The sequence below is a fragment of the Antechinus flavipes genome, chromosome 3 (genome assembly GCF_016432865.1).
Source record: "Antechinus flavipes isolate AdamAnt ecotype Samford, QLD, Australia chromosome 3, AdamAnt_v2, whole genome shotgun sequence".
Taxonomy (NCBI): Eukaryota; Metazoa; Chordata; class Mammalia; order Dasyuromorphia; family Dasyuridae; genus Antechinus; species Antechinus flavipes.
This window is the reverse complement of record NC_067400.1, coordinates 150792217-150864305: the sequence shown is the minus strand read 5'-3', so window position 1 is coordinate 150864305 and position 72089 is coordinate 150792217. Positions and strand designations below refer to the sequence as shown.

Here is a 72089-nt window from a genome sequence, read left to right as displayed (position 1 = left end):
TAGTAATCTAGTACAAATATTTGTTGCAGATAAAGAAACTGAGATTGAGAAGTTAAGTGACTTTCCAGGGTCAGACAATTATTAAGAATCAAATTTTTTATGTTATTTAATAGAGGAATTTGAATACATCTCTTCCTGGCTCCAAATCAACATCCTACATACTATAACACACTACCTCCTTTAAGTTATTGTTGTTGTTATTACTATTATCTCCTTACTATATATGGTATTTTCCCTAAACATAGGGGTAATGAATAATTTTTTCTCAATGTTTGGCATAGAGCTTTATGTATTAAGTATTTGATAAATCACAGAATATTAGAGTGCAAAAAAATCTTAGTGACAATGTAGTTCAATCTGTTCCTGACCTAGAAGCCCTTCTGTGATACTTCCCAAACAACCAGTTGTTTTTTCAAAAGTCTACCTGAGGATCATTAAGGAGAACAGATTCATCTACCACTCCCTTGAGTACCTTATACCATTTTTAGACAGTTCTAATGGTTAGGCACTTTTTCCTTCTTTAAGGACTAATTATGCCTACTTTTTATTTCTACCCATTTCTCTTAGTTCTATCCTCTGAGAACAAGCAGAGGACAACTTCTGAGTTCATAGAATCATATATCTAGAACTTGAAGAGATCTCAGAGGAACACAACTTTTCAAATGTAGTCCTTGGTTTGCTAGCTTCCCTTGTCTTTTCTATTTTTGGTAAAATACTTACTGTTCCTTCTACTTATCTATATTTTCTTATCTCAGCATCATGGTTACCTTCTCTTCTCTTACCTTTTCTATATATGATACACACACACATGTAGATATACACAGATACATAGATAGCACATTGTAATGAAATGCATATATGTATGTGTATATATTTATACACATATACATGTATAATATATGCACACATGTATATAGATAAATAGATTATAGTATAGATATATTTGTCAAATGTATGGTAACTTTTAGTTGATTTATAAGAACATCCGATTAATCAAAAGATACAATTTACCACCTATCCTGAATAAGTGGGAATTTATATTATTTGCGTGTGTATGTTCAAAGAACAGGAACAATACAATTTCAGTTAACCTGTTCCATAAAGGAAACCTCAAGAATATCAGTGTTCCACACTCTAGTTGTTTTTATTGTGTTATTATTAAGTGTTTTTAAATCTCATTTAAATGAATGTTTGCATTTATTATATTTTTAGAAGAAAGAGATAGATAATAAAATAACAAATATATAGTAGGATTTAATGACCAGCAATCAAGATATGCTTTTGGATCATTACATAATTTGTCTTGTCTGTTATCCTTCTATATTGGGGTGGAGAATATCTGGCGCACAGGCCTTATATAGTCCACAAAATGATTTGGTCTGACCCTGCCAAGGTCACTATCAATGATGAACCAAAAAGCTCCCATTGCTTGAGTTTTTAAATTGATAATTTTGTATGGCCCCTGAATGATGTTATAAATACCCAAATAGCCCTTGGCAGAAAAAAGGTTCCTTACCCCTCTTCTATATCTACACTCTTTTAGAATACTGTCTGGTTGCTATTCAAAATGATGAAATTGAAGCAAAACCCTGAAACAGAAAATAAAGTTTGTCATACTTGATTTGTCCATGAGGTAGAGTCATGTAGTTTGAAAGATTAGGTTGAGATAAATTAAAGCAGCACCAGCTAGATCTGAAATCATTCCAGTTAGTTAGGGTCTTGTTTCCATAGTGCTGCATTCATCATTTTTTTTTTTTTTGCAATAGTCTATCACTTACCAATATCCCTCCAAGGAACATTTTTGAACTTGGGAACGACAATTTTTTAAATTCATGGTTATCAATACTCAGCTTTTGTCTTGCTACCCACCAGATATTAAATAGATGTGTTGTTGCTAATCTTATCATTTTGGCTTCTAAGGGAACTGTTCATTAGAGAAGAAGAATGTTCTTGCATTTCATTTTTTAAAATTTCATTTAGTTTTGTCATTCACACATTCGTAAAGTTTTAATAATACTATTATTTGAAAGCAGAGGAGCTTTTACTTTGTGGAAACTGGGCTGGATTTGGCCTAAGGAATTAAGTAGAGTTGGACAGTTGGCAAGGTACTTAAAAGGCCCATTTCTGGATCTCATTTCAAAACACATCTAATTGACAAGATATCTCAGCTTTTGAGACCCTGAGGTCATTAGGACCAGTTTTCCTGATGGATAGTGTTCACTCAATAAATGCTTGTTAAATTATTGATTGATTAATCAATTGATTAATCTACTCTTTAGAAATGCATGCATATGTGTGTGTGTGTTTAGAAAATAGTAGATTTAGATGACCTAGATTTATAACATTAGAGAGATATAATTCCTATCTTCTAGAGCTTTAAAATAATTTAAAATCAGTGAAAAAAATCTTTCTCAGAGTATACTTCCTTCTTCTTCTTCATAACACATATTCATGCTTCATACATCTCTCAAATTCACTCTCTGTTGACATGTCTGTAATACCATATCCTTCTTTGTAGTTATAGGTTAGAACAGTTCAAAATCATGTAACCTATAAACCCTGAAAACTGCTTTAGATTTTGTTTTCTTTTCTTTTTTAAGGAACTCCTGTTGAAGAAAATCCCTTCCTCTGAAAACTAACTGCTCTGCAGCTTTTAGCCTTAAAATGTCTCTTACGAGCAATAATGAATTGAACCAGCTACACCAGTGAAAGAACTCTAGGAGATGACTATGAACCATTACATAGAATTCCCAATCCCTATTATTTGTCCACCTTCATTTTTGATTTCCTTCACAGGCTAATAGTATACTATTTCAGAGTCCAATTCTTTTTGTACAGCAAAATAACTGTTAGGACATGTATGCTTATATTGTATTTAATTTATACTTTAACATACTTAACATGTATTGGTCAATCTGCCAATACATGGTAGGAGGGGATGGGGGAAAGAGGGGAAAATTTGGAACAAAAGGTTTGGCAATTGTCAGTGCTGTAAAATTACCCATGCATATAAACTTGTAAATAAAAAGCTATAATAAAAATATATCTCCTAAGGAATTGAGATATTAATGACTTGCTCAAAATCACATACTCTATGTCAGAAGCAGGATTTGAATCTATATCTCCTTGATACCAAGGCTGGTTCTCTGTTCACTATGTTAACCTAGATCTTTTACATATCATCTGGGGATATCCTCCCAACACAATTTGAGGATAATTTCTCCAATGAATAATGAACCCCAAATTCAAGATACTCTATTAGATATTCCCCTTTCCCTATCCTAAAATATTCCTTAAGACTAGTTCAAAGTCCTTACGGTATACTACCATCCCCTCCCTCCCCCAAATCTCAGCTCTTCTATTAATTTTAAATTAAATTAAAATTTTTCTGGCAATCAAAAAACTAGTTTCACTTCTCTTATGCTTCCTCTGCCATTGAGGACAAATAGGGAAAAAAACCCTTAATATGAATATCCACAGTCAAGCCAAACAAATTCTCTCATATACCTCTATCAGATGATGGGCAATATTGCTTCATCAATGATCTTCTGTAATCATGGTTGATCATTGCATTGATCAGTTACTCTTCAATCTTTCAAAGATGTTTAATGTCTTTACAATGTAATTGTTACTTTATAACAGAACTTATAATAGTTCTTTTCATTTTACTCTACAACAATTCATACAAGTCTTTCATATTTCTTTGAAACTGTCCCTTTCACCTTTTTTACAATAAAAATTCTTTCATATTTTATGCCACAGTTCAACCATTCTACAGTTGATTGTTATGCCCTTAGTCTTCAAAATGACTGACTATATCTTTGTATATATTGGTTCTTTTCTTCTTTAGTTGAGTTCTTGTAGTATAGGTTAGTAGCTCCATCAATATATTTAATTTTAATAGTCAGAAGACATTATTAACTCAAACTAAAATCATTTTATAAAATAAGATAGAAAAATAGCAACAAAATATTCTTCCATTAAACATGGGGCAAACCCTCCCACAAATACAGTGCATCAGTGAGAAGTGTGGACATACTGGAAATATGCACACCTAAGGAACACATGTAGCCAAATTATATTTAAGGAAAGGCAGCTTATGCTGTCAATACTACAGATTACTGATTCTTTGTATTCTGGTGATGTCATTGAGTTACTCCACTATGTTTCTTTGCTGCATATGTAAAGACAATTTAGGCTATATCTACTGTCTTCCCCTTATTCTTCAAGAAAGAATTGATGCCATTCTCTCTTAGCTTAAAGTATATATAAAGTTGTTTTTTTTTTTTCCCAAACGTTTTTAGGAATAAAAAAAGCAAACAATTTACAAAGGGTGGTCATATCACACAAAAATATAGGTCCAACACTATATAACTAATTGCCAAATATTTATTGAATACTTACTGTGTGGCAGATAATGCAACAGGCAATGGAAATACAAAGATAAAAGGGATCCATCTCTGACCTCATTAACCTTTCAGGTAAATGGTATGTGTATATATAGACATACATTAAGCCCATACAATGTAGATATAAGGGAATGTTGGGTAGGAAAGCATTAGATTTAGAGGAGGGCAGAAAGGTTCTTATATAATAGGAAGTACCTGACGTCAGTCTTGAAGGAACTTTAGGATTCCGAGAAAAATACATTCCAAAAGGATAGAATTCATTCCAGGAATAAGTTATAAAATCAATATAGACAAGGGATAGAATTGTCATGTAAGGAACTTAGAGAAAGCCAGTTTAATGGAAGTATGTGAGGGATAGAACTATGTAATAAGTCTGAAAAGATAATTGGGATCATGTTGCGAAGACCTTTAAATGCCAGAATAGATCTCAGAAGTGAAAGGTAAACACTGGAATTCAATGAATAGAAGGGTGACAAGGACAGGCCTATATGTTAGATCCCTTTGGTGCATTTTTATGCACAAAGTGTTGCTGATTTTTAATCTAGCTTGTTGCCTTCATTTAATCTAAGGGCATCTAATCTAATCTCTGTTCCCATTATCCAAATACCAAATACTCATAGAATATAAAACAAATGCTGATAGTTTAAGGCAACTATCAGGAATCTAGGACCACTGGAAAAAAATATGATGAATTTTTATGAAAACAGAAATGATTGAACTGATGTTGAGTGGGAACCAGGAAATGAGCAGGACCAGGAGATCATTATATATTTTAACAACAATACCATATGATGATCAATTCTGATGGACCTGACAATCTTCAGAAATGAGATGAACCAAATCAGTTCCAATGGAGCAGTAATGAACCGAACCAGCTACACTCCGTGAAAGAACTCTGGGAGATGACTAAGAACCATTACATAGAATTCCCAATCCCTCTATTTTTGTCTGCCTGCATTTTTGATTTCCTTCACAGGCTAATTGCACACTATTTCAGAGTCCAATTCTTTTTGTACAGCAAAATAACTGTTTGGACATGTATACTTATTTTTTATTTAATTTATACTTTAACATATTTAACATGTATTGGTCAACTTGCCATCTGGGGGAAGGGGTGGGAGAAAGGAGGGGAAAAATTGGAACAAAAGCTTTGGCAATTGTCAGTGCTGTAAAACTACATGTGCATATAACTTGTAAATAAAAAGCTATAATAAAAAAAAAAAGTAAACCACATTAAAAAAAAATAGAAATGATTGTTGGACTATTTACACCACTGCCTGTTTCTCCCTTTTCTTTTTCTACTTCAGCCTCTTCTTTCTTTCTTTCTCCCTTCCCCTCTCTCTTACACATACACACACACATAGATAAATATATACCCAGTTTTGTTTTTTTGTTTATTTTTAATATTTTTTCCAATTTCATATAAATTTTTAATGCCTGGTTGTTTTTTAAATTTTGAGTTCCAAATTCTTTGCTTCTATCCTTCTATTTCTCCCTCCCTATGAAACCACAAACAATTTTATATAGGTTATACATGTACAGTCATGCAAACATTTCATTATTAGTCATACATACATTGTTTCATAATAATTTTTTGCTCACAAAAGGGTTTTAGATATGAGTGGTCAGCACAAGTAAACATATAACTTTAGTTTGCTTTGGTTGAAATACATCCCTCTCCCCGAGGAAATTACAAATTAAAATCGATGTTGGTATAGTTCCTGAAGGGGGTAATGACTAATAAACATGGCCAGTCAAGTGCTAGAAAATCCTTTATATTACTAAGAACTTTATCTGGTTTTGCCTCCTTTCCTCTGTTCTTTTTTATTGTAGCATTCTGCTCGATTAACATGAAGACTGTAATGGTACATACTGCCAGATGGCAAAAAATAGAAAAACTCAGCTTGGGCTCTAAAAGAGGCTTTAGTGTTTGGAGAGCCAGAATTCTGTGAGGGTTCACTTATTGTCTGTGGAAGAAAATATACACTAATAATAATAATACACCCCCAACCCTGCCCTAACAGGTAGAACTCCCAGCCCCCAGCTCTGAACTTTCATTGTCTTTAGGAGCAGTTGATTTTTGGAGCCAAACTCACTGTGAGATGCTCTGACAAGACAGCCTGAAGACTTCCAGGTCCTGAAAGCTGCTTTGTGATTCAAATAGCCTTCCTTCCTTAGCAAACTGAGCTCCCCTTAGGATTACAGGAAAGGAGGCTGAAAAGGAACTTGTTACTAGGGAAGAATCTTTGACAGCCAAGATCCAACTCACAACTGTTCATTGTTCCCCATTGTTGCCAAACAATGAAGCTCTAGTCTTTCTAGAGCCTGCAGCTTTTATATTTAATGTATCAAACAAACCTCAGAGGATGGAGAAAATTGTTCCATGTAGGCTAACCATGTAAACAATAAAGAGCCTAAAGGTCTTTCATTTTCATTGTTCAGAGAAAACCGCATCATCTTCAGAGGATCGTTTAACTATAAAGCCAAGGCAAAGTTAGGGCACAGTATCTCTGAAGCACTTTCATAAGACTAAGGAAAATCTTTTTTTCCCTTATAGAATAGCAAAACTTAAGAGATGCCTTTCTGGAGAATTTGCTGAGGATATGGGGTTTCTATGGATGTAGCGAGTTCATCCAAACATAATTAAAAATGGGGGATTAGAAAGCTTTACTACACACTTTACTCACTTCTATTATATTTGACTTTTAATTATATTTTTTTCTAAGTGAATTTCTAATTAGCTAATACATCAAATAATGGTCCAGGATTAACTTGGGCCTTGATGGACCATTGAATTTCAACAAGCTAAGGTGGGTAGGGGAGAGCAATTCCAAGTACAAAAATGTTTATAGTTCAGAGGTAGAAAACTGTGGAATATGTTTGAGGTAATGATAAACAATTTGGTTTGGCTCATTTGGTAAGTAATGAGCAGTAATGTGAAACAATGTAAGGTAGTTCAGAGACAGATTATGAAGAAATTTGAGTGTCAGGCTAAAGAATGTAAACTTTAGTCAGGAGGAAATGGGAAGCCACTGAAGTTTTTAGAGCAATAACAATGTGATAAGAGTTATAGATGATGAATTAGGAAATTTAATGTAGAAGTGTTATATAAAATAGATTGGAAGAAAGGAGGAATAGGGATTGAGAAATTGGGTTAGGATGTTAGTAAGTCAATTCATTCAACAAAGATTTATTAAGGGACAGCTAGGCAGTACAGTGGATAGAGCACTAGCTCCAGAATCAAGAGGACCTAAATTTAAATTTGACTTTAGTCACTTGACACTAATCCTGATTGCCTCAATCAACCAACCCTTCCCCCTACTCCAAAACAAACAAAACAGGGATTTATTAAGGACTTACCAGATATGAAGCATTGTTTTAGGCACTAAGGAAGTAAAAACAAAAGTGAAAATGGCCTGATTCTCATGGAACTTACTTCCTATCCAAGGAAACAATATGTACAAAAATACAGTAGTATTTTGTAATAAATACAAAGTATGAACAAAATAAATATAAAATAATCAGGGGTGTGGGAGAGAGGCACAAATAATTGATGGGCTCAGAAAGGGTCCTTTTAGGAGATTGTATTTGAGCTGATCTTTGGAAGAAATTAATGGTTCCAAGAAGCAGAGGTGAGAATAATTCGTGAATGGGAAGTAGTCTTTGCAAAAGCTTAGAGATGGAAAATCATGTGTGTTCAATTAGTAAGTGAATATGGCTAAAAATTAGAGTATATGGAGACAGGAATTTGCAACTTGGGAATAGAATGATGATGCCAATTATATATATATATATGTAAAATGTCATATAATAATGTGTGATAATTTTACAAATATTATCTCATTTGATCTTCACAACAACCAGGTTCAGTCCTGAAGGAGCCTTAACCGTTAAAAGTATTTTTAAAATTTTCTGTTTCATTCCTCATTCCTGTTCTGTACTGAAAGAAAAAATTTCTTAAATTCCATATAATCCGCTTCCCCTAAAATGAATGAAAAGGCACTAGCAAAGGTAATGGATGTATGATTTAGATATAAAATATGGAATAGCTATTTCCTACACACACACACACACACACACACACACACACACACACACACAGTTTAAAACACAACACAAAAGACTAATGCATTGACAACTACTTAAGTGATGAAGCAATAACTCATCATTTGTATTATGCTCTTCCAAGAGGTAAAGACAATTTTGTCAAACTGTTCAGCAGATATTTCATTTGTATGCTAAATCCATATTGACTGAACAGCACACAGATCCAAATTTTCTGACCAGCCAGACTTGGTCTTTTAGCCTTTTAACTGAAGAATTCTCTTAGTAATAGGGCCCTTTTTTATTTGAGAATTGTTGTGGAAATAGCTTCTATTTGAGCAACCCAGATCCTTATCTCCTACTCTTAGGAAGTTACCAATAGTATCATTTTTCAGGATAATTTTTTTGGTGACACGGACACAGAAAAAGAAGCAGAAAACAAAATGACCAGCCAGAATTCTGAAGTCCAATCTTGGGCCACATATTCTTGCTACCATATGTATTACCCTTTGCTTAAAGTTCAAAATAGAATTGGTATTGGTATAATTGGTATAAACTCCTCTCTTGAACAAAAAAGCCACTTCAAAAGAGGACCATCATTTCTCATATGTCTTTATACCCTGTAGAGTGTGACCAGCTCATCCTATCTTAATTATTAGTCATCTTTGGTAAAGTTTCCTGTCATTCAAACAGATAGATAGGGACTAGGACTTTCTGGTCATGAATGCCTCTTAGTAAAGTGTCAGAGTCTCTGACCACTAAAAGGCAAGCCACATATTTAGTCTCATCAATTCTGTTAAGAGTTATAATAAATGTAAGGTTTTTGAGGGTAAGGACTGTCTAATTTTGTTCTCTGTATCCTCAGCACCTACTAAAGTTTGTAAAGTTTAGTATTATAGATAACAATGATTCCTGTGGTAAGATGGCAAAGAAAGGGATGGAGGCAAGAGATTTTTTTGGGGGGAGGGAGGGGTTATACATATGATATCATGTAAAAAATTACATATTAATCATTTTGTACAAGGAAACATACGCACAAAAGTGTAAATAAAAAAGGAAGTGAAAATAGTATACTTTAGTACATATTCAGTCATGTGGAATTGCCTTGGACCATTATATAGGTAAGAATAGCTAAATCATTCAAATTTCTTCATTGTACACTATTGCTATTACTGTGTAAACAGTTCCTTGTTCTGCTCACTTGACTTTGCTTCCTCAGTTCATATGTCTTTCCAGGTTTTTCTAAAATCATCCTGCTTGCTATATCTTAAAGTATTACAAGCATATACTACAGCTTGTTTAGTCATTGCCTAATTGATAGGCACCCTCTAGATGTCCAGTTCTTAGCTATCCATATAAAAAGAGCCGCTATGAATATTTTTTTGTATAAATAGGTCTTTTTCCCACTTTTTTATGTCTTTAGAATATAGCCCTAATAGTGACATCTATGTTTAAAAAGTATATGCAGTTTAGTAACTTTTTAGATGGTGATACAAATTGCTTTTCAGAAGGGCTGGACCAGTTTGCAACTCCACCAACAGATTCCAGATCCTACCAGTGTCCCAATTTTCCCATATCCCCTCTAACTTTTATCATTTTCCTGTTTTCTCATATTATTCAATATAGTAAGTATGAAGTAGTACCCAGAGTTGTTTTAATGGCAAAATCTATTTTTGAGATGGAATCTATAGGACTTGGCAACTGATTAAATTCTTGACAGCTTGGCAACATTTAATTATGGATGACCACCTTCTGGACATTCTCTCTTCCATTGGCTTCTGTGATATTTTATTCTTATCTTTGCTTACTTATAAGAGATCATCCTATCATCTCTACATACAGATATCCAAACCTCTCCTTGGGCCTTTTTCTTCTCTATCTACATTCTTAGTGAACTCACCCATTCTTATGATTTCAATTATTACCTCTATGCAGATGACTTCAGTTTCTTAGAAGTCCAGTTCCATTCCTCTGTCTACTGGTAGCATTTCAAAACTAATATATCTCCTCTTTCTATCAAAACATATTCATCTAACTTGTCTATTTTTGTTGCTGATGCTACAATATTTTTATCATTCAATATTAGCATCTCAGAGCTATCTAACTATTTCATCTCCCTTACTTTCCACATATTAGTTACTTAAGTACTGTTGTCCTTTTCCTTCACAGTACTTCTTGGATTCATTTGCTATTTTCCTCTTTCATGAAACTGTGTTAATTCAGGCCTACTAATAACCTCTTGTCTGGTGATTCTGGTCCAATCTCACAATTGCCTGAGTTAATTCTCCTATTATATCATAAAATCATAGATCTAGAAATGTAGTGGATCATTCAGGACAATCCTGTCATTTATACGTAAAAAAATTGAGGTCCCATTGACTTTCTCAGATTATACTTAAATCAAAACTTTTTTTAACTAAAATAATTCAATAATTTTATGTTGAATAAAGGACAAACTCTTTTTCTTAGCATTTCCAGCCTAATACAATTTCCAATTTTAAATTGTATTCCAGTGCAGCTGTATTAGTATTTGTTCTTTTTGTTCTGTTCTTTCTTTTCTTTATAATTGTTTCTGTTGCCCTATATGCCTCTAGTGAGGTCCCCATGCATTTCTATCTATAGAAATTCCTCCAAAACTCAATTTAGGTGGAGTCTTCCTTCCTTTGTGAAGTTTTCCTTGACTTCCGTATATAGTAATCTCTTCCAACATTTCCACAACATTTTGCATCTCCTTTTGATTTTATCTATATTAAAACTCTTTTGCCCATTTTGCAAATGTCCCCTTCGATGCAGATCCACAATTGACCTCTTATTATAGTCTTATATAGTTCTTCCCCCACATTCTCTGCCATACTGGCCTTCTCATATTGGCAATATCATCACCTTATGGGTTTTTCCTCTGATAAGTAAGTTATTTACATCAGCTATGTTTTCTTTAAAGTTGGATCAATGCATTACTTCCCAAGTTATTTCCCCTTGCTTTTGAAAATACTATTTTTTTTCTTCTTCCCTCTCACTCTTCTCTCTTTTCATCTCCCTTTTATGTGTGGTTTTCCTCAATTAGAATGTAAGTTCCTTGAGGTCAGGATCCGTCCTTTTTGCTCACAATGCTTACTGTACCAGAATCTATCCATACATCCATCATCTATCTATCTATCTATCAACATCATCTATCTGTCTTGACTTTGCCATTGATGAATCAATCAAAAATTATTTATGTGTGCCTATGCCTGGGCAGTGGGGTAGATACTGGGCATATGAAGATGAAACTGAAGCAATTCCTGCCCTCAAGAAACTTATATTCAGTCAGTGAGAATTCACACACAGGGATGTATATATATGCACATACATGTGTACATGTGTACATATATGTATATGCATGTCTATATTCATAAATAAATAGATAAAATATTTTAAAAAGTAAATATGAGATAATTAAAAGGTGATGAAGAAACTAATAGCTGGTGGTATCATAAAAGACTTCTTGTAGAAGGTGACTCAATTTAGCACTTCCATGGGGTATTTACACTTTTTACATGGACATGTGAAAATCTATTTGTACTCACAAGTAGGTTCGCTCACTCTAACTTTCTCTCACTCTAACAAGTCCAGATTACCAGAGAAGAATACTTACCACATTGTTATACTGGAATTCTCTCAGAATCCTAAAGGTAACCCTATTTGGGAGTAGAAGGGGGGGGAGGATATACTTTTTCTTGAGCAACTAGTGTAATGGTATAATGAGAAAAGTACCAGGTCTGGAGTCAGGAAGATTTATCTTCCTAAATTCAAATTTGGCCTCAGATACTTACTAACTATATGACCCTAAGCAAGTCATTTAATCCCTATTTGCCTGTTTCATATCTATAAAAAATGAGCTGGATAAAAAAAAAAGGCAAACCACTCCAGTCTTTTTGCCAAGAAAACCTTAAATGGAGTCATAGAAGAGTTTGATATTACTGAAAAGGAATGAACAACAATACTTCCTCTACTCACCACTTTGGCTTTGCCCATTTTCTAATATACTTCCATTTACATAAACCAGCTACTGACAATAATGATAGTTTTAAATTTCAATATGACTGTTTCCTTGGCAGCAAGATAAAATAAATAGTAAATGTTCACATATTAAAGGAAATGGAGGAATAAGAAATATATCACAATATAATATAATATAATATAAACCAGGTCATAGTCTCCTATCAATATGTTTGGTGTCTATGGAAATGAGTGGGCACCCACTTACAAACTCCTAGAAGGGAAACCCACAAGGGAAGATATTGGACTGAAGATGTTGATATCACTATTTCACTCAACCATACCTGCACAGAGCCTTTTCTCTTCTGATTGTCCACTGCTCCTCCCCACTCTCCAATTGGCAAATCCTCTCTTTTATTTTGGAGCAGAGAAAACATTTATAAACTCTTTTAAGTTATCAACTTATCTTTTAAAAAGGTATTGAAAAACCATTATATAAAATTGAGCTAGCTCTGGCTTTAAGCTAGCAAACTACAAATCTCAACCCTAGCAGGATGTTATGTCATCCAATCAAATTAAAGGTTATAGCAACACAACTCAGGTTGACTCCTTGGACAAAACAAATTAACCTTGCCAACTCTTTATTCGCCAGGACTCTATATCTCCTAGTTAGATCTCTGCAATTCTTACTATATTTGTTGTTCAGTCGTTTTCAATTATGACACCATTTAGAATTTTCTTAGCAAAGATACTGGAGCAATTTTGCCTTTTTTTTCTTCAGCTCATTTTATAAATGGGGAAACTGAGTTGAACAGGGTTAAATGACCTAATTAGAGTCACAAAAATGGTAAGTTCTGAGGCCAGATTTGAAATTAGGTTTTTCCAGCTCCAGATCTGGTGATCTGTCCACTGTGCCACCTAGCTGCCCCTTCTTCCTATACAACAACAGCTAAATCTGTCTTTACTCTTACTTCTTTTCATTCTAAAACAAATAAAGGATAGGAGGGAAGACAGCAAAAAATAACATTCACTTCTGAGAGGCTTTACCTTTCTTTAGTTCTAGGGCCTGAAAAATGATAGCTAAAACTCCATTCTTTATTTAACCAGTCATGAACTAGCAACCAAAGTTGTTGTGTCAGCTGACTATTCCTGCTGCTTTTTGACAGAGTTCCTAAATTGGTGGATGGGGAAATGCTGGATATACATAGATTTTAGCAAAAATTTTGCTAAAGCATTCTATACTACTTTTTTTGTAGAGAAAATGAAGAAATATGCCATGAGTAATAAAACAATTACATAGATTCAGAATTGACTTAATGGCCATACTTAGAAGAGTAGTCATTCATACTTTGATGTCATCATGGCAGAAGATATTAAATAGAGTGCCCCAGAGAGCCACATTTGGCCCTATGCTGTTTAATGTTTTTATCAGTGACTTGAAGAAAGGCATAGATAGTATGCTTATCAAATTTACAGATGCACAAAGCTGAATAGGATATCTCCATAATGGATGATACTCAGTATTCAAAAAAGATCTAGACTATTTAGGATAGTGGAATGAATCTAGTAATAATATGTTTTTCAGTTATAACTTTTCAATTCTAAATGGGATAAATATAAATTCTTACATTTGAGTATTTAAAAAATAGATTAAAAAGCCAAGTTGGAAGAAGAACATGGTTAAACAGCAGTTCATGTAAAAATATCTAGGACAGGGATCCTCATTTAATTGTTCACAAACCCCTAGAGGGTTCACAATGATGTTCCAAGGGTTTGTGCTAAAAATTCTTTAATTGTGCCTTAAACCATAAGTAATTGCCCAAATATATTACAAATATCTACTTTCTCTTTGTCAGAAAACATACACATAGTTGAAGCAGTACAGATATGTTTCTTCAACTATATATGAAAACATCATAATCACTTGCACCATAATTTGAATCTTATGTAACTATTACATCAAACTCAGATTCACTTCTGACTCAATCTGTTCTTAAAGTTTCTCAATTTGTCATCAAATTGTTTCCAAATCATGATTAGGGTATGACATTTGAGTACAGTGATTCCCAGTCGATAGCCAGATGCAGGTGCAAACCCTCATTTGCATTTTGTATACTATACCAGAGTAGCTCCCTTATTCCCCTCTGTTACTATGTAATCATATCTCATAATTGCTATAATCACATGATCAAGATGTTATAAACATATGATTTCTTACAGTACAAATATCAAACTCTATGAAAACCATGATCTCTGAGCATGCACATTACAAACCATCTTTCAAATCTCATATAATCATGTTCTGTAAATACAAGCTTATATTGCCCCTCACTGTAATGTTAACATTTTTTTCCATTTAAATTCATCTTTCACATATATTACTATTCTTCTATGTTAAATTTTCAAATGAACTGATTGGCAACACTGGTCAATTGTCTACATACCAGTGTAACTAGTGTGTTAGTAGAAGAGACAAGTCATATTTGAAAAGATTCTTTTCTTAATGTACTGGTGAATGAATCATGTATAATTAGTATGCACATCAACATTTTTTTTTAGAAAAGAAACCAATATAAAAATTGAGCTTTAAGTACATTTATCATTTAATATTTAGAAGTTGTCATGTCTTTGAATTCAATTTATCAATTTGTTCAATTCTATATTTTCCCTTTGTTTATCTTTTTATTAGACATCCAAAATGGAAAGGAAAGCATTAAAAAAACTTACCACTATTGTGCTACTGTTTATATATTCTTATTGTTTAGTTAATGCTACCTTTATGAATCTGGATACTAAGGCATTTGGAACATATGAATTATTTGTGATATTGATTTGTTGTCTATAGTTCCTTTGATCATAATACAGTTTCCTTGTTTAATCCATTTTAATTTTTTTGAATGTTTGTTTTTGCTTTGATAGAATGATTGCAACTTTTGTTTTATTCTTTTTATTCATTTGATACATAGTACATTTGTCCTCTTCTCAGTTTTATGTCTGTTTTTTAAATGTAATTTTGTGAGCAACAGCTTGTAGAATTTTGTTTTCTTATGCAATCTGTCACTTTGTGGTTGTTGTTTTATTGGATTAATTAATTCACTCACACTTAAAAGTTACAAGAGTTAGGTTTATGTTTACCTTCATTTATCTCTAATATTTTTGTTTTTGAGTTGTGATTTCCCTTCCCACCCCTCCTTCTACTGTAAACAGAATATTTTGCTTCTTTAGTTACTTTAATTAAATCTTTTTAAAAAAAGATGATCCTAATCCTAACTGGACTGCTAGGTGGTGCTGGGACAAGAATCAGGAAAACTGCTCTTTCTAAGTTCAAAATCTGGTTTTAGACACTTAGTAGTTTTGTGGTCCTGGGCAAGTCATTTTACCCCCATTTCCCCCTTACTCCACAGTTCTTGCAGAGTTCTATTCTTAAAGCACTGATAAAGATTGCTGTATTGCTTGGCTACTGAGCAAATTTTTGTCATTTTGAATTTAAATTAGCCCAACATTGAAAAGGGCTGAGGAGGAAGGAAGTTTGCTATGTTGCTATCCTTGGGTCAGGCTGGTTTGTATGTCCTTGACAATTGGAGTGTGATGATCAGTGGGAAATGGAGTGCTGAGTGAATGTATTAGTTCATGGAATTTTTTTTTTTTTTTTTTTTTTACCATTTGAAGGTTCTTCTTGTCCTTGACCAGCTGAAATTGTTTTATCCCTGGCACATAATTTCTTTTTTTTTTTTTTTTTTTTTGGAGAAGTGGTTATAAGGATCAGAGAAATTGTCTGGTCTTATATTTTCTTGGTCATATGACCCAGAAATTTATTTCTAATTTTAAAATTTGAGTATCTCACTTTTATTTTCCAGTTTTTTAAAATTGCATGTGCAGTTTGTTAAGTCTTCTTTAAAAAATATTGTTAATAAGGGTACAGAGATATAAATTTTATTCTACATAATGTTTTTGCATCCCACAAATTTTGGTATGTTGTCTCATTATGAAAATTCTCTCCAATATAACTTTTTAAAAATCATTTCTATAATTTTGCTGTTGACCTACCCATTAGTTTTTTTTTTTTTTTTTGAACATGGTGGGAGAGCTGGAGGCTCTGTTAAGCCTCATTTTTGTTAATATTTGCCTTATTATTTACAATCTTTTGTAACTTAAAAAGTCTAAATAAATTTAATCCAGTTCCACCTTTAATTATAAAGAACTATGTCAAAAGGGATCTGAGATCTTTAATCCTATTTGTACATTATCCAAGAATCTCCTTTATATATCATCCCTAACAAATGATTGTCCAGTTTGCACTTGGGTCACTTGGCCACTTACCATTTATATAACCCTTTGCCAGACATATTTGAGTCTCTGTTTCTTTACCTGGAAAATGAGGGAGCTGGACAAGGTAAGTCCTATGATCTCTTCTGGCTCTAAACCGATGGTCCTATTAATGAGGACATCATCACTTCCTGTGGCATTAGAATCCCCTCTTGGATGCCTCCAATTGTTAGGAAGCTTTTATATTAATTTTGTCTTCTATCTACTGCTGTTAGATCTGATCTCCAATAGTCAAATGGACCAAATCTAACCCTATGATAGTCCCTCTAATATGGTGAACAGGTTGTTTTGTTCAGGTAAATACCCCAGTTCCTTGCTTGGCACAGTATACTGTGCTCTCAATGCTTCCTCAGAGAATTTCAGTGAAGCCCAATTTCCCCTCACAGAAATGATGTTGCCGCTTCAATACGTTCTGCTTACTTAGGTATTCAGCAACCTGTTACAAATTCTACAAGCTTGCTTGGTTTTAAAGTGAGTCTCGGTAGTCTGTAGCTCCCAAGTCTTTCTTATGGATGGAAGCAGGTTGGCAACCCACCAGTCTTCTGGCATAGTGGTTATTTGTAACAGCAATTTATTGCACATGTGAACTTTAAGAACAGGTCAGTATGTACTCTGACACTTTATCTTATGGATAATTCCTAACATGACTATATCAACAGTATGAATTACAGAAAGTACTAGTTTTTTGCCCATATTGCTTTGGCACCAGGCTCAGGGGATTGTTATAATTTTCCCTAGAATAAGAAAAGTCAGAGAAAAAAGAGCTGTATCTAACACATTGACTGTTTTTATGTTTGGAGTTAGAAAAATTAGGCAGTAACTATAATTTTAGACTCTTGTAGGTGTGTATTCAGTTTTTACCAGATTAACTTTTGTCATTAAATCTATGTGGATTGCAAGCAGGAACTTCTATAAAGCTGTATAGATGTTAAGATGACTAATCTGAACAAGAAGAAAACATGAAGGGTTGTATTTGGGTATGAATGTGGGAAGAAACAATGGTGGCCTTTTGGCCAGTGCCAGGTTAAATGGAGATGGGAAATTACTAGCATGGGGCAGTATGAAGTCTATTGAAGAGCATCAATTGTCTATTAAACAAACAATAGGTGCTCTGTGTATGCAAAATGGGGTAATAGGCCCTGGGGAGAATTAAAAATTTACCCAAGACATGATCTTCTGACAGGATGCAACTTAGTCCTACAAATGCAAACATGACTAAATATAAGATATTAATACATGTAAAAAATGTTGAGTTTGAAGCCACAGGATTTGGGTTCAAATCTTTTGCTGTAAATTTAAGTTGAATTGCTCTACAAATTTCTTTTGCTGTAAAATGACGAGATTTGACTGGAAAGATTAGGGAGCTGTCACAGTATATTTAGATTTTACAAAGGCATTTGCCAGATTCTATCATGATATGCCCAAAGGGAGAATAACATGTGAGGTGGATAACAGAAGTTAAATGGATTCTTAGAATGCTGAAAGCCACAAACTGCTGATTAATGGACCATGTCAGCTTGAGGGAGGCTCTCTGATGATATGCCACATGACTATATTTGGCTTGAATGTCATTACTGATGTTAACATGATATAACTAGGTGGCAATCAATAGAAAATTGCATTTGGAGTCATTAGGACCTGTGTTCAAATCCTGTTTCACTAGCCATGTAACCCTGGGCAAGGCCCTTAACCTACTCAATTTTAGTTTCTTTATCTGTAAAATGGGCCAATGAGAACAATCACCTCATAGGTTGCTCTGAGGATCAAATGGGATAGCATATGTAAATTGCTTTGCAAATCTTAAAGTACTTTATAATAAATGTTAACCATTATTATCATAGGTTATATACTGTATTACTGTTGTAAAATTTGAAGATGACATGAGGGGAAATAAGATACATTATTGGGTAAAAGAATGAAGATTCAAAAGGATTCAACTGAAACAGTAGGTCAAAGTGAGCAAGATAAAAAAAAACCATGGATTTCATTTGAAGATATGGTTCAAGATGAGCCAGCTTTTTCAAACTATTTAAAAATCCAAAGCCATTTTAGGCTATACTAAAAGAAATTATTCTGTTCAAAGGAGCTTTACTAATACCATGTGTCCAGAACAAATCTGGAACTGTGTTCTGTTCTGAGAACAGAATGGAGATGGACACTGGCCATCAATAATAAGCATTTATGAACAGGAAATAAAAAGCAGTGTATACATAACAAATCGAAGCATATATAAAAAAGCAACCTTGAAGATGAAGATGTAGAAACCATTACTTTAGCATTTTAAGGAACTGGATATGAACAACTTCAAAAGAGGGAGGTGGAATAGTAGCTAATTCTCTTCAAATTCCTTAAGGATCCTCATGTGCAAACAGGAGTTACTCATTTTGTAGAGTTCCAAGAAAGAGGGCTGGCTAGAGCCAAAGGTAGAAGTTATAGAAGCATATTTTCATTTTGAATATGGAAATACATTCATAATTATAGCTGCTGAAAAATAAAATTTGGTGTTTTGTTGGGTGGTGAGTTCCTCACAAATGCAAATGTTCAAATTAGGAGAATATAAACTTCTGAAGACAAAAAATTTTATCTTCGAATCCTCATAATCCAGCACAGCACTTGAGACCTAATAGACAACTTGACTAAGTTGAAGCTATGACCGAATTTCCAGTTTTCTGAAAGATTAAATGGAGATTCCTATATTGGGTGTAAGGTGAGATTAGATGGTGTCCATCTCTTGTAACTCTCTTTTATTTTCTATTTTGACCAATAATTTTTTCCTAATGTCCCTTTCCAATCATAAGGGAAGCCTAAAACTATCTTGATAACAGGACAGCATCAAAGAAATATAGGTCCACCTGTGTTTTTGCAAAGAACCTGGATATTTTAATCTACTATATCAGAAACCAAGGCAGACACTACTGATTACAGCATGAGAGGAGTAGCATTAAATTAAGTCAGTTTTTCAACCCATTTACCCCTCATTTCCTAAAACAGCAGTATCAATAAGTAGGAATAATTTTCAAAATTTCTTTTTATATTAAATTATCGTGGTGAACATTTATTATCCTTTCTTTTAAGTATAACAAGATTCAGCTTTATGTTATGGGAACTGAACAAATAGGGCAAGATTCAGGCAGGAAAAAAAAAACTGAAGGGGAAAATCTAAGAAGATTTTCCTTTATTAAGTAAATATTTGTAATATGAATAAATCTGAGTCAAGTAAAATAGAAATTAATTCAATGTAAAATAAACAATAGCAATCATTAACTGATAGTAAATCTTTGGTCATACAATTAGATGTTATCATTGTATGATCTCATTAGTCTTTACTGAACTTCATTTTTCATTGGGACTTGGGGTGATCTTGGACCATAACATTTGTCATTATGACTTGAGATGATCCTGTACTATGGTAGTGGAGTAAACACTGGAAGCTTTTGGAGATGCTTCAAATACATTCTTAGTGATAGAGAGGGTGTGTGTTTATATGTGTGTTAGAGGGGAGAGAAAGAGAGGAGGAAGGGAGGAAGAAAGGGAGAGTAAAAAGGGGAAGAGAGAGAGAACTTTGTAGAGATTTGACCTGAGTGTTTTTGCTCATATCATCTCTTGAAGAACCATCTACTAAAGTGGAGAGATGATACCATTTATTCTAGTGGAGAAAATATCTTACATAGATCCTTTAAAGGATTTTACTATGAGATTGCTTTAGGAAAAATGAGAAAAACACACTGTTTTATGATAAGAGGATAAAGAAAATATCATGCTATTGAAAATTCTCAGAGTTTCACACATGGGTATGAAATATCAACTTTCATAAGTTATGTTATAGATTTTTATGATGGGTTTCACATTAAATGAAAAAATCCTTATTAAATACTTTTGTGTGCCAAAAACTACTAAGATCTGGAGATACAAACAGAAGATTTAAAACTGCATTGAAATTATTTATCTAATCAATGAGTCTAATAGGAGCAAGGTATTTTTTGTTAGGCTTTATATTTATAGTCCTTATGACACTTTTTCATTTAAACAAGCAAAGTAAGTAATATCATTAATTTGCTCCCTTCCCAACCAGTTACATTCCCTTAGTGTACTTTGCTTCAGAAACCTTGGGTTGTCAGTTGGTGTTTATTCTGATCCAGACCTAAATCTTCCTATTCTTTCAGCTTACTGATATTTCCCACTGAACCTGCTTATATGTGCTTCCATAATTTACCAAAATTTATTGAGTACTACGTCTTATAAGTTATTTGTATGTTGGGTGACTTCCAAAGCAACATTTTTTAGTCTCAAAACCTTCTGTTCAGCACAATATGAAGCTAAACAATTTTATTTTAAAAATGTGTGTGTGTGTGTGTGTGTATACACACGCCTTTTTGCTTTAAACATCCTAAAGTTTTTCTATAGTGCTTCTGTTACATCCTTGTAATTATTCTCTTATACACTAAAACAAAGAAACTACTAAACTAGTGGAATTTTGCCAAAGGCTTTCAACATTGTCCAATGGCAACATAACTAAAAGGCACAGTTTAAATTGGTTTATAGAATGAATGAGCTAGTTATCAGTGTCTAGAGCAGCTGAAGGCTGGGTACAATTAATAGCATTTGTCAACAGTCATAGAATTCTCTATAGAACAAGCGGTCCCTACAGAGGACCAGCCTCCAGCTTCTGGCACCTTAAGATCCACATGACCTGGAGACAAAAAGCCAGCCTGAAGCCCGTCACCAGGGAGCACAATGGTGCATTTTAGTGATACTGGCATCTCTATAATACAACCTCTAATCATGTCAATTATTTAGAACAATCCTGTTAACAGTGAGCATCATGACTGTTCAAACTATCATTGCTAGGAAGTATAATCAGGCTTCTTTGGGAAAATGAAATTTTCCAATTCAAAACCTTAAAAACACCACAACTTTAGGATGTAGATATGAAAGCCTGGTTTATTGTATTTTGGAATCTAAAACTATGTTGGATTCTGTTTTTTTTGCTATATGAACATATAACCAGTACTAACCACAAGCACTTTTACTTAGGCAGGTTATTGTTCAGAAACTTAATTTCTTCATGGAAAGAAAATTTATTATACATGAAATAACTGTACAGCCCTTGCAAGTTCATTTTTAGATGCAGATAGTACAAAGAAATCCAAAGAAAGTTTCATTAAATAAATTTATTTGTTAAAATAATTTAACTCCAAATACAACTGTTGAATTTGCATTGAGTTCTATGTACAATTCTTATTTTATCCCAAACAGCGAGGTTTAACAACTGACATTGTTACAAAACAATAAATTGTTGTTCAATTTTAAATGGTCAGTTGTATTAGAGCTCAACAATTAACTGTGAACTATCTTTAATTAATCTCTGGGAAACCCCAAATCAATAATGTTAAGTCTGTTTCCAAAACCCACTGCAGTCACTCTTGAAACCCTGATCGAGATTTAACATATGCACAATGACACAGAAAAACAGAAAAAACAAAAACAAAAACCTCCCATCATCTTGTAACATTTGATTGGTTGGGGAGCTTCACAATTAAAGCCTAATCAGTGGTAACATAGGACACTGATCAGAACAAAATAATAACAATAATAAAAATCCACATACATACACACATGCATACATAGTCTCACATACATACAATCCTCTGAAAACAAATGGCAGACATCTTTAGGCAACATTCTTTACACAGGAGAGCAGATACCAGTAGTTTTCCCATAAATAAGTGATGGCAACTGTGGTTCTACTAGTCAGAAAAACTAATTCTAATTGTATAAACCAAAGAAAAATGTGATCAAAGCACCTTTCAAATGTTTAAGAAAGACTTTTGTGTAATACTTTTGATCAGATGCTGGCTTGTTCTGCACAGGCTGAACAAAATGAAAGGCAACAGTTACCATCACTATTACAGCTTACAAGAATTAAACTTGCAACATTAAAGGAAAAATCAGTAAAACTTAAAAAAAAAGCTGTTTTTGTAAGAAAGTATAAAACCTTACAAGAACAGCTAAAGTAAAAGTGGGTCTTTGGATCAAACCATAATATTTTTAAGGCATGTTAGAAAAATTTCCATTGACAATAATTGCTAGTCTGATCAGGGTACAAAAGAGAGTGAGCCAAGGTTACTAACCTTTGCTGGAAAAGATGGCCACGAATTCTTTCACGTGGCCCTTTAAGGTTAGTCTTCCTGTTCTCAAACTTTTTGCCAACATCTCATTCAATCAAGCCAAAATATGTTCTCATCAGATGAAATACCAAGAAAGCATCAGAATTTGAGAACCACAAGACAGAGAGCACAACAGCATTCACATTTTTTTGTGTGACAATGATGTTGTTTTGTCACTAAACACGTAGGACTGTGATGAAACACACGACCAGGTGGCCAATTCACTGATTACTAAAGATGTGCACATCAAAAGGCCCATCTGACTTTTTATGTAACAAATTCTTAACTACATGATTGAAATTTTAGATAATCCTTTGCTCTTTAGATTTTGCAAGATCCCTCCTGCTATTTTTGCCCAGTTCTATTGTCTGCATAGCAATCTATGGCATGACTGTAGGATCTTTACAGAGTACACCTAAATGCATTCTGAACTATCAATGCTATTCAATTATCTGAATCTGGAAATATGTAAAATAGGAAAATTTTAAAAAGTTATAGGATGTGAAATTTAATCCACTGGCACATACTTCTAACACAGGAGATAAGTGGTATTCTTAATATCTTCAATTCTCCTGGATACTTAGGTCTTAAAATTGGGTTCAGTATAAAGGACTGAAATTTTATATGAACAAGGTGCTTCAAAATTGAGGGTAATGAAGGCTACATAAAAGAAAGCAACTTGAGACTAAAAATACAGAAAAATTGAGGACTAAATATTGAATTTTACACGTATATTCCTTCCATTTTCTCAGAAGAGAGGAAGTTTGATTGAGAATAATCTGACCTGTCTTGTCTATCTGCTGAATTTTTGTCAGTCACTAAATACTCTAATATAAATTAATTACATAAAACATGGGAATTTGTTCAATTAAAAAATGTTCTAAAATCATTTAAGAAATAAAGCTAATATAATCTTTCAGACAAATCTAAGTACAGATTTTTACAAGAGGCTAGTGTCTCTCAAGTTTATGCCAAGTTTTAGAAGGCAAATAACATACATATGCACACATATAGCACACATCCTCTCAATTATCTAACAAAAGACTAGAGTTACTGCATGAGATTGTGACACCGATTAAATGCAAGGTGGCATGTAGACCACAGGCTTGATGATTTTGTACTTTTGAAAGCCAAATTTATCTACAGAGGGCCAACTCAAGGTAAACTCTTCAGTATTTAAAACTCTGAAGCTTAAAATTGAAAAAAATCATTTACACTTGATTGTAAAACTCTGAATAGGTATTTCTGTGCCATTAGTCATGCAAATGATAAATACTTCACGGCTATGAAAACTAAAAATGTCAGAGCTTGAGCACCTTTTCAAAACAAAATATTCACTCCCACTCTATTTGCCACTTCAGTAATCAGGGCAAAACTGTTGCAGGAGAACCTTTGTAGAGTACATCAGGAAAATTAGAGATAAAAGGTTTTTCATCCCTTACTCATTATCCTATAACTTATATCCTATCTTTAAGCCAGAATTGTTTCACATGGTTATTCAATTTTTTAAAATGTCAACATTAAAGCTCTGAAACAGCAAACTTGATTTTGAAAGAAAGTTAGCTTGGGATCACACAAAAAACCATAGCCCTTAAAGGCAAAAAGGAATTTGTTGTCTTAACAAACTTAAAAATGCAGAATGTTTGTACTGTCCCATGAGATTTCAGCAAATGGGAACATCTGGATGCAACATGGCTTCATTTTCCTTACAAGATGGTACTAGTTAATCTACTAAAATGCTCCTTGTTAGTAAGGCTAAGCACTTTCTTTTCATCATAGTTGCTTCCTCCATGTTCAGTAAAGTGATAAAGACATTTCCTGCTTTGTAAACAGAGGTTTGTTTGCTTATTTTTTTTGTCTCAACAAAATCTGAAGAGATCTTCCATTTTCAGTAGCAAAAGCAGATGATTAACACATAAAACCAGACTGCATTTTCCACCCAACCTGTTCAGATCTCTCCATCAAGGACTGGTGCAATGAATTCCATGTCACAGATTAGGAAAAAATATACAACTAACAGCATCGATTTTGCAAACAGGAAATAATATGCCAGCCTTGTAGAGAATGTCCCCTGTAACGCTGTCAAGCAGTATTGGTTGATGCTGCTTTATTTGACTGAGTTAACTTGGCCAGAAGCACTATAATTACAAGTCCTAAAATTCTGTATTTATGAATGATTCTTTCTTAAGAAAAACAAAAAACAAAAAACTAACAACAACAACAAAAAAACAAAACAAAACAAAAAAAAAAAAAAACAGAACAAATATTTTAATTGTGAATGATCATTGCAGGTCTTCTCATTGCTCCCTCAAGAATATTTCCAATTTATGCAATAGTTGCTTCTGTCTGAGACAATGCCAACATATCTTTCAAATGAGATCACCCTGTAGATTGAATGGCTATGCCATTGAGTTGCAGATGCATAAGGGAGACTGAGGACGGTAGTAAAAAATGTAGTTACTGAACCCAAATGTATTCAGAGACACTGATTGACAATCTGCTTAGCTCTGAATAAGTACTGTAACTTTACTGTAGATTCCACACATTCTTGCAAATTGGGCAGTAAAGCAGACAGGATTTACCACCTACAAAAGTTGAGTAAACTGAGTCCAGGATATGTCCATTTTTAAATGCTATTGTATGTTACACGCAGAACAGCATGGATCATCTTTGTCTGGCTGAGCGGCATAGTTCATTTGTCTAACAATTTCTGCAAAAAGCTCATCCACCATTGTTTTACTTTTAGCAGATGTCTCCATAAAGGGACAGCCCCATTCTTCAGCCAAGGCTCTTCCCTCATTTGAAGATACTTCTCTCTCACTTTCCAGGTCCACTTTGTTCCCAACCAAGATCACTGGTACTTTCTCATACCTATAAAAAACAAACACAAATACCATAAATTAACAAAGTTACACAGAAAAAGTAAGTTTTATTTTTTTTTTCCTTCAAATGAATTCCCTTAATTACACATGAATGCCTTTAAAAACATGTGTGGAATCAGGTACTTCCAACACTTTGATCTAATGAATATCTGCAAACCGCTTTATAGTAGATCAATAGTAGAATTAACAAAACCTATAACTATTTAAATTAATACTGAACAACTAAAATCAACTGTCATATTTCTAAAATACAAAACTTCTTAAAGTATAGAAATAAATCCAATTACATAAACTAAATTCTCCTCTAATCTCTAAGTAGGCAACTCAAAAGATGAGAATTAAACATCTATGTACATCATGAAATGTGATATAAAAAAGTATCTACCCTCAGAAACATCTAAATCAATTTTGCACAACTACCTCTTTAATGATACACAAATATCTGCTAGCAATTATTAGTTGATTCTCAACTCTCACCTCTAAATAAACATGGACAGCAATAATAATAACAACTTACTTTACAATGTTATTCTTGTTAACTACATTTTAGTCATTTATAATTTAATAATGTTAGCTATTATACTAGCTATAGTATAATATAGCTGGTTATACTTTTTTTTTTCACAGAAGTATACTGATTATTACTATTAATATTGCTCCACAATAACCTTAATACAATTTTTTTTTTCACGACGAGGAAAGTGACCTTTGGTTTCCCAAGAATACACTAGTAGAATTCAAATCCTGACATGTTTTATCAAACTGAATAACAGTGCTATCAAGATGAGTTTGGCCACTGTAACAGACTGCTATTCAAGGACAAGCCTAGTTTAAATGGCAGGAGGTTCATTAAAAGCAGGTTAGCTACTGGGTGATAAATTCTTTGACCATAATATAGACTAGCAACATTACTACAATATAATAAATTTGATGAATCTTATCCATTCTATTCAGTACAGTGGATAGATAAAAAATTATGTTTTACTGCAATTCAACAAACACTAAGTATCTAGTACCATTACATAATTATCTATGTACCATTATTTGTACAGCTGAGGAGTAACAGTGGAGAAAAGGGGGTGAAGAGAGGGAGATCTCAATCTATGCTCCTATTTTAAGGAAGTAGAAAGAGACTCACTAAAAACTGTGTGATCAGAAATGAAATCAAGGTTACGAATGAATGATAAACAGGAAAATTTAGAAGACGATGTTAATAATTTCATTTTGCTAGATTCACTTTGAGCAGCTGATTGGATACAATGAGATGTAGGTACCATGCATATAGTTGGTGACAAGAACTCAAGCTGGACATAAATATTTAGGAGTCAGCTAGACAGATTGTTGAGTCTTTGGGAGTTAATAAAACCAAGAGAAAATGTGAAGAGGTTTAAGGGCATCCCTGATAGGAAGGCCAGGGGGCAGCTGGTGATACACCAAACAAGACATAAGGAGGGGATAGAAGCAACATTAACAGTCTGTAGCATCATGAAATAACCCAGACTGCAAGGGATTTAGGAAAGAATGAGAAATGAAGTAGCAGTGGTAGCAAGAATAGATGGCTCTTTATACAAGACTACAGAAAATTAGCCTAAGGGGATGGCAGGATCAAATACAGGGGTTTTTAAAGATGAGAGAGGCCTAGGTATGTTTTTAAGAAGCAGACAACGAGAAGAGAATAAAGATGGGGCTATGATAAAACACTTTAATATCTAAACTAAGCCAGACACTCTAAGAAAGAAAGAAACTTGCTTTTGAGAATATTATAATCTAATCAAACTAAGATATACAAATACAAAAGAAGGATGAGACATCAGCAATGAATGAATCTAGGATGCATGGTCATATGGAGATTTAGTAACGACATTCTGAATAGTAACAGGTCATAGAAACAATTACTGTATGAAACTGAATATTGTGTCATAAGAAAAGATAATTAGGAGGATTGCTACTCACGTAGGAAAAGAAAGGCAAAACCAGAAAAATAATATATATGATAAGAAGAATGTAAATGTAAAAAAAAAAAAAAACAAACAAAAAAGAAACCCAAATTGAGACTTAAGGCTGTGTGCATATTATCAAACTTAGGTATGGAGAAGATATCAGAAAATGTACCAGCCTCTACTTTCTTTGTTAAAGGCAGAGATTTAAGGAATGGAACATTTCATGTATAGATGGATTAGTTACTTTTGCTGGACTGCTTTTTTCCTCTTAATTTTTTTTTTCTTTGTTACAGGGAATGGTCTGCTGGATGGTGGCTGAAGAAGGGTCTATATTTACAGATGAAGGGTGATATAAAAACAAGATAGCTTTTCATTGAAACGAATGAATGAATGAATAAAATGAAATGGGGGGAGGGGAAGGCAAACAACTTGAAATCAAGTAGGTACTTTTTGACCGGGCATAGCTAAACACATTAAGGTATGTGAATATAATGAAATATGACTGGTATAAGAAAGAAAATGTGAAGAATTCAGAGAAGATGGCAAGACCTTGTATAAGGACTGATAGAATAAAGTAAGCAGAACAAGAGAAACATATACGACAACATAAATGAAAAGAATAAAAGAAATCTCAACAGCTATGTTAGAATTACCAAATTTTGCAGCAGAGAAAGATTGAGAACATTAACTCTCCCATCCTTTTATAACAGGTAAAAGACTATGGTTATGGAATATTACATATACTTTCTGACATGGTCATTGTGTTAGCTAGTTTTACTAACCTGCCTTTTCTCTCTCTCTCTCTCGCTCTCTTTTTTTAATGGGGAGATAGGGAAAATGAGGTAGGAGCAAGAAATTATATTCTTAAAAAGGAATATGATATAAAAATAAGTGATCATTTTAAAAAAAAGCAATTTTTTTTCCTAAAAAGGCTACTAAAATTTTTACAAATTGGCAAACAGTAGATATCTTAATCAAGTAATAGAAGAGAAAGCCAGTTTTAATAAGTGCAGCATAACTTTGAAAAAACAACTAGTAGCCATTGGTTGATGATAGTGATCCTTCCATTGTGGTCAAATTGGTCTATCCTCGATTTCCTGACTCATATGCTTTAATGTATATCTGACTCTCTAAAGTTAAAGGTTGGGATCCTGGACCAAATGACTTTTTGAAGTTGCTCTACCTTTTCAGTCAAATTGAATGGATGTCACAATCATGATTATAATGGGTATTAGCAAAAACTGCATACGGCTTTATCTCCAAAAACCCAGAATGATCCCTGCTAAATTAGAAGTAATCTTTTGTCTGTCTCTCTCTGTATGTATGTATATATATATGTGTGTGTGTGTATGTGTATGTTGTATATATATATATACAAACATATATACACACACATACACATGACACCATTTTCTTGAAAAATCTAAGTGTTTACTTTATTCAACAATAATGATGAAAAATAGTTTTTGTTATTTAACATTCTAGCATATTTCCTTTTTTTTGCTGTCACTACTATTTTCAAATATATATTAATATTTTTGTGCTAACCTTTTTTATAATTCCACTTTAAATTTGTTTAAAATTTTTGTTTTTGTTTTGTTTAAAATGCTACACACTAAGATTTAAGTTATATGAAAGAAAAATTCTATTTATTTATTTATTCATTTATTTATTTTATGAAGCTTTTTATTTTCAAAATATATGCACGGATAATTTGATATTGACCTTGCATAGACTTGTATTTCAGATTTTCTCCTCCTTCCCCCATCCCATCCCCTAGATGGTAAGCAATCCAATATATGTTAAACATGTTAAAATATATGATAAATCCAATATGTATAAACACATTTATACAATTCTCTTGCTGCACAGGAAAAATCAGATCAAAAAAAGAAAAGTAAATGAGTAAGAAAACAAAATGCAAGCGGAAAAGTTCTCATTATTTAAAGACTGAGGAATATATGTTGATTCCATTTAGCATCTTGGTATATTTCTTCTATTTATAAAACATTATACTTTAAAGGGTTCAAAATATTTTACCCACATTTTATCTTCACAAAACAGATAAAAGGCAGGCTTGGAAATGAAATGTCAGCCAATCAACCAACCAGCCAACATTCGTTAAGCGAACTTACATTCTAGCAAATTAATAAAAAGGACTGCTTAATATCAGACTGAGTTAAGAGAGAAACTTACGATTATGTAGCACAAATCCACTTAAGAATGCTAACAAGCCAGAAGTAGATCAACTTTGAAAATGAATTTATTAATGTTCTGAAAAACATATGGCTCTGCTAATGGCAGTAGTTGTCTGATATAACAGCTCAGATTTCTCTTCTCACTTCTATCCTTAAACTATTGCCATGGAACAGATGAGTTCAATCTACCCGGTTGCTATTTCCTCTCATTGCTAGTTTATATAAGATCAACAAGGAAAAAACCTATATTGGGCAATGTCACTTTCTTGCAGACAAAATTTTTTTTACTCTTTGTTTACACTAAACAGATGAATAATAGGTAGTAGCTGATGCTCAGACTGAAGTTATCTTAACTCCACTCTAATGTTGGACTTCTTACTATAACACATTATGCTCTTGCACACAATATACATTGAGGAAAAGGGGGGAAAAAAGGTATAAATGATCCTTTGCAAAGGAAAGGGACCCATATGTGCAAAAATGTTTGTGGCAGCCCTGTTCATGGTGGCAAGAAACTGGAGACTGAGTGGATGCCCATTAGTTGGAGAATGTCTGAATAAGTTATGGTATGTGACTGTTATGGAATATTATTGTTCTATTAGAACATGTTCTAAATGTTCTATAAGAAATGACCAACAGATGATTTTAGAGAGACCTGGAGAGGCTTAGATGAACTGATGCTAAGTGAAGTGAACTGAGTGGAGTAAACAGAACCAGGAGATCACTGTACACAGTAACATCAATATTATAGGACAATCAATTCTAATGAACATGACTCTTTGCAATGAGATGACTGATGCCAGTTACAATGATCTTGTGAAGAAAAGAGCCATCTATACCCAGAGAGAAGACTGTGGGAACTGAATGTGGATCACAACATAACATTTTCACTCTTTTTGTTGTTGTTTACTTGCATTTTGTTTTTTTTTACTCATTCACTTTCCTTTTTGATCTGATTTTTCTTGTGCAGCAAGAGAATTGTATAAATGTGTTTACACATATTGGATTTAACATGTACAGCATATATTGGATTGCTTGCCATCTGGAAAAGGCGGGGTGGGGGGAAGGAGGGAAAATCTGAAACACAAGGCTATGCAAGGATCAATGTTAAAAAATTATCCATGCATATGTTTTAATAATGAAAAGCTTTTAAAAAATAAATGATCCTTTGCAGTTTAAGGAACAAAACTTGAGGCAGGGGAAAGGGAAGGAGAAAGGTGAAGAATTATATTGGGCAAAACTTCAAGAACATGCATCATTTAGGTGTCTGAAATGCATTTACAATTACACAATGGAATTCCACTTCCAGAGCTTATGTAACAATGCTCTGTCTGATGCCAGCCCATGGAAAAGAGGTTAGGTTGTCTTCTTATCTAAAACGGAATGGAAGGGCCTTGCTTAATGATTACAAGGCTCAACATTCTGTCAGCTAAACACATGGTGAATAGATGGACCATCATTTGGCTCTGAGCTGGAAATGGATGCTTTCAAAAAGCACTAACTGGCAAAAATGGGTCTCTTTCTCTCTTTCCTGGTTTGTGGTAATCAAGAGAAGAGCAAAGAACTACTGTTTATCTCTGTTGTGTTTCTTCCTACTTTCAGGTGGAGTCCTGGAGATAGCTTACAAGCTTACAAACTTTAAAAAATCTGTAGCAAGTGCCTGAAATCCAGTGACTGGACTCCAAGCCAGAATTTGTGGATGGCTGAGCACACAAATGAAGAAGCAGCCTCACCCCAAACAAAAACCTATTCAATCTATCCCAGCAATTGTAGAAACATCAGCTTAAGAAAATCACACATGGAAGTAAACTTGATAAAATAAATACTTTGAAGCAAATGACTTAAGTGTGAATCCACTCTTCTAAGGGATTTATTTGGAAGGAAGTGTGACCTCTCCCACACCATTTCAGTCAATGCATTGGACCTTCTAGTTTACCTTCACAGTAAATCTCTTTGTAAAAGTTAATGTTCAGTAGTGCTAATTTTCATTTTATTCTCGATATTTAACACAATATTTGAGAAAGGGATTATCAATTTCAAATTAAACCAAGTTTTTTAATAGAAATTTTAAGGTTCTAAAATGATGTAAATTTTAGAAGTACCTGGTTTCAAAGTCCTAAATCAACTTGTGTCAAATTTTTATTACTGCATAATGAAACCTTTGAAGATAAATTTTTTAATCTTGTGACTTTAAAAGATAATAATTACTGATGTCTAGTGAATAACAGTTTTGAAAACACTGCATACATAATCTCATTTGATCCCCATGACAAAGCCCATGAGGAGAAGCAGAAGCAGGCCAGGGAATGCTCCCCTTGGACAGATAAGGAAACAGAATTAGAGAGAATAAATAACTGGCACACAGTGACAATAAATGACAAAGCCAGGACTTCTGATTCTAAGGTCAATACTATTTTTTCTACACCAAGGTGCTATTTTTATTGGTGGTTTATTTTTCATACCTCATCTAACATCTTTAAGACAGCCATTTCCCCTGTATTTTTGTAGTGGTTATGTAAATGCACACCTATTTTTGATGGGTTTATGAAAATAATATAAAGTGGCTGGCTTGATAGAAAGTTACAGCACAAATAAGCCTCTAAAAATGGATGTCGTTTCATAAATAAATGTAAAAAATTAAAATGAATTGTGAAATGGATACTTAAAATGTGATTGTTTAAATAATTCAACAACATGTTGGAATCCTTACAAAGTGTTAACTCATTAGAGTTGATAGAGACAATAATTATCTAATTTAGCATGGTTCAGTATGATTGATCTGATCCTATGAGGAGATGTTATGGGCCAGAACTTGAAACAAGGTACTAAGTGGAACTGATAGAAACAATGTTTGTGTTCATACCTTTAGAGAGCTCATATAAGCAAGAAGCTCTTAGGGACACAGAGGCACTCTGGGACAGACACAGAGCACTCTGGGAGATACAGAAGCCCACACACAAGCCCACTCTCGGAGGCAAGACAGATTCATTCCAACTTTCACCTTGGTGCTGGCTGGAGACATTTGGAAGAAGAGAAGCCAAAGCTGGCAGAGGCAAAAGATTAGCGGCAAGAGCTCTTAGAACCAAGGAGAGATAGGCTTCTAAGAAAGCTAACCAGGCCCCAGGAAGAAGATTCAAAAACCGAAGATAATAAAGCATTTGAACTTTTAGCATCTGGCTGTATTTGGAGTGATTATTACTTTGAACTGAAACTAAGGCTGCCTCAAGAAAACCTCCCCAAGAAACCTCTCAGAGAGAACGATCATATATGATATAAAAGAAGAGACCACTACAACACATCTCAGATGTTGAGTATTCATAGTAGAATCATCTAAAAGATACATTATATTCTGGGCTACTTTCTTACAAATGTAAAATAAGATTGAGAGAATTAGAAACACTTGGCTTCACTGGTGTTGGTTATTTGATAACATTCATATACCATAACTTATTCAGCCATTCTCCAACTGATGAGCATCCACTCAGTTTCCAGTTTCTTGCTACTGACCATTGTCAAAGGTCAGAAAAGAGAGCAATCAATAACATGCCTAAAGAACTGGATCAGAGATGCCAAGAGAACCAAAGTCTCTTAACTCCTTTCCTGGTGTCTCTTATGCCACAGTGCTTCCTCACATGTAGAATGAGGTGAGTCTAGAAACATGAGTATGATCTATAGAAAGGAGTTTCATCAAACAAAAGTAGAAAGTTAGGGGACACTGAGAATAATTTGATAGCAGTGTACTGGGTTTGCCATTACTAAAGGTCTTAAGCACGGGAGAAATGAACTCTTCTCAGAGACATTCTAGACAGATTTCACAATTTGGGTAACACTTAGAATAGGCAAGTGACAGGTAAGGTCCCTTTCAGTGCTGAGTCTATAATTAGAACATTAGGTATTTTAAAATATTATTTATATTAACTTATGTTTAATAATTTCTGTATCAGTAAAATTCTAGGTTCAGTCAAAAAAATTGTCTTAATCCTACTAGAGAAGGAAACAGTTCTCATCTGCATGTTGTTATTAAGGACAAATTTTATTAAAGCACTTTTTTTGAAGGGTGCTAGGAGTGGGGGCAGTACTGGACCTATAATTTATTTAATGTAAGAAATTCCCTCTGCCAACAGAGACTGGCATCCCTCTATTCAGCAATTCCTCTTGAATACAAAGCCATTTCTTTAGTATTAACACCATTAACAAACACTATAAAGTCTGTTTTAAAGATTTTCAAGGACTAGCCAATGAACCCACTGTTAAATCTTAAAACATTTGATTCAACAAAGAATTTCAACAGTTCCTCTTGAGTTTATCCCTAATGAAATGAGTGGTAACAATCCTTCTTTTTGGAACATTCATTCTCCATTAATGACAAGTAATACAGGTAGTCAATTCATTATGTAAGCAATTTAGCCTCAGGAGGGCAAGTCTCAGCACGAATGGCACTCCATCACAAAGTATCACATATGAGCTATTTCACTAACAAGACCTACTGAAAAAACTGAGCACATGCGAAATATAACATGGTGAAATAACACTGTCAATATGTCAAACCAGACAACTACAGCTACTGATTTATGTTCCACTATCAAGGATATAATTGCATTTTGTTTCTCTAATGAGAGTAATATACTTCACAATGTACTTAAAATATCCTATTGTACAGGTGAAATGAATACAAATCTAAATAAAATAAAGTTGATTTTTTTAAGTTGAATTCTGGGACCCAAGACAACTAATTTCAATTCATTTAAATGATAAAAAATATCTTTTAGCATGTAAGAAAAACTTGTAAATTATAATTTCAGAATTTAAGATCAGAAAGAATCTTATGGATTCTTTTTCAGACCAATCTCTTATTTCACACCTTGGGAAATAGTCCCAGAGATGATTTATGCAAGGTTTAGTGTCAGTTAAGACTTGATATATCAGGTCTCATAAAAGCCAGTTTATTCCTCAATTCTATTAAATCATTTTGTCAACCTACCTTCACCAAAATGCCTTCCAATAAAAAGCTGTTTCTAGCAGGGAGATGGGGAATAACATACAAACTAGAGAATACTTCCCAACAATCACTCCCACCTTCTTCAAATTCTTTTATCAATAGACATGGCTCTTTTCAACAGTGAGATGATTCAGGCCAATTCCAATAGACTTGTAATGGAAAGAGTCATCTGCATCAAGAGATAGGACTGTGGGGATTATATATGGATTACATATGGACTATTTTCACCTTTTTTTTGTTATTCACTTGTTTTTTTTTTTTCCTCATTTTCCCCCTGATTTTTCTTATGCAATATGATAATTGTGGAAATATGTATAAAAGAACTGTTTATGTTTAACCTATACTGGATTACTTGCTATCTAGGGGAGGATATGGGGGAAGGGCGGGAAAAAATTTGGAACACAAGGTTCTACAAGAATGAATGTTAAAAATTATCTTTGTATATATTTTGAAAATAAAAACTATTATTTAATTTTAAAAATCTTATACATTTTATTTATTCTTTTGTTATCCTCTGATTTATCACTTAGGGGACACACATATTCTTTAAGGGTTTTATATTGACCTCCTTCATTTCCCTGTGTTGTTTTTCTTCTTGGTATGCTGTATAATTTTTTGAAATTTGTTTTTTGAGCTTAAGGATGATACATCACATATTATAAAACCATACAAAAAGGTATGAATTACTAATTAAATGAATTATTATAAGACAAAATATTAGTTATTGATTTTCAATATTAGCATAATTCAAATTTCAAATTCATTAAGATGACATGATTTACATGATACATTATTAGAATGGATGATTTGGCATACATATAAATCTTAATAGCATCCTATTTCTAGAAAAGGCAACCAAACAACAGCAAATTTAGGGCCAACCATGATGGGTTTTAACAACTCATTCTAAAATCTCTGGTTTATACGCAACAACCCTATGGTTTAATCCATTAAGTTTTAGGAAACTTGGCCAGACTACTGGCTCTGCTCAACTGCAGTCTTTTCTGATTAAGAGTGCTTTCTTCTTCTTCTTCTTCTTCTTCTTCTTCTTCTTCTTCTTAAAGTGAGTTGCCCAGGATCACACAGCTAGTGTCACAAGTCTGTATTTGAAGTCAGGTCCTCTTTAGGCTGTTGCCTAAGGCTAGTGCTCTAGTCAGGGTAACACCTAGTTTGTCCCTGCTATACTTTATTTTTTGTAGATTTTTTTTTTTAATTGTCAAAACATAAGCAAGGATAATTTTTCAACAGTGACTCTTGCAAAACCTTGTGTTCAAATTTTATCCCTCTTCCCCCATCTCCTCCCCGGATGGCATGTAATCCAATATATATTAAGCATTAAATCCAATAAGCATACATATTTATACAATTATCTTGCTGCACAAGAAAGATCAGATCAAAAAGTAAAAAAAGGAGAGAGAGAGAGAGAGAAAATTCAAGCGAATCACAACAAAAAGAGTGAAAATGTTATATTGTGATCCACCCTTAGTTCCCACAGTCCTCTGGGTATAGATGGCTCTCATCACAAGATGCAACTGGTTTGAACCATCTCATTGTTGAAAAGAGCACATCCATCAGAACTGATCACTACATAATCTTGCTGTTGCTGTGTAAAATGATCTCCTGGTTCTGCTCACTTCACTTAGCATCTGTTCATGTACGTCTCTCTAGGCTTCTCTGAAATCATTCTGCTGAGCTTTTCTTACAGAATAATAACATTCCATAACATTCATATACCATAACTTTTTCAGCCATTCTCCAACTGATGGGCATCCACTCAGTTTCCTGACACTATAAAAAGGGTTGCCACAAACATTTTTTGCACATGTGAGTACTTTTCCCCGTCATACTTTAAATGGACAAAAACCAAAAAACAATTCCTCTAATTTAAAAAAAGTAAAATCTTTTTTATTTTATAATAAAAATTTAAGATTTTGAAATTGTTAGTTGTTTTTAGAATGCTATAATCTATTTTGTTATTAATTTTCAATATTATATAACAGAAGAGACTTAGACTAGAAGCAAAAGACATTCATTTCCCTAACAGTACAACCAACTTCTCACCATAGTTAGAAGAGATCTAATCACCACACTATTGATGGTGTGGCAGTATTATCATTATTTCCTGCTGTTACCAAAGACTTTTAGATTCTCAGTTTTTACATATGTAAATAGTTTTTGTGAGAGTTAATAAATAGTGACTAATATTTACTTTAATATTTGCAAAAAGATTTACAAATATTATCTAACTTATCCTCCTAACAAATCTGGGAGATAGGTGTTGTTACTATCTATCACTCCCACTTTACAAATGAGCAAAGAACCAGAAAATGTTACCTAGATGTTAATTGACTTGCCTAGGTTCATATAAGCGCAAGGTGTCAGTTACTGTTTAGTTGTTTCAGTCCTAACCAACTCTTTGTGATACATTTGGATTTTCTTAACAAAGATAACCAAAGTGCTTGTCTGTTCCTTCTCTAACTCATTTTACAGGGGAAGGAAAGGAAATAAACAAGGCTAAGTGATCTTCCCAGGTGAGATGGGATTTGATCTAGAAAGATGTCTTCCAGTCAGGGCCAACACTATCCATTGCCACCTAGTTGCCCTTAAGTGTCTGAGATGAGATTAAATGAAACAGATATAGGTAAAAAATTTGAAAAGTATAGGCAGTTAAGAGGCAGCTAGATAGATGGCGCAGTTAATAGAGCACCAGCCCTGAAGTCAGGAGGACCTGAGTTCAAATGTGACCTCAGATTTCCTAGCTGAGTGACCCTGGATAAGTCACTTAACCCCAATTGCCTCGGGGGGTGGGGGTGGGGGTGGAAGTATAGGCAATTAGATCATAGTGTCTAATATGCTGGACCAGGACCTGGTCAAAAAGACCTCACTTCAAATCTCCATCTCTCTGCTCTGAGCATTTTCACTGACTGGTGCTAGAATGTTCTCTCTGTACATCTCTGCCTTCCAGAATCTCTGGTTTCTTTCAAGTATCAGCTGAAGTCCCACTTCTTCAAGAAGTCTTTCCCACTCCTCCTTAACCTTAGAGCCTTCCCTCAATTAATTCTATTTGTTATTGTACATATTTTTACTATAGTACATTTTACTATAGCCCCATTAGACTGTGAGAGTTCCTGGAGAATAGGAATTGTCTTCTGCTCTTTTTTTTTGTATCCGAGTGCTTAACACAGTGCTTGGCACGGAGTAGATGCTTAGTAACTGCTATACATATATAGTATGTAACATACTATATGGTGGTATTATCCTTACAAGGGTAAAATTCATACTTCAAATGCATACATTATCTAAATATAAAAGAAAACCTATACAAACAAATCAGAAAGGAAAGATTTTTTACAATTATTCATGAGGTGAATTCTTAAAACAAGGATTGATCATAATAATTAAAGACAATTTTACCCACATAAAAATCATATAAAAATCTAATATCCAAGATACATAGAGAGTCCCAAAAGTCTTTACTGAATTTGCCTCAGGGTCACATAACTAGTAAGTGTCTGATATGAGATTAAACTATTAAAACTTAAAACTGTACTAAGATTTTTTTTGGAAAATACATAACTAGTAAGTGTCTGATATGAGATTAAACTATTAAAACTTAAAACGGTACTAAGATTTTTTGGGAAAATACAAAGACTTGATATAAATACAAGAACAAGAGTCATTTCTCAGTAATAATTTCTCAAAGGACATATTCAAACTGTTTTCAAAAGAAAGAATGCAACTATCATCAAGTACATGAAAAAATTCTCTTGGTCACTAATATTGAAAGAAATACAAATAAAAACAAATCTGAGGTTTTACCTCATACCATAAATTTGACAAAGATGACAAAAGATGTTAATAGTTGGTACTGATTGTAGAAAGCCAGACACATTAATGGAACTATGGATTGGTTCAACCACTCTGGAAAGCAGTTTTCAATTATGCCAAGAAAGTAATTAAACTGCTTATATCCCTTTTAGACAGATTTTCTAAACTTGGGCATGTCTCCCAAAGAGGTCAGTAAAAAAAAAAAAAAAAAGAAAGGTCCTATATAAACCAAAACCAGATGCTCTTATGCTTATTAATTGGGTAAGGGCTAAACAAGTTATGGTACTTCAATGTAATGGAATATTTCTATGCAATAAGAAATAATGTATAAAATGAATACAAAGAAATATGTGAAGTAAAATAAAGTACACAGAGGTAAAAATAAAAAACAAATGAGAAAAATGTAAATGGAAAGAACATCAAGAAAAGAATGGAAAATGAATGTTATGAAATAACAACAACAGCTTGGTTCCAAAAAGAACTATGAGAAGATATCTCTTCTTTTCCTTACTTCTCTGCAGAAATGAAAAGACTATGAGAATGAAACGATGAACATAATTTTGGCTTTTATGATATTTGGGTTTTATAATGTTTGAAGTAGGTCTCTGGAGGGCCTCAAGATCAGTCAGAGTCAGGATCATTTAAAGTCCTTGGTCTTTAGGAGGAGAAGTGAAGGAGGCACACAAGCTGCCATGCGGCTTGCCAAAGATGAATCCTGGACTCTGGAGTTCAGAGTCTGAAGTTTCTCTATTCCTCCTGTGGCAGAGAAACTCTGACTTTTATCCCCCCACCTTCCAATCCTTGCCTGTGATTACCTCACCACTGTACATTCAGCAAGCACCACTGGTAAGGAGAGCCATTATATCACTCTCTCATCTAAATATATGTATATAGAACAATTATCTCACATCGAACAGATAATTAGCCGTAAGTGCTCTGATGTCTCAGATTCAAGTACACCTTTCAGAGTTTCAGCCCCCTACATCGCTTGATATATTTTATGATATGATATAACAGGGGTAATGTATGTGATATTTAAATGAACATCAATATATCATGTTGATAGGATAAAATAAATTTGATATCAACATATCAATATAAATTTATTTTAAAAGAGTAAACAGTAAAATTTTAAAATATAATCCTGTGTGAAAAAAAAAAAAACAACCCTAAAATTAAAAAACCTTGAAGTTCCAACAAGTTATGAGAGGAAAATGGAAATTGTTGGAGGGGTTGCTATATATCACATAAAGTGAACTAGGAGAGCTGTGAATTGGTACAACCGTTTTAGAAAGTATTTTGGATTTCAAATCCTCAAGCCAGTAACGAGGACCTACCCTTTTATCCAACATTACTATTGTTGGATAAATATACCCCCCAAAGAGGACAAAGACAAAGAAAGGACGCAAAATACACAAAAATACTTATGACAGCACTTTTTGTTGTACAAAATAACTTAAAACAAAGTGAGTACGTATCCACTATGGTACGTGAATATAATGGAATAATATTTCACTGTAAGAAATTGTAAACATGACAGATTCAGAGAAACATGAGAAGATGCATTAGATGTAATGAAGTGAAAACAATTAAAAAATAATAACCATGATAATATGAAAAACAGTTTTCCGAAAGACTTCAGAATGTGCAGGGCAGTAACTATCAAGACTTTAGAAATTGTTGTTAAGGTATGTTACATGTGGATTGAGAATTAACAGATCAGAGAAGCAAAAAGAGACCTAAATTTTTAGACTTGGCCAACATATTGATTTGTTTTGCTTGACTATAATTTTTTGTTAAGGGAAAGGTGTTTCTATTTTCAGAGATGGGAAGTTGGTGAATAATGACTATGAGGATAAAAAAGAATCGCTGACACATGAATAAGCATTTAAATGCCTGCCAAATACTAAGACCTGTGCTTTTACAAAAATCATTTTTGAACCTTACAATAACCCTGGGAGGTAGGTGCTATTACTAACCCATTTTATAGATGAGAAAATTGAGGAAGACAGATTAAGGGACACATCCAAGGATGTGTGGGAGATCAAATCCAAACTCATGATTTCTGGACTCTTAAGGCCCAAGGCTCTATCTCCTGTAGTCTCCTGGCCTGGAAAGACAAATACAAAAATGGAGCTTATCATCTACCAATACTTTTTTCTGACCTTTTGTGAACTGGGTTCATGTATGTTGATGGTTAAGTTCATGTACAGTGATAAAGACTGGACTGATTTCAAGGGCATAATTAATTCCATATGAGGAAGCCCTTCCATTTTCAGCCCCTTCATTTTCCCCCTGAAACCTGGAACCTGAGGCAGTTGCCTGCTTAAAATTGTTGGTAATAGAATTAAGAGATCATTGATCCTCTGTTACCATTCCAATCTCTTATTCCTGCTGATTTACTTCTCTGATTCTGTACCTTTTATGGAATTTTATGTGTTTTTACAAATCACCATTGTGAATTGTAAACTATCAAACACATATTTCAATATACAAAAAATAAGAAAAAAGATTAAGTGTGAACTGCTATGAATTTTTTTTTAAAGATACATAGATTAAACAAAATGGTAACAAAATTTTTCCCTTTAATCTTCTGCTACATGGCCTTTTGTTTTTCTGCATGCATTTTAAAATGTTTTATTGATAAATCTTTTTTTGGGATATATCTCCACCCACAAAGCTATTCCTTTTCCTCCCCATTCTCAAATACAAGCCATTCCTTATTTAACATGTTTAGTTCAGCAAACCAAATCACCAGTCATATCTGAGAATGCAACATATTTCTTTTTACCATCCATCACTATGTTCATCACTTGTATTAACCAAACAAAAGTAAAATGGGCTCACTTTTTTCACCTGTAAAATTACAGAAAAGTAACTGAAATCATTATAACCCCAAACATGCAGTCATACCTTCCATTTTCAAAGCAAAAGTAAAAATAGTCACCATGTGATTATGTACAAGCTTTGCTATATATTAAGTGTTTAGGAATACAAAAAGAAATGAAGGACATAATAAAGACATAATCTTTAACTAAAAGGAACTTTTAGTCTAGATGGATAAGTGTTTATGAAATGGAGAGATCCTAACAAAACACGATTCAGATTTTATTTCAATTTCTGAAGAAGTCAAAATTCTATACATAATCACTTAAGGATTTTTAAAATCTGACTATGCATATTTCTTGGGGAAAAAAATCTTAATTTTGTTTTTGTTCCTCACTCTTCCTACCTTGCAGGGAGATAGGAATGAAAGAAAGAAAATGCTGTGGTTTTGGTTTTTTTTTTAATGGAGAGGGGTATGTGTGGGTGTGTTACAAAAGACCATTTGTGAACTAGGAGAACTCTGTAAATATAAGGTAAAAACAAAATACATCCATAAAACTTTTCTTTTTAAAATAAAAATACTCAACAACAAAGCTTCTAGGTCTGACAGCATACATTTTAAATTTCTTAAGATTATATTTATTGAGTATTTGCTGGTTTATTTACTTATGTCTATGAACTTTTTAAAAATGTATAGATAACTTATGTTTTAGCATTAATTTTAAGGCTCAATGATTTCATCAGAATAGGTATTCTCTCCATTTTTGAAGATTATGCTTCCACAACATCATCAATGGACAGTGTTTGTGAGTTGATATGGGTGAAAAAAATTACCATTTCAACCAGCCAGTATTTTATTAAGTTTCTCCAGAATTATGCTAGGCTGGTCCTCAGATGATAGGAAACTACAGTAAAATCATCATGGAATCTATGCTCAAAGTTACAGGACTCCTCTGAACTTGTGCTCCACAAACACAGCTATTGAGAAATCAAGATCAGCTCAACATCAATAAGATGTATTCAAAGTAAGGTCATGGTGGACATTAATGCACAGAATACTGAAAAAATACCACAGGTTTTGATAAAAAGCATTATTGCCATACACAAAACAAAGGGAAAATAACGTGGCAATTTGTTTGGGAAGTACTTCTGAACTAACCATGTATTGGAAGAATCAACAAATAGCTTCAGGGAGAGCAGACAACACACATTTGCAGTAAGATACATTTTGTATGGCTGGAACTCAACTACCATATAAAGTTATCTAGTAAGTAAACACTCTAAATTCTCAGGATTATCCTAAAAGGCCAGTCAATACCATAAAGTAAGGGTTCTTAACAGGAAGCATATGAACTCTTTTAAAAATCATATTTTCATAACAAAATTTCTATATAATGTTTCCTTTGTAATCTTATATTTTATTTTACAAGTCTGTAGGCCTCACCAGATTGTCAATCTCAGAAAAGTTAAGAACTTTTGGGCTAAAGCTATTTGATAATATGACTACTTTAACTCATTTCAGTTAACCAAGGTTGGTTAATAGATCTAAATTTATTCAGATTATAGTATGAAATAATTGGTACTCATTTTATTCTAGTGTTATTTCTCCTTCTCATTCCCCTTAGTAACTAAAAATTTTTCCTGCCCTTAACTGTTAACCCTTACACTTACAGTATAGTATATTGATGACTGGCTTCTTGCTTCATGAAAAATATCGGGTATTTCTTTAACTTCCTCTATCTATTCCTCAAAATATCTCAGTAGCATCATCTATTTTTCCTCCTTCTTTTATCTCAGAGGAAGAGGTCTCTCTACTCCTTAGGAAGACTAACATCTGATATCTTACCTCAAGTCACCCTAATCTTACTGACTTCCAAACCAAAATAAACCCAAAACAGTTTTCCCTGGATTTCTCCAACTTCCAACATTCCAAGATCCTTTCTATATCTAACACCTCCATTTCATCATCAATTACTTTCTCCTTACTCCTGGCTTTTTCTGTTTCTCCAGACTCCCATCACTTCACTTAAAATGTTCTCTCAAAAGTCACCTTCTTATTGGCAAAATCTTCAGTCTTTTCTCAGTCCTCTCTGCAGCACTGACACTGGTAACCATCTTTTCTCTGGATTTCTGAGACATCATTTCCTGGTTGTCATTACTATTCGCATCATTGGTCTTAATAACCTCATGTTCATACAGCATTGTGAAGATCAGTGTGATTAAGCGATTTGTTCAAAGTCACAAGATCAGGGAGTGCACAAATCTAAGAGTCCTACCGGGTGCTGCTTCTCTGTTTCTCCGCTTCTCCAGACTCTCTAAATAATCTTGCTCTGGTACTAATTCCTTTCTCTCTTAGCAATTCTCTTAAATGCTGGTGCTTCTCAAGCCTTGGTGCTTGCCTCTCTTTTCTCCCCTCTCTTAATGAAAATCTCATTCAGTTATTATCTCTTGGTAGATGACTATCAGTTCTCCCTATATTTCTAACCTAATTTTTCTCTCTCCAGCTCCAGTTCCATGATTCCAACTACTGAGTGTTTCGTGTAAATTCCAATTTAACACAGAGTAGAATTTGTTAACCTTAGTAAAAAATGTACTTTCTGATTGCACAATTTCTGTCAGTGGCACCATCAGTTTTAGCCAATCACCCATATTTAAAGCCTTAATGTTTTCTCTTTCCTTTGCCTTCTAATTAATAAAATCCTGTTAATATTGCTTCCAAAGTCTCTTGCAACTTTCTTCTTTATGCTACATTATTTACAAAAATACTCATTTTTGGTGTTTCTTAAATTCAGAATAAAAAATAAAATGAAAATATAATTAACTTTTGAGCAAATTAGTCTCTAACTGCATCCCACTGAGCTTCCAATTGTCCTTCAAGCCATATTTCACATACTGAGTCATTAAACTTATTACAGAGATCATGTCATTGTCACTTTTCTGTTCAAAAATTTTAAATGTTACAGAATATGAATCAAAAAGCAAACAGCCACAAACCAAAGGGTGGACACTTTGTGTTTGACGCAACTGAAATAACTGAATGACAATCTGATTTCATATAAATTTAAGAGTAGAATGTATTTGATCATATCATACCTAGTCCAACCTACTTCATTTTAAAGATCAAAAACTTATTTCAATGGGTATTTTTGAAAGTTCAGTCAAAACTGACAGTGGGTACAGAAATTTGAAAAACATCTTGAAATATCCCATGTGGCACAAGGAGAGAACAATACTACAGCTTTAACTAGCATTTCAAATGTTAAAGAAAAGGAATGTATCCAAAAATTTATAGCATGGTGAAAATATGTTACTCTAAGATTTCTTAAATTTGCAGTAAAGCTAAAACTAAAATTCAAATCCTCAACTTTGAGCCTGATGTTTCATTGTAATATTTCCCACCAAATATTCATTTTTTGTACTGTACCTTACTATAACTTATCATAATAGAAGCTGGCTTTTTGTCAGTTGTTTTTCTTTGTAGTAAGATTACCCCAGCTATTTATAGCCAGATTTAGATTAATTAATGGATCACTGTAAGACTATAGTCTTGATGCATAGTTTGATACTATCACTATTTCTGAAATGATCCTGTATGTGCCAAGATACATGGCATAAAGGAAAACAACACATGAGATACACAAAACATTAAATATATGATATACACTTAATATTCCTTTAAAAGGTCTGTGATGTCATTCATGTGGATACTGAATAATCATCTCTATCAGATCATTCTGAGAGATGTCACTAGAATCATGGACCTAAATACAGAAACCTCAGAGATCACTATCTAGTCCAAACCCCTAATTTTAGAGTTAAAGGGAGGCCCAAATAAGTTAAGGGACTAAGTCAAGGTCAGCCAAAAAAATGTCCAAAGTGGGATTTGAAGCCCCTTTCTGTAACTTCAGAACAGTCTTATTTCCATTATACCTTGCTGCAAAAGTCTTCCAACACTTCACTTATTGTTGGAAAAAAACCTCAGAACAGATTATCTTTTCTTTTTTCAGAAGTGATTGACTGGCAGGATTTTTATATAATGGTTTCATAGAAATAATTTTTTGAGCAATTAGACCAAAAATCATTATCATCACCACCACTAACATTTATATGTGCCTATTTAAGTGCCAGGTACTAAATACTTTACAAATATCTCATTTGGTCCTCACAAGAACCTTGCTGTTCTTATCCCCATTTTATAGTTGAGAAGATCGAAGTCAAGAGGTTAAATGACTTGGCCAAAGTCACACAGCTGGTGACTTAAGGTGGGATCTGAAACCCAGGTCTTTAAAATTCCAGACTCGATATTTTATCAACCTCATCACCTAGCCCACCTTGACATGTTTAAGAGAATGAATACAGAAACAAAATTGTATTCAAATCTTTGTTATAAGATAATCAAATAATCATAATAATCAAAAACAATAGCTAGCATTTGAATAGAGCTTTACAGTTTGCAAAGCACCTTACTTACTGTTACTGAATCTTCACAGCAAACCTGTGAAGTAGGTGATTATTACTCCTATTTTGAAAACAGAGATCAAGGCTAAGTGACTAGATCAGGGTTACACAGCTAATGAGGTGTGCATGTATGCGTATGTGCTTGTGTGCGTGTGTGTGTGTGTGTGTGTGTGTGTGTGTATGTGAAAAGTTAAAACTCCTACATAGAAGACATTTCCATGGAAAAGAATCCAATATCACACCAGAACTAAATTTCACAAATGAAAGAAAAGCACAGACAATTAAAAAAAAAAAAACATATAATCAAATAAACACTCAATCAAGAAGACTAAAGCACTGAACTACATTTGGTACCCATCTGCTGAACTCCCTTATCTTAAAGCAACAAAGGGTCAAACTTTGGTTGGCTTGGAAAATTACCAATTTGGTTTAAATATTTTTTCACCCAATCAGGATATTAATTTACTTTTAACCAGCAAACCTTAAGAAAAGAGGGCTGTTTAAGACACAATGATTGACTCTTGCACAGAACAACTGGTAAGATTATAGGCTAATGTGTCAAATATTTTCTCCATATATTTGGAAGAGGTGGAAAATAGTGGAGGAACCGAAAAAGTCCTAAGAAAACGTGGGGTGCTTTCCAAATTGTCTTTGACTATTTAAATGCCTAAGAGAAGTTTAGTGAAAAGTTTTGCAAACTCTAGGAGCAGAGGTTTCTGGGAAGTATCATCTAAGCCGGGTTTTTAAAAGATATATAGATATGTAGTACCAGTTTAGAAAGGATAGGAATGATGAGAGAAGCCATTTCATAAAGATTATGGGACAACTTCGGAGTTAGAACCATGGGTTGTATGTAAATATTATTTACATACTAAGATTTCAGGGAAAGTGTATGTCCAGTTTGTTTCAAGGAAACATCTAATCTAGACAAAAGCCTAGAAAGAGACATCCCTTTAAGACAAAATTTCCAGCCCATCACTGTGGTCTTTTCTATCAACACTCAGAAGTTTTCCTAAATTTAATCAAATAAATATGTATTAAGTGCCAATTATGGGAAGAATAATGTGCCAGTATTAAAGTGAATTAAGATATGGTCCTCTCCTCCGCATTTGTGTTAGTAATCTAATCAGGGGGGAGGGGGAAGAAAAAACATTTGTCAATTCAGTTCTCCTGGAAGCTCTCTCCTCAACCTGGCATAAATCAATGTGACTCCTAATATTTTTAGGGCTTCATACCTCTTGTTTACATTTATGCCTCACTCCTTCTGCAAATATTCAAATTAAAAATACATATTTAAAAATTAATGTGAATTAAGTTTAATAATTTTTTGAAAATTATATCATAACTCTAAAGAAGTAGAAACAAAAGCAGAGTTAGGAATCATTGTTCCAAAAATCTCTTTGTTCTCTTTCACATCACTCATAGGCATAGTGGAAAGAGCACCAGATTTGATGTCAGAGGATTTCCCTTGGAAAAGTCACAACCTTTTAGAGACTCAATTTCTTCAAGTGGAAAATAAGTACACAGATCCTAGATGATCCTAAATCCTATGGCTGTAGGTAGTAAGTAAACACAATTAATAGGGTATTTCTATCATCACTTTTCTTTATAGTTATTATATGACACTATTCTAAATTTGGGCATGCACATGGAAAAACATAGCTTTCATCTTTCAAAGACTGTAGACTATCTGTATGTGCAAAAATCCTGGCCATGTGGATCCTGGTCCAAATAAAAGACCAAAGCTGAACATCAGAAAACTCAACAAATACATTAAAAGACTTTTTTTGAGCAAGATGGTCAGAAATAGGCACATGAATTAAACCATCCAACTTTCAACTGGAAATATAATAACACTATCTTTTCAGTATACTGTATCATAGAAATTCTTAGCAAAAACTATTGAAAAATTAGCATAATGCACTTAATATACTTTATAAAATAAATTAGTAAACGTATTACTAAGTAAAATATTTTTCTGCTAATCACTGTTTAATAATGTTTTAAAGTCAGAGAAAATTCATTCACCAAGAACTTATTTATAATTAAAGCACTTTTAAATGTGGTAAATTTTATCTTTCTTTAGTTAAGAAATCTGATATCTTCACATTCCTGATTGTCCACAGTGAAAAGGTAAGATGAAATCCCAACTCTAAACTCTGCCTTCACCAAAGAGGATTCAAATATTAGATGTATAATGATATGCCATGCTTTTAAAATTTTCCATTATAATCTATATTCCCTAGATTTGAGGACATAGCTGATCTCTAAGAGAGATTTGCCTAGTCAGGCAAAATAAATATCATAGTATTAATTTGATCCCACTCCTACCTAAACCCTGATTCTAAGAATGAAGTCCTTACCTTATTTCTTATGAGCAATCCTACTTAGTAGGATTTTTCAGTAAGTAACTAATTCCCTATCTTGTATCCCTCACATTGGAGTATATAATGAATATTCCATAACCTCTGGGAAGTGGGTCCTACCCAGCTATCCTTGATTCTTTCAGAGAGTAGAATCTTGTCCCTGAACTCTAGTTCTTTTTACTAGGTTGTCAATATTCTCCTCAAGTTCACTCCTGGCTACATCAATCTCAATCAGATTACTATGCAACAATACAATAATACAATAAACATTTATTAAGCACCTTCTATGGCTGAGGCATAGTGCTAAATGCCAGACATACAGATTAAAAAAAGAGCACTTGCCTTCGGTAAGCTTACAATCCAATAGAGAATATTATACAAAAGGAAGACAAAAATGGTAAAGATTAGGGCACAATAATAGCAGAATGAAATCCAAAATGTAGCCGATGAAAGATGAAGAGTTCCCTACAGTTCTGAGCCCTCTTTATGTATGAAGTTTCTAGAAAGCATTTTTTGCTCTGGTCTCTAATCAGAAGGCAGTCCCTACGTACTACTATCTATCCTTTAGAGCCAAAAACTCACTTAATATGGAGTTCTACTACTACTAGCTGCTGAAATGTTCTCTTTTGTGGTGAATTTGACTAGACTTAGGCATCTGCCAACTCTTGTCTGGCTTGACAATAAAGTCAAGCTCTATGATGCTCTATGAATGGTCTATTTTCTACAAAAAAAGAAAAAAACAGGTCCAAACAGACCTGTTTTATTTATACCTTGGGTTAACCTTTTTCTGCAGAAAAGCCAAAAAGGGGTAGGAGAAAAAATGCCCAAGAAAGAGGAGAACCAGAAAAAGTGAAAGAAAGAACAGACAGAACAAGTGACTACAAGGGCAATAATTAGGGACAATCAGGAGATGCAATATAAATAGGTGACCATAGATATTCCCTCAGTTTGATGAAAGCATAAGAATAATTATGTATTGTGCAAAAATGTTTGTGGAGCCCTTTTCATGGTGGCAAAAAACTGGAAACTGAGTGGATGCCCATCAGTTGGAGAATGGCTGAATAAATAATAAATTATGGTATAAAAATGTTATGGAATATTATTGTTCTATTAAAAAAAAATCCGCAGAATGATTTTAGAGAGGCCTGGAGAGACTTACATGAACTGATGCTAAGTGAAATGAAAAGAACCAGAAGATCATTGTATATGGCAATAACAAGATTATATGATGATCAATTCTGATGGATGTGGATGTGGCTCTTTCCAACAATGAAATGATTCAGACCAGTTCCAATAATCTTATGAGTCAGAGAGCCATCTACACCCAGAGAGAGGACTATGGGAACTGAGTGTGGACAACAACATAGTATTTTCACTCTTTCTGTTGTTGTTTGCTTTGCCTTTTGTTTTCTTTCTCAGTTTTTTTTTTTCCTTCTTGATCTAATTTTTCTTGTGCAGCAAGATAACTTATAACTATGTATACATATATTGGGTTTAATATATATTTTTAACATATTTAACATCTATTGAATTGCCTGCCACCTAAGGGTGGGGTTGAGAGGAAGGAGAGAAAAATTTGGAACATGAGGTTTTGCAAGGGTCAATGTAGAAAAATTATCTTATGTTTTATAAATTTAAAAAAATGTAAAAAAAAAAATTAAAGAAAAGAAAAAGGAAAATGACTGCAATGATTTTGTAAATAAAAAAAGCTTTAATTTAAAAAAAAATTATGTATTTTGGCAAAGTGCCACATGAACTGCAACAGCACCATAAGCCTGCTGGTCTCAATGTGATATGCTGAAGACAGGAATACTGAGACCCTGGTGTGCATGTTTGTGGCACCATCTTGCATGTTCAGAGCGAGGGTTCCCTCTGACTCTTCTCAGTCCTAACAGACCCAATCAATTTCACCTCCAAAAGATCCTCCTGAATCCATTCTTTTCTATTTCTGTAAACCACTCTATTTGGCCACATCACTATTTTCCTAGACTATTTTTTCTCAATAGCCTCTTATGGAACATCCCAGTCTACCTTTCTTCCTACTCCAATTCATATTTCATAATACTATCAAAATAAACTTTCTTTTTCTTTTTGTGTGGCAAGTGAGGTTAAGTGGCTTGCCCAGGATCATACAACTAAGCATTAAGTGAGGCTGCATTTGAACTCAGGTCCTCTGAGGGCCATGTCTATCCACTTCCATGTTAGCCATTTACAGCTTTCCCCCACACCCTTTTTAAAGTATATCATACTATTCCTTCCTGTATACTGGTGTTGTTTAGTCATGTCTGATTCTTCATAACACTGTGGACCACCCTTTCCATGGAGTTTCCTCAGCAAAGATAATGGAGTAGTTTGCCATTTTCTTCTTCAGTGAGTTAAGATAAACAGGGTTAAATAATTTGTCCAGGGTTACAAAGCTAATTAAGTTTTTGAGGCTGGATTTAAATTGAGATCTTCCTGATACCTGGCCTAGCGCTCAGTTCACTATGCCACCTAACTGCCTCCTACACTCTACAGATCAGCAAAAGTGAATTATTCTCAACAATATTAAATACATGTTAAATTTACTGCTCTATGCTTTTGCTTTAACAGCAGATTATAGAATATTTGGAATATAAAGAATAGATGGAAAAGTCTCATCTAATTCAAACTCTATCCCCAAAGGTAATACCCACTGCAACATCCCTGACAAATAGTTGATCAACCTCTTTTAAAAGTCCTCCAACAAGAAACCGTGGCCTCCCAAGTCTTTTATACTTTAGAGTTTTTTATGTAATATTTTTTGTCAATAAACAAAACTATTTTTCTTCCTTCTACATCTTTTAGCCACCTTGGGGAGGAGGATCTTTAAAACAAATATAAAGTCAAGCAAAATAAATTCAACAAATCACATTATGGGTTATCAATTTTTGTTAGGTCTAATTTAAACAAGAATTTATTCAGCTCCTTGTTCTAATAGGCAATCTCTGATCAACAATTTAGAACTGGAAATGACTTTGTGGTTTTACAGGTGAGAAACCTGATAAGAACAGAGTTCGTAACTTTGCCAACATGTACATCTATGATGAATCTGAGGGCAGAACTGAACTCCAATTATCTTTATTCCAAGCCCTATATTCTTTCAACTGTCACTTAGCCTCCTGACATAAAGCTTAAAATTTGCCCCTGAAAATTCCAACCAATGTTGTCAATTCTATCATCTTTCACATGATAGCTCTTTTCTCAAGATTTTTTTTTTTTTTTTGGGGGGGGGAGTGGATAAAGAGGGGATTTGTTTTTTCAACTAGTCTTCACATAAAGACTCATTCTACTTCTACAAGGGGCCTTTCCTGGACTTTCTTGCTGCTCATGTCTCCCTGTTCTGAGATCACTTTCTATTTTGTATAATTATTTATACTTTGTGTTCTCCATTTGGATGTTTTGAGCACTTTAAGGGAAGAGACAATATTTCTGCCTTCTTTATATCCTCAGCACCTAGCACAGTGCCTGTCTGACACATATTTAGTGTTAAACAAACCCTTGTTGAATGCATAACCAAATATCAAAAATGACTATTACTCTTGTTAGATGGTGAGCTACCTCATTTTTAAACCTCCTGAAGAAATGTTACTTCAAGCTCCAGTGACAAAACATTTTAGTCCTGAAGACCTTTAAGGTCAAGGTTATTCTTTCATTTATCTAAGTTGAATATCTCTTACAGCACATCCTTTTCCTCTATTTTTATTCATGGTGGGTAAGAGATATTCTGCTTATTTGCACAAAGAATAATGTTATAAAAAGAAGTATGCATCCATCTTTCTAATATTCAAAACAATAAAGGATATGTTACTAAATTACATTTAAAAATAAATACTCTCAAGATATGCCATCATTTTGCCCAATAACCACATCTCTAATAGGCATAGCCTTTACTAACTGTATGTTCTAACGATTTACTGCAGTAGTCGTTGCAGTTCTGAATCAGTTTTGAAAGGTCTTGGAGATTAGAGAGAAAGAAAAGAGGAAGGAATCAACACATTGTGCAAATAAATAATTCTGCCTGAATCTTTTAAATAGGAGAGTCATTCTTTTTCTTTTAGTAACATGTACGGAGTCATAAACTGTAAAACAGGAAGTAAACTATAATTTGAGAGCTATTTAGCACAAATATAATTGACAGCACTAGATTCTTGGAAGATTTCAAATCAACATATTTACCACCAAAAAAACCAAAAAGTTAATTTTTGATAAATTAAAACTTTAAAATTTACTACAGAAAGCACAATATATAATTGTATATATTCAATTTTACCATTCAACTCAGCTAAGCATTTTGAATGAACAAGGATGCCTAATTTAAAAGTATACTTAATTTACATGTTGTAATCTATTTAAAACAGCTTATTCAGACAGAGTTTTCAGCCATCCTGATTAGAGTTATATTTTTAACAGGCTTAATTATCATTAAGTAACTAACTACATCAAATTTTCAAAGACTTAAGATGCTGATTTCACAATTACTATACTTCTCCAGCTATGACCAGTATAACATGGAGTTAATATCTGGTACAGTTAACTAGATTATCTTAAATTCTAGAAGCTCATTTTAAAATCTTTATTTAATGATAATTAAAATTGAGGACAATAATAGCCTTCAATAAAGGCTATCCTCAAAAAATTATCAAGTAATTCAGGATTTTTAAAAATTATTTTTCCCCTACAAGACAAGTCGTTGTAAATAATAATGTCACAAACAAATATTTTAGTCTAAATAGTTATAGAGTGGTAGATACAGTTTTTCAAAAGAATTTTTGATTAAGTAAACATAAAGCTACAACATACGAGGTAACCAATACTTGAAATAGTAAATTCTCAAATCCACACTCTAGTCCCACTCTTAGTCTCATTATATTCTGAAGGTGACCCTGGCTTCTCAAAGAATGTACAAATGGCAAAAAAGCTGGTAGGTAGTACACCAAACTGGAAAAGCTTTAACTACGAGATTGGTAATGAACTTTATCTCTGTTATTTATATGAGATAAATTTGGTGAGAGCTCTATTACCAGGTCGGCATCAGAGTAATGAAATTTTTTTTTAGCCAAAACAATTCTTGTAAGACTGTCCTCTATGTAGAAGAGGAATTATAATTGATTTTCTGTAGAGTGTGCATCTACACCAACCGATTTTTTACATACTGAAAGAAGAGTTCTCAACACATTTACTCATACACATACACACACACATACACACACACACACAATATGCTAGTCACTCTTACTGAAATATTTTTTCATTATATCATTACTACTGTCAGTATTAGTAGACTTTGGTTTGACTATTATAAAAGCATCTTAAAGAAATTTGATATTCCCCCCATTATATCAGAAAAATACTCTGAGCAGAATATAATTTAATAAGCACATCTATCAAAAGAAATAGAAAAGTAAAGCAGTAACATTCCAATGATTTTTCTGCACCAGTATAATTTCATCATACAGCTAAATTTTTTCTTAAAGAGGCAATATTTCTTAATCTTTATTTATAAATCTAATTAGTTTCCATCAGTCTCACTGGTGTCTATGTTTATCTTAGGTTGGTATATTCAGATCTTGAATATAATTACAAATTCAATTACAATTGCACCTATGTAGAATATATATTCTTTCTATGTATCTTTGATTTAAAAGGTAAGGTTGCGGGAATATGAGAATTGAATTTTTGATTCAGGAAGATGTTCAAATCCTATGTTAGACACTTTGGGCAACTCACTTAATCTCAGTTTCCTCATCTGTAAAATGGAGATGATAAAAGAGGAGCACCTACTTCCTAGGGCAACTGTTAGGATGAAATGAGAAAATAATTGTAATATTTACCACTATACTGCCTGACACACAATAAGCACTATATAAATGTCAACTATTATCAGCTATGATCATTAAATCCCATTTGTTGACTAGTGGGATTTAAAGACCCTTAGAATTAAAATAAAATGAAACAATATCTAAGTTATTTTTAGGAGCAAGGAGGCTACAATGTAAAGGGTTTAGTAGTGTTATGAAAAGCTACAAAGGAGTTTAAAAAATGGCAGTTGTGGCCTTTTCTAGATCCTTAATTCTGTGCATTCAATATTGTTGACCTGCTCTCAGGCCACTTTCAGAAACTCTTATCTATTCCTTTAATTTTCTTTGGGTAACATAATAAGTAGAAAGGATAGTGATCTTTTGTAATCCTTTCATTTCTTACTTTCAGGCTTAATCCAATATTGCTCATAGATAATTTCCAAATCTGTTTGTTGAGCTAGGCCTGCTCTCTCAATTTCTAGTCCCACATTTACAATTGCCTGCACAACAATGTCTAATGTTTTCTTTTAAGAGTCAGTCTCCTCATCTGTGAAATAAAGTGGAGGGAACAAGGAGAAAAGCAGTAGAATATATTACCTCTGAAGTAGAATGCATTCCAATTCTAGTATACATTTTATAATTTTCACAGAGCACTTTGCAATTCTCTAATATTTTTGTCAGACAACATCAAATATTATAGTTATACCTTTGTATTTTAGTCCTGTAACTATGCTTCATGAAAATAGGTACTCTCTCTTAAATCTGGTGTATAACCACACAATAAATTAAATAAAAGATACCTATTGGGGGGTAGGAGGGAAATAAAAGAACCAACATTGAACTTGGATATTTGTCAAATTCAACATGTGTAAAATTTTACTCCTCCCTTTTCCCATAAACATCAGTTTCTCTCTAAGCTTCCTTATTTTTATTAATGGTACTTATTAATTGTATTTATTAATGGTAATCCCAGACACCGAGGCAAAAAGATCAATCATCTAAAACTTTACTCTTCAATCTCTATTAGGCTTTTATTGATTTTTCTTCCACAATATTCATGATTCTTTCCTTTTTTTTTTTTTGTACTTTTACTGATATTATCATAGTCCTTAACTTATCTCACACCAGCCCCACCCCCACAGACCTCTGCCCATAACTGATCTTATGAGCTATAACAGATTAATATTCTTTAAATAAAACAAACTCACAAAGAACTGGGCAATACTTCAAAAATTCTCTAGTTCAATCCTCTCTCTACAACATTCCCAACTATTATTTATATGGTCTTTGCTTGAAGACCTCCAATAATAGGAAATTCATTATCTTTCAAAGCAGCATTGGACAGGCCTAATTGTTTGCAAGTTTCCCCCCCTTAAAACAAGTTTAAATCGCCCTTTCTGCAATTACAACCCATACTCAGGCTTTTGCTTTCTTGAATAAAGCAGAGCAAATCTAATCCAATTTCTACATTACAGCGTTACAAACATTTGAAGACCATTACTCTATTTCTCCAAGGTCTTTTATTCTCCACACTAAACATCTCTGATTCCTTTAACTGATCCTTTTTATCAGGACGTCCAATCTTTTTTTTTTTAACCACTGTGGTACCTTTCCAGCATGTCAATAATTTGCCTAAAACAAAGCAGCTACCCAAGACCATGATCCTATTTCTCCAAGGTCTTCTATTCTCCAGACTTTGGTGACCTGTACACTACAATAGGCCTTATCAGATCTCTCCATTAGGACACTGTTACTTTTAAGATCATTACCTTTTGTACCATCAATCTACAATCTACAATGTTGAATCTACAATCACACAATCCCTAGATGTGCGTGACATCAACATTGCCAGCCTTAGCTCTCCTACTTGTATAAGCTTACTTGAAATTTTTATTTTAAAATGTAGGGTGTTAATAATCCTCTCCAATAAATGTCATTCTATCACTTTAACTAGTTGATTTTTATTTGGATGTTGATTCTGTAATCCAAGTATTAAATGGCCCTCCTAGTTTGGGATCATTTGCAAACTTATTAAGTCTGAAAAACATGCCTTCATCCAAATCATTGGTTAAAAAAAATGCTACTCAGCCACAGATGGATCCCTGGGGTGACACACTAGAAATCTTCTTTCAAATAACTATTTCACTAAGGATACTCTTTAGGAAAGCAACCAATTCCAAATGCACTTAAAACACTTATTAACATCAAGCTTTGATCAAAACTATCAACAAGTATTGATATCCCATGTGCCAGGATCAAGTGACAGAAATACAAAAAATGAAACAATGCCTATTCACGATGAACTTACGCAAATTCAAGGTAAGGGACACTTGCCTACTTAAACATCTTCAATTGCTCCCCACTACTATAAGATGAATCCAAAATATGCCCTCAAAATAGCTTTTTGGTCCTATCTTACTTGTTTCTTCTGTCCCACAAGCTTAGGCCAGTTAGACTAGAGTTGATTTTAGTCATTTTTTCAATCGTGTCTGATTATGTGTGATCTCATTGGGAGTTTTCTTGGCAAAGATACCAGAGTGATTTGCCGTTTCCTTTTTCAGCTCATCTTACAGATAAGAAAAAGGAGGCAAACAGGAGAAAGTGACTTGCCCAGGGTAACACAGCTAGGAAGTGGGTATGGCTGGCATAAAATTCAGGAAGATGAGTCTTCCTGACTTGAAGCCTGGCATTCTACCACTGTTATTACCTAGTAACCACCCCCCCCCAAAAGAATAATTTGGATTTCCTGTTATTGTGGTTTTGCCTATGCTGTTTCTTTCATCTAGAATGTCACACAGCCTTCCTTTGTACCCCAAATCCTTCCTATACTTAAATTTCCAGGCCAAATGTACCTTTTAGATTAAATCTTCTATCATTACCCTATCAGAAAGTGAGCTCAAAGGTTTCCTGTTATAGTGGAATGAGGACTGATCTTGGATTCAGGATTGCATTCAAGTTCTTCCTCCAACTTACTATTTTGGGTGCATATCACTTAATCTTCCTGGGTCTGGATTTCTCATCTATAAAATGAGGAAGTTGGTTTGGACTACTTTGAGGTGCCTTTGGATTTAGTCCTATGATGCCATTACTTTAGAGATTATCTAATTACCTCATTTTACTGATAAAGAAACTGAGCAACAGAAAGATTAAGTGGCTTCTGTTAGTGTAGTGTGTGTTTTCAACAATACTATACAATCCTAGAAAATGGAGAAATTATAATATACAAGCTGTATAATTAAAAAAAAAAGTAAGGTGGAGAGGGAGAAGAAAAGAGAGTTTTTTTTTTCTTTAGCTTCCTATAATAAAATGCCTATTGGACAATCAGAAGTCAGGATTATTGGTTGTCTAAGTAGGAAATAAAAGAAGGGATCCTGATGACATTGCAAACGGGCATTGGAACTTCAGTTTTAATTTGACTGAAACCTCTTAATGTCAAACTTGCAACTACATATGTTAGATCACGAGTCAATTTTTAAAAAAAATAAATTAAGAAATGTGTAATTATATCCAATAGATCCAAATTACTTTAGTTTGTTGAGGTAAAAAAATATAAAACAGTTTCAATCAATAAAAACCTATTTCATTTATAAGGGAAACTAAGACTTCTAAAATATGAAGCATCTTGGGGATCATCCAAATTAAGGAAATACACACATTCTAATGAGTTTCTGGTTTCCTAGTCTCCTTGCTCAATGAGCATTTATTAATCACCCTGTATGTGCCAGAAAGAGTGTTAAACATTGAGGATACAAACATAAAAAAATTCTCATTCTCAAGACACTGAAGATACAAAAATTAAAAAAATTTCTCATTTTCAAGGACCTTTAATTCTACTGTGAAAGACAACATAGGCATATATATGAGTATGTGTATAATGAATATAAAAAACAAATGTAAAATATACACAACATAGCGAAAGAGGGCATTTGGTGAGTGGGGATCACCTTCAAGTAGGAGGTGATGCTTTAATTATTTTACAGAATGAGAAATGAAAGGAAACCAAGTGGGGAAGAATGAGTTCCAGGAACAAGGAAATAACTATGGCACAGAGACAAACACAGAATATCATTTATGAGAAATATAGAAAAGGCCAGTTTGGCTGGATTGTGGAATGTAGAAGAGGAGTAATATATAATCATGTTGGAAGCTTAAGTTGGGGCCAAATTGCAAAGAGTCAAGAGACAAATATAAAAGTTTATGTTTTATCCTAGAGATGATGGAGAACCAAGAGATTCTACTGTGGGGGGAATGCAACATCTGCACAGACAATCACTTTGGCAGTTGTGTGGAGTAAGGGTGGTAGTGGACAGAGACTGAAGTAGGGAAAGTTCATAACAATAGTTTGAATAAGTAGTAATGGGGGTTTGAACTAAGGTTGTGGCTGTGTAAATACAGAGAAGGGGTTAGATGTGAGGTGCTGTGGCTTTAGAAATAACAAGAGTTATCATTTGATTAATAGTGGCAAAATGAGGAATTAAGGATAGCAATGACATTAAGAACCTGGGAGACTATTAGAATTATGGAAGTGATCTCACAGGCACAGGTCTAAGAAGAAGAAATGAATTTCAAATTGTAATGGCAAAATTTCCATTGTCAGTTCTAATCCATACTGTATCATATGCAGTTTGAAAGGAAGAACACTCCCCAAAATTAAATACTCAGACTATGGTCCTGAGAAATGCTCAATCTCATAGCAAAAACATCAATTTCTCATTTATCCAGCATTAATCAAGACCAGGAAAAAAATGTTCCACATATATCAAGTACCACATTTAAATAATTCTTTCACAATATACATTATCTCTGTGTAGTAAACAATGAAAGTATTATTGCCCCTATTTTACAGATGAGGAAACTGAGACTTAACTTGAAAGTTATATGAATTTGCTGCCAAGATCACAAGGTGTAGCTCAGAGCTGAAACACAAATCCTAGTGTTTTGACTCTGAATAGAGAGCTCTATAACTACTATCTCATGCTACTTCTCATGAAAAGGAGCATATTTGTTTGTAAAATATATTTAGGTACCTAAACTTTCTTATTTTTACCATTTTTGACAAAAAACGCTAAAGATGTATTACACAATCCTAGCCTACAATATATAGTGTAAGGTTTTCCTAATTTCTTGGAATCAATATTATAAATTTGTTCTGCTGGGGAGGAAAAGATGGGGGAGTAGAAATAGGAGGAACTTCATTTCTGAAAATTCCTTATGGATCATCCTGGGTAAGCTCACATGACACTTGACTGCAGATTTTTCTCCTAGCTGGGTAGTAATTAAATATAGGTAGAAGTAATTAAATATAGACAACAGAAATAACTGTATTGAGGCAAATTTAAGTTTGAGATAAGGAAAAACTTCCTATCAATTAGAGATGATCCAAATAAATAGAAAAGGTTATTTCAGGTGGTGCTAGGTTCCTCCCAACTCTAAGACTTCAAGCAGAGGCTATGGGAGAATCACATACTGGGTATGTCTTAACGGGTATTCTTTTTTGGGCATGGGTTGGACTTTTTTGGTATTAATATGGCCACTTGAGATCTCTTTTAACTCTAAAAATGAACTCAAGTAACTGAGGCTTGTTTGTTCACTTAATCTTTCTCCCCAAACTTATTCCTCTTTAAAACTTTTCTTTTTCATCACTTTTAACTTTCAGACACCCAAGTTTGATTGATGTGAGTCCTCAGCCTCCCTCCTTTCACATTTCCAAGCATTGCTAAGTCTTGTCATTTCTACCTTTATAACATCTCTCATATCTGACCACTTCTCAGCTACTTCCTTATCTACCACTCTAGCTCAGGCCTTGATTACCTCTTGCCTAATGGTCCTACAAAAGTGGTTTTTCTAAAGCATAGGATCTGACCAAGTCATTCCCTTACTAAAAAAACACCAGTGGTTCATCATTACTTCTAGGATCACATAAAAATTTCTTGGTTTTATATTTAAAGACCATCACAAATTGGCCCTAACCTACCTTGTTGCAGTGTACGTAGTAAGAACATTATCATAGGCAGCTGGGTGGCACAATGGATAGAGTGCCAGGTCTGGGGTCAGGAAGATTCATCTTCTTGAGTTCAAATTCAGTTTTAGTTTCAGAGGTATGACCCTGAGCAAGTCATTTAACTCTGTTTGTCTCAGTTTCCTCATAGATAACATGAGTTGGAGAAGAAAACAGCAGACTATTCCATTATCTTTGCCAAGAAAATCTCAAAGATCAAGAGTCAGACATGATTCAAAAAAAGACTTAACAACAATATATTGCCACCCTTTGCTCCCACTCTAAAATCTAGCCAAACTAGCCTACTCACATAACAACCTCCTCTCTATACCTTTGCACTGGGCTGTACTCCCATGTCTTTAATATATTGCTTCATTCCTCTGCTTTGCAAAATCACTATTCCCTTTAAGACATCAGTCTTAATCAAGGATCACTTTCTGCATGGTTTTCCAGATCTTCACAGTTGCTAGTGACACCTCCAAATTATTTTCTATTTATTATGTGTACAAGTACACACATATACATACATGCACATTCTAGAATGTAAGCTCCTTGAGAACAGAACGGTTTCATTTTTGTTTTTGAATTCTTAGAGTCTATAATAGCACTTAATAAATACTTGATTAAGTTTTTCTATTTCCTTCCTGTCTCCTTTGCTGTCATATACTTTCTGCTTTAAAAGTTCTTCCATTCCTTCTTTTCACTTTCTAATTTGCAATGAGCCAATATACCAGACAATGAAAACTTAACAGCATTACACCTTAACAGGAGTAAATAAACTGTGAGTGAAGGTGTAAGGGACTTTTTTAAAATAAGTGAAAGAACTAGTGTATTGACTTTGTGACATTTAGGACCACTGATCAAAGGCTTTTTTTTTTTTTTTTGCTCAAAGCCCTTCAATAGCTCCCTATTACCTAAAGAGTAAAGTTTAAACTCCTTGGCCATTTCAGTCCCTCTATAGTCATTATCATGCTACCTTCCCAGATTAATCTCTTATTACTTACTCTTCTGCATATATTTTATGTTCCCACCAACTTCAGATTTCTTCTTGTTCTCCACTCAAATGTATCCATTTCTGCACTTTCTTCCCTCCAAGCCTTTGATGAGTTTTCCCAAGTCTAAAATTTTCTTCTCTTCCAGCCTTGATCTAACTACTGAATTCTTAGCTGCCTTTTTCCTCTTAAACCCTTCACTGATTCTATTCCCCAATAAAAACTTTTCCCAGGCTCTGCTTTCAAGGCCAATGTTTGCACTCCATCTGCATTTTTATTTATTACTTTTCATAGAGTTATTTGTGTACATGTCATTTCCCCTAATTTTAAGGTCTACAGGATAAAATATCCGTAGCTAGGTTCAATCCAATGCTTTCCAACAACAGACAGGTGCTGGATGGAAGAGAGAAGAAAAATTAATTTATTTGATATAATGTGAAAGAAGCACTTGGGAGCATCAAGTCACTAAATAAAAACAGGCAATTTCACCAAACTTGTTCTAGAAACTGTTTTTAGCTATTGTTCTGCATTTTAAAAATATGAATCCTTTTAGACTATATAAACTAATACTGAAGTATTCCACAAAAAAAATGACACAGTTTCTCCAGGAAGCTAAAGATAAAGGATATCTGAAAGATATTTGAAAGATAATGAATATTTCTTATTCATTATTACCTTTTCTAGGTAAGGAAAAGAAAAATCAAATCAAAATCAAATCTTTCAGAGTTATGAATATGGCTTAAAAATAATTAGTTTTTAGTTTGTTTCTCTCCAAGAAATTTAAACATTTTAATTTAACTACTGAGTATGTGACTGAAAAAACTGCTTTTACTTTAATACTTTGTGAGAGTACTAAACTGCATTAAAGTTAATCTCATTTTCAATTAATATTTCTGAATACTCATTGAATAAAGAGGATACAATTGTATTCACAATAGATTTATTGCCCTAAAGTATATAGCCTTAGTACATGTATATAGGACATGAGGGAAACAGCAGGCTGAACTAAATGGCTGAGTAACACAAATTAGTGACCAAGCTGCATTATAGACTGTACCTCAAAACATTTATCAATAGATCTTAAGAGTCAAGAACCTTAATGACTGATAAGAATCAGAAGAGATAACCTGACTGCAGATGCCAGCATAAGTGTCAAATGTTGGAGTGACACTTAGAAAAATCTATAAAAACTTTTTTTTATTACTAAATTTGATGTTGAGATCATTGGGTATAAAAGAATATATAATCTCACAGCATAGATTTTTGGTACACATATTTTTCTAATGCCTGAAATGGTCTGCAATATGGAGGAAGATTTAAAAAGGATTTTAATTGAATTCAACAAGCATTTATTAAGCACCTATTATATGTCCCAGGCACTGAAAAGGATATTGGGGATAAAGAAACTTCCCTTGCAAGTCTAGAAATGAATTTGGGTTTTTTTTGTTAACCATTCGGAAAAGAAAAATCTTGTTTATAAATTAAAAAAAAAATCAATTTCTTTGGATTCTCTAATTGGCTTTTTGTATGCCCAAATGCTAATTTTAGGCTATATATTTGTAAATATGCAGGGCCTGCAGGTAGCTATTTCACCCTTTTTCTATCCAAAACTTACTAAGTTGAGTATCACAAAGGTAAAATGGCAAAAGAGTGAAAACGGGATCAATTCTCTTGTCCTTTCACCATAATAATCTTGCACTATCCTATCGTGAAACACAGCAAAGTAGTTTTTTTTTGTTTTATTTTGTTTTGCTTTTTTTTTTTTTTAACCCAAATCACTTACATTAAAAAAAAAAAAAAAAAAAAAACCAAAAAACTCTTCTGCCAGAACTCACCTCTTCCTGGTCCTTCTTCCTCTTTCCAAAACACCCCACTTTGGAAAGTCTTTCAACTTTTCTTCCCCCTTTTGGACTCTTTGCCAGTTCTATTACTCAAATAACTAGACAGATCTATGCTGACCAAAATTTTAGTTGTCGAAACAAAGCACAAGGCAAACTTGAAAGGATAACATACTCCACAACACGCACGCCCGCGCGCGCACACACACACCCCACACACATCCTCAAGAGGCCAACACGCACACGCACACCCACCCCAAGGGCACACAAACCCACCCAGAAAGAGGATTCTAAGTAAGCGCCCGCCGCGACCCCTCCCCTCAGTCCTTTTTGAGCCGCTGCAGATCTTTCAGGCTGAGTGGCCGCCCCCTCCCCTCTATTTCCGATCTGAACTTGGTCTGCAGGACCACCTCCTCACCCCCGCTCCCCGCACTAGTAGGTTTGGCCGGGGGATAGGCGGTAGGAAGGCAGAGGAGGCTCCCCAGGGAAGCTGTGTGTGTGGGGGGGGTCTTCCTCGGACCCTTACCGCTTGACGCGGATGATCTGGTCCCGCATGGGCTTGATGTCTTGGAAGCTCTGCTGGTTGACCAAGCTGTAAACCAAAATGAAGCCCTGGCCGTTCTTGATGTACAGATCTCGCATGGAGGCGAACTGCTCAGTGCCCGCCGTGTCCAGGATCTCCAGCACGGACGGGGACGAGTCCACCTCAATCTCCTTGCGGTAAAAGTCCTCGATGGTGGGGTCGTATTTCTCAATGAAGGTACCGGTCACAAACTGCACGGTAAGGGCGGATTTCCCCACCCCGCCCGAGCCCAGCACCACCACTTTGTACTCGCGCATCGTCCCCCGCCGCCGCCGCCGCTTCGGCCGCCGACATAGACTTAAGCCAGCCGAGCCGGGACCCCGGACCGCGCCGCCGCCGCCGTGTCCTCGGGCGGCTGCTGCTGCTGCTGCCGCCGCCGCTGCCGCCGCCCCCACCACCGCCTCGCGGCCGCGGCAGCCCCCTGGGTGGCGGCGGCGGCAGCAGCAGGGCTAGCAGCGGCCCTGGGCATGGACCGCGCTCGGTGGACAGGCAGCCCCGCGAACGCCACCGGGAGGGAAACGAGTAGCAGAAGCAGGAGCCGTCGCCGCTGGCCCGCAATGCCAGTGCCAGTGCCGCCGCCGCCGCCGCCGCCGCGCCGCGCTCCCCACCCTCCTTCCTCTGCCGCTTCCTCCACGGCGGCCCGGCGGCGGGCGGCGCGCTAGCTCCAGAGCTGCAGTGCTGCCGGGGGCGGGGCGGGGCGGGGCGGGGCGGGCACCCAGGATGGGCGCTAGCTCCACCCTTCTTCCTTCGTCACCTAGGCAACTCCGAGGCGCCCGCTTCCCTGGGCAGCCTGTGGAGCGCCAGAGCTTCTGATCCAAGAAGGGAAAACAAATAAATCCTTCCCCCTTCCCAGCCCCGCACACCCAAACCTAAGCCGGGATAAGTGGAAATGTGTGGCATTCGCTCGTCGAAGTTTTAGTGTTTGACCAAGAAAAATAAACGGGATTGGAGGAAAGTACTGCCTGCTCACAATCAGGAAAGGCTTCGTTTGGAAGTGACTCTCAGTCCCCCCCAAGGGTCATAGAAAGATGGGCAGGGGCTCATCCTAAAACATAATTCTCCAAGTGTGACTGTATGCTTGTTTTTAAACACGGTACATTGTAGCTGCGTATGGAAATCACATGAATCCCGCAGCCACGGAAGAGTCATCACAAGCTGTTTCAGAGGGGAGAGCCACGGAAGGTCACTCCGGGTCCAAGTAGAAGATCTGTCTAGGCTCGCCTGCTCTCCTTTTTGCTTTGACACTTGTCTCCCAACTCAGCCTGTCCTCTCAGCCCTAAGCAAAGCTTATCTAGGGCTTCACCCTCTTTTTTTTTTCCCCGCCCCCAGTGTCGGGAGTCGCTAAAGCCCGGAGAATCGGATCCTCTAGGAACTCACAAAAAAACTGAGCATGCCTCTTAGCAACAGCCGTTTTGAACGGCATCTCGTCGAAGCCTGGATCCGTACCAGCCAACCAGCGCAAGCCTCGAAGTCACGTGGCAGCGCTTGCTACCAACCGGAGGTCACCCGAGCACCACGTGACTACACCATATCCCAGAGACAGTCAACCCCTCAGTGTTAGGTCAAAGCTGACTAGAAGCCAGTCCTGGATTGAGTTGGGGTGTGACGAAAGGATCTCCTCGACCAATCCGAAAACAGTTTCAATCAGAAGCCCAACATTTGTGTTCCCTTGATGCTGTAGTCGGGCGTGGGTTTAGGGGCGGTGGTCAGGGATGTAGAAGTCACTGTGACCTATTCTGGTAAAAGGGACAAGATTCTTGGGACTCTTGCGGAAAAAAACATTCCCCGACATTCGGCCTAACTGATGGGCGTGTGGTAGTTAACTGTTAAGGGACAAAGATTGCAAAACGTGGTGCTTGTCCCCAAGGTGAAAACCTTGCTGGTGAGAAAGGAGTACTGGCGGAAAAGCGAAAGGCTTTCTTAGCCCTTGCTTAGTCTATGCAGTCATCTCCTTCTTCCTTCTTTGTATTCCTGCTGTTAATTACAAAGGATTATGATATCTTGTTTTAATCCTCATAATAATCCGGTGACCCAAGCAGTGCAGTTGCAAGCCCACATGGCTAGTAAGTGGCTGAGTCAGAATTCACACTCAGTCCTTCTTATTGCCTTCAGTCTACTTTACTCCAAAGTATTTCAAACATCTCTAGACTGTCTTAACATTTTGCAGATCTGGCATGCATTTATTAACACATCTTGAACTTGTTTTCTAAACTACCACTTATCATTTCTTGGGAAAACAAGTTACATAATTTTACTTATTTATCTATTAAATCCTTACTGTTTTGTTTTTTTTTTCCTATTGCCGCCTCCTCTCATGTAGGTGACCTTGAAGGCTGGGTCAAAGACCTATAAAATCGAAAGGCTTTGAATACTGAAATAATTATGTACTGCTTATCCAAGAATAATTATAATATAAGAACAAGGTGGGGAGGGTGTGAATGAACCTCAAACAAGCTGTATTGTGAAGAATTTGTTGGCCAGAGCAGTTCTGAAGAATCATTTAATAAGATATTTAGGTGTCACCTTGTGCTATGCTCGGCACATAAATATTGTAGATGCTTATTAAATGCTTATTTGTTAATTGATTGATGAAGCCTTCTGTATACCAACTAGTGAAATAAGAGTGCAGTAGTAAAATATCTATAAAGTAGTATTTTCCTGTTTGATTTCGTATAGACCTCTCATAAAGTCATTATGGTGATAAGTGATTAAATAGTGTGAAAGGACAGGTTTCCCTTTAAAAGAGTTGAGACAGTTAGGGAAAGGTGATTGCAACCATCCTACAAACTGAGTACATTTACAGAATTTAGATTTGGAATGAACCATAAGGAGGATCTAGTATAATTCCCACATTTTTACAGATGTGAAAAGTTAGGGCAGACCAAGGTCATGGTTAGTAAATAGCACAGCAAGAATTCTAAGCCATGTCATTTGATTCTAGAGGCAGCATTCCTTTGCATTGTAAAATATACCACCTCTCAAAGAAAATCTTTTTTTTTTTAAATTATAACTTTTTATTGACAATACATGTGCATGGGTAATTTTTTACAATATTATCCCTTGCACTCACTTCTGTTCTGACTTTTCCCTTCTCTCCCTCTACCCCCTCCCCCAGATGGCAAGCAGTCCTATAAATGTTAAATATGACACAGTATATCCCAGAAACAATATATGTGTGCAGAACCGAACAATTCTCTTTTTGCACAGGAAGAATTGGATTCAGAAGGTAAAAATAACCTGGGAAGAAAAACAAAAATGCAAACAGTTTACACTCATTTCCCAGTGTTCCTTCTCTGGGTGTAGCTGCTTCTGTCCATCATTTCTCTTTATCAAAGAAATCCATTTCCATCAGAATACATCCTCATACAGTATTGTTGTTGAAGTATATAATGATCTCCTGGTTCTGCTCATTTCACTTAGCATCAGTTCATGTAAGTCTCTCCAAACCTCTCTGTATTCATCCTGCTGGTCATTTCTTATAGAACAATAATATTCCATAACGTTCATATACCACAATTTACCCAACCATTCTTCAATTAATGGGCATACATTCATTTTCCAGTTTCTAGCCACCACAACTTTCATTTTTGAAGAAGATCAACCAATCAGAGTTTTTTGAGAGAGCAAAATTTTTATAAGAATAATATATTTTTTATAAGAGAACAAACCTCATAGCCTTCTATATGCAATAAGTAGGGATAAATGATGAGACTAAAGCTAAATATCCACTTATTTTCCATTTAAAAAGAGGTTCTTTTGAATTTTGTTTTGCTTTTGATCTTAAACGTAGGCTCCAAATTTAACCTTAAGAAACTTTGACTTTTCACAGAAGTAAAGTTAGATTTAAACAATTGGAAGAATATTGGAAGTATTTTCTTTCTATTGTAGTTATTTGTTTGTTTTCCTTTCTTATGTTTTTTTCCCTTTTGATCTGATTTTTTTTTTTTGCTCAATATGACAATTATGGAAATATGCTTAGAAGAACTGTATACATTTAACCTATATCAGATTGCTTGTTATCTTGGGGAAGGGCGAAGGCTAGGAGAGGGAGAAAAATATGGAAACATGAGGCTTTGCAAAGGCTTTGAATGTTGAAAACTATCTTTGCATATATTTTGAAAAATAAAATACCATTAAAAAAAGAAGAAGAAGAAGAAGCTGTCACAAGCCTTTAAGGGCGTACTGGTGGCACAATCCACCTAATAGATTGCTTAATATAGACAATGTTGAGAAAAATCTATTTCTAGATAGATTATCTAGCCATTATCACCTCAATAAAATACCATTTAGTCTTGGAACAGGAATAATCCAAACTATTTTACCTGGTCCCTCATCACATTGACTTGTGGATGAGGAAATTGAGAGATTAGCCAGATGGAACAGAATCTGGGATCTTATAGAAAAGATTAACATGTAAAATAAGAACTGGCCTAAAAGTCCTCTAACAGATATTTTGGCTTCGTTTCAAAAAGAAAAAAAAAAAAAAAAAACTTTGATTCTGTGTCTTAAAGTCTAATTATGATTATTAGTCAATTATGACTTTAGTCAATCACTTGTTCCTTAGAGACCCAAGTTTCCTTTATTTGAACAATCAGGAGTATGGACTAAGATTCATTCCAGTTCTAAGATTAATCAAAATATATTGTCTATGATTCTGTGACTGTATAGAGGACTGGATAATTGTAAATGTGGAAGAGTGTCTTACTAAAATTCTCATAATTGCCTGTCCTAATATTTAAATTTTTCAATATTCTCATCAGAGACATCAAAGAAGAGTTTCTATAAGACAAACCGAAAGACAAAGAATAAGAATGCTATTCCATATTTATTATTATTTCAATCAAGTTTGTTGTTGTTTGGTTAAATTTTTTTAATATTTAAAATTTTTTTGCTTAGGCGATTGGAGTTAAGTGACTTAACTTTGTCTGAGGCCAAATTTGAACTCAGGTCCTCCTGACTTTAGGGCTGGTGCTCTATTCACTGCTTCACCTAGCTGCCCTTTCCATTAGTCTTTATAAGTGACACTTTGTAACCCTATTTTGTGATTTTTTTTTTTTTTGAGCAGAGATACTAGAAGGATTTGTCATTTCCTTCTCCAGTTTATTTTATAAATGAGGAAACTGTCTCAAACAGGCTTAAGTTTCTTGCCCAAGGTCACATAAAGTATTAAGTCACATTTGAATTCAGGTCCTAACTGCAGCGCCCATACTATCCTTACTCAGGATATGTAAGGGCTTTACTGGCCCTTACTCAGGTTATGTAACCTACTTACAAATAAATATGAGGCTAAGATTGTAGGGAATGCTAAAAAGTAGGGGAGAGGTAGGAATCTACTCCTTTTTTAATCATTTTCTTCACTGAATTACTCATTACTAATAACATAGGCTTTTCCCTTTGTGTATCTAGGAAGATAATAAAATTTTATAAGGCCAGAATAAGTTTGAGGGAGGGATGATGGTAGCAGATAGATATTAAAGAACCAAATGTAAAGTAGGAAGATGCTGTGCAATGATTTTGCTCTTTTTAAGTTAGTTTTTGTTTATACTTAACTTCATGGACATGCCAGTCAGCAAAGAGCTGGGGAGAAATGTTGACTTCATTGTCTTAGAATACACAAGATTTCTATGGACTTTTTTCTTTGTGCCTTTCAAATACTTTTTGACAACATAGGTTCTTCAACCAAAGTTAAGTAGAATTTTCTATTTTTAAAGAACTTTTTTTGCTGGGTAGGTGATTTTTTTTTAATTTTTATTTTCCCCAGTTACACATTTAAAAAAAAAAAAAACTTTTTTGGTTATACATTTACATGTATTTTCCTTATGAATCATGTTGGGAGAGAAAAATCAGAACAACAACAACAAAAAAAAAACCATGAGAGAAAAAGAACAGAAGAAAAAGAAAAAATGTAAACATAGCATTTGTTGATTTACATTCAGTCTCCATAGTTTTCTCTCTGGATGCAGATGGCATTTTCCATCCAAAGTTTATTGGGATTGCTTTGGATCACTGAGTTGCTGAGAAGAACCAAATCTATCATAGTTTCTAACCTGAAATTAGCACCATGAACTGGGAATTAGTAACAGGCCCACCCAGTCAAACCAAATGATTCAATCAAAAATTGTATCAAAGATAGTGACAAGAAAAGATTTGCCCATTTGCACAGGTAATATGTGTAAAGGGCTGAAACTCTGAATAGGTGCACTTGAATCAGACAACCAAGCATTTAAGGCAAATTACCTATTGGACAATAACTCTATTAGCACGTTTGGAATTTCTCTTATCACAGTTAATGCTAGCTCAATACTTGGGGTTAAGACAATTGTAAGGAGGGATTGTAAGGTGGAGTGAGAGGAGCCAGAGTCACTTGGAGGTGGACGAAGACATGGAGAGCTTGTAGCAGTCTTATCCATCCCCTTCACTTCTCCCCCTAAAGACTAAAGACTTTTGCTTATCCTGACTTTGGCTGATTCTGAGGCCTCCAGGGAGCTAACCCAGACTTCACATTTTGGTGCCCAACATGTGAACCAAGAACCCTAATTTTACTGAAGAAGTCCCAGCTTACCAGGAAATAGGGTGAGTGATAGACAAACAGGGAACTTTGTTAAGAGCTAAACTAGTAGCTCTCGTTTTCCAGCAGAAATGGGGCAGATATTAGGAAAAGATTCTCCCCCACCCCCACTCCAAACCCCAACCCAAAGGAGATCTACACACTGATAAAGAGACAGGATTTAATTGTGACTTGGGAGCAGATTGATGGACTCTTGGATACATTAGAATGTACGTCCCCTTGGTTCTTCAAGGAAGAAGAAATAGAGGCAGATAATTGGAAACTAGTAGGAGATCAACTATGTGAATATTATAATGATAATGGGCCTGACTCAATTTCCAAACTAATACAATTGGCCTTAAGAGTCCCACAAGTTAAAGAAAAAAGAAAATTTTTAAGAACAGCCAGATGAGAAAGTGTGAAAAAAGAGGAAGACAAAGGACAGATTAATGGCACTATCGCCAGAGAGCATGAGGACTTAAGTGAACTTGAAGGGCGTGGTGATTCTCACTCTCACAGCCTAGCTTCAACCCGACCTATACCAGAGCAGGTCATTGACACACCCCCATCAACTTCACCTTCCAGGCTGGAGGAAGGAGGAGAAGTGGGAGGGGCAGTTATATCACCAGCACCTACCCACCCCATCAATCACCCTCTCCTATGACTAGATTGCAAAAGGCAGTACTTAAAAAGCCACAGAAGAAGGGCAGAATACAGCTGATTTGAGAATAGAAATGTATCCTGTGATTCAACAGTTTAACTCTTCAGGTCAAGAAAGTAGAAGATACATTCCTTTTAATATTTAAAATTTTTTTGCTTAGGCGATTGGAGTTAAGTTACTTGCTCAGGGTCATACAGCCAGAAATGTTAAGTGTCTGAGGCCAAATTTGAACTCAGGTCCTCCTGACTTTAGGGCTGGTGCTCTATTCACTGCTTCATCTAGCTGCCCTTTCCATTAGTCTTTATAAGTGACACTTTGTAACCCTATTTTGTGATTTTTTTTTTTTGAGCAGAGATACTAGAAGGATTTGTCATTTCCTTCTCCAGTTTATTTTATAAATGAGGAAACTGTCTCAAACAGGCTTAAGTTTCTTGCCCAAGGTCACATAAAGTATTAAGTCACATTTGAATTCAGGTCCTAACTGCAGCGCCCATACTATCCTTACTCAGGATATGTAAGGGCTTTACTGGCCCTTACTCAGGTTATGTAACCTACTTACAAATAAATATGAGGCTAAGATTGTAGGGAATGCTAAAAAGTAGGGGAGAGGTAGGAATCTACTCCTTTTTTAATCATTTTCTTCACTGAATTACTCATTACTAATAACATAGGCTTTTCCCTTAGTATATCTAGGAAGATAATAAAATTTTATAAGGCCAGAATAAGTTTGAGGGAGGGATGATGGTAGCAGATAGATATTAAAGAACCAAATGTAAAGTAGGAAGATGCTGTGCAATGGTTTTGCTCTTTTTAAGTTAGTTTTTGTTTATACTTAACTTCATGGACATGCCAGTCAGCAAAGAGCTGGGGAGAAATGTTGACTTCATTGTCTTAGAATACACAAGATTTCTATGGACTTTTTTCTTTGTGCCTTTCAAATACTTTTTGACAACATAGGTTCTTCAACCAAAGTTAAGTAGAATTTTCTATTTTTAAAGAACTTTTTTTGCTGGGTAGGTGATTTTTTTTTAATTTTTATTTTCCCCAGTTAAACATTTTTTAAAAAAAAAAACTTTTTTGGTTATACATGTACATGTATATTTCCTTATGAATCATGTTGGGAGAGAAAAATCAGAACAAAAAAAAAAAAAAAAACCATGAGAGAAAAAGAACAGAAGAAAAAGAAAAAATGTAAACATAGCATTTGTTGATTTACATTCAGTCTCCATA

The 72089-nt window shown here is 34.6% G+C and overlaps 1 protein-coding gene across 1 annotated transcript; it reads right to left on the bottom strand.

The window, feature by feature from the left end:
- Nucleotides 1-21913: 21913 nt before the first annotated feature.
- RAP2A (RAP2A, member of RAS oncogene family) lies at nt 21914-64007 on the bottom strand. Its single transcript, XM_051984038.1, has 2 exons — nt 63595-64007; nt 21914-25795 (listed from the first exon to the last, which is right to left on the bottom strand). Exons 1-2 carry the CDS (start codon nt 63906-63908, stop codon nt 25558-25560), a joined length of 552 nt encoding a protein of 183 aa, XP_051839998.1. The 5' UTR covers nt 63909-64007; the 3' UTR covers nt 21914-25557.
- Nucleotides 64008-72089: the final 8082 nt, after the last annotated feature.

Bases quoted from the DNA above. Each gene is read 5' to 3' on its own strand.
- RAP2A (XM_051984038.1), bottom strand. From the start codon at position 63,908: ATGCGCGAGTACAAAGTGGTGGTGCTGGGCTCGGGCGGGGTGGGGAAA. The intron at 25,796-63,594 runs GTAAGGGTCCGA...TGTTTTTTATAG, and splicing joins CAGATCATCCGCGTCAAGCG to GTATGAGAAAGTACCAGTGA.